Raw genomic sequence first — 60,948 nt, 5'->3', positions numbered from 1 at the left:
GAAAGTAACAAAATGGGTATAAATACAATTAATTTGTTCATTTAAAGTAATATATAAAGGACCAAGACGTCAGTCGAAAATCATGTGGCAGTGTGTTTTAGTTAGGGTAGTTCGTGGCAGTAGGTTTGCAGTTGCCACAATATATTCATTAAATTATATCTATCAAATTTAAATTTTATCATTATTATTAACTTAAAACTTACTTTAAAAAATTCCATGTGAATTTATTAAATTTAATGTTAATATAAATAGTTCTAAAACCTTTTTCAATGCAGACTTTAATTGATTTGCTAATTAATTAATTATTTTAATCATCTAATGGTGATTTGAATTTTCAAAACAACACGAAAAAAAATAAATTTATTAATAAATTTTAGACTTTCATTAACGAAAAATTAATTTTTTAAATATTTTTCAAGTAAATTAAGCATATTTAATTTATTAATTTTGACATTTTTTTTTTTTTAATTTTAGACTATATTTAAGCATAAATATATTTTATATATTAATTAAATTATAAATTTTAATGTAGAAATGGCAGAATAAATCCGCAAAATATCATTTTTTTTACACTGTCTGAAAATTTTTAAAAAATTTGAGAAAGTTTCATTTTAGAAATTTTTGATGTGAATATGTTTTGAAAATCAGAAAAATTGTAAAAAGTTTTTTTTATTTATTTTTCCGACATTTCAAAAGTTGGGCGAAGTTCTAACTTTAAAATAATTCAGAAATGATAGCAAATCTTCTGCTTATAATGGAATAAGAGTAATATTTTACCTCGCAAACAAGCAAGGTGAAGCAAGCAAAACTGCAATGCTTTTATATATATATCGCATCATCAGACCAGTTCTAAAGTCTGCGAAGTAATAATATGTTAATTTTTCTAAAAATATATTAAATTAGATAAGATAGATTAAAACGAGCTTTGTTATAGAATATTAAATTATTTTCTATACGATTATTTGTAAAAGTCTTTTCGCTCGTGAACATGTTCAACACACGAACATATAGACTTGAGTTTGTAAATATTTTTGATTTTCAAAGAGGTTTATAAATTTCATTGATGTGGAAAACGTTGCGTTAGTATTTATTTAAACTTTTCACATAACAATTATTATATATAATAGCGGTTTTCGAGCAGGATGCCATGAACTCGTCGATAAGGTACATTTCAAAAATTAATTGAAAAATGTTAATTGTTTCTTTACTTTTTAATATTTGTTTGTATATTTTTTTATATTAACTAATGCAATATTTATCGTGGTACTTCGTTTATATATAATATCATCTTTGATGCCACATTGACTCGATGTGCAACCAAAATTAATGTGCGAAGATCAAGAAGGTTGTGAACAACTTATAAGAATCTAAAGAACCTTATAGACAATATATTTTCCTAATATTATATATAGAAATCTTTGTTATATAGCTAATAATTTTACTAGTATACATCTTATATAAAAAAAAAACTTCCGTGAAACAAATGTTAGTCGTTTTTCAGACATTTTTTGTATGTATACAGTAGTTCCATTACATAATAACGCAGTTCCTTATTCTTGTAATATTATACTTTATTCTTAGATAAATGCATTTTTTTGCATTGTTATGTAGTTTATTTTTAATAAAATTTTCGGCGTTGTTTTTATAAATTTAATATTTAAAATTCAATCTTAAATCTTAAATATTTTTTTTTACATTAAACTGAAATTTACTTAATATTCAAAATAAATAATTAAATACGAAATTTAATTTTTTAAGTATTCGAAATACTGTATGTTTAATTTATTAAAGATTAAATATATCGTATTAATAAATTAAATATAATATGTTTAATTTATGTCAGAATACGTAATTGATTTAGAAGTATAAATAAAGTCATTGAAAACAATGTGAAAGTGTTAATTTGTTTGCAGATTATAATGATAATAGGTCCTATATTCTACTTAAAAACTATTCAGAATTTATTGTAGTATTTGTTAAAACGATAATATATTTTTTCCCACTTAAAAACTTTTATATTTATCAACATTTAAAAATGATTTACTCTTTAAAATTAGCTTTGTATTGTTAATTATTGGAATGTACAATTTTTCTTTTTTGTAAATGTTTTCCTTTGAAAATTAACAGTTTTTATCATTTAAAATTACAACAAGTATTACATCATAAGCATTATTTTTTTATGTTTAAGTTATACAGAAGACTTAATTTGAATGCCATGCAATACATTGACATAATTTTACATTGATTTCTACAAATGACTAGACTATACAAAATACAATTTTAATAAATATTGTTTATAATTATTCAAATAAATAACAATATAACAAATATAAATTAATTTAAAATTAATATACTTTTAATAGTTTACAATATTCATAAAATTGTTTTAACGTAAAAAATATCATATAGACTATATATAAATAAACACATAGATTAGCGTTGGTTTTTATTTATTAATTGATTTATTTCCTTCTAAAATGACTGAATAAATTTATTTTTCATAAATTAAAAGCGAAAGTTATTAATTTTTTTACGATCGATTTTTCTATGTTAATTTTATATATTGTTTAATAGACCTGTACTGTGTATTTATAAACTTTTATATAACCTGATTAATGCGCTTAAAATTTTAATATAAAAGATTTAATGAAAAAAATTAAAAATGTATAACATGTAAAAATGGAAGAATTGCGAGTTTAGATCATAATATTTTAGGCTTATATTACATTTTATATATGTTTTTAATTAATTTAGATAAAATATTAACTTTTGCATTTATACATTAATTTCTTTTTAATTTAGTTTTTTTAATAATTTATTGGGTCTATAAAATAGAGTAAGTTAACGAAATTTTTTCTAGAATCCAGGAAAGTAAAATTCAATACTTTCTGATTTAACACAGTAATAATTTATTAACTATTTAAAGCATTTTTTGAGTCACTCTATTGTATAGACCCATTTTATTGTAAATGTTAAATCCAATTAAGACCCGTGAATTTTTTAAAGCTAAATAAACCGTAGAATTATAGGCTACACATCTGAACCATTAATTGGTCTTAGTTTTGGGTAAATTGTATTCATAAATAAAATGAATTTAAAAAAGCGCATTAAATGAACACCGTTTTCAGATTTGACGAAGTTCATTTTAAAATGTACAGATTTTAAGAATGATTAACGTTACAGATTGCACTCAACATACAATTAAAAAATGAGAAATAAGGGATCTTGTTTCATCCCTCACCGTTCATGAATACTGTAGACTTCAATTATGAATAACGGGCTCTCTTAAAGATGATTACCGGAGTAACTCATGATGTATTAAATTGTTTATGAAATTAATTCCATCAGCTCAGAGCCTGCAGACTAATTGAGAATCTGAAGAATGATTTGGGTCATCAATCCAAACGTTCCATGTGGTACATGTCTCCCAGAATCCTTTCTATTGGTATGTCTCCGATCGTGTCCTTAAAAAACAGCCTCTCTACGGAGCTACTGCTTATGGCACGCAAACAGGGTATTAACAGAAGAAGACGACCGAAACGAGTGGGCTGTCTGGGATACTTGTGACGAACATAGTCTCCCAAAATGCACTGTGCCTGATCTTGTAACATTTCTACCGGATGAATATCGCAAAGGCTCATCGTCTCTGATAACAACAGAATAATTAACAGTTTAAATTCGAAATGAAATACTGTATATAAAAATGCGTTTAAATTGTTTAACGCCATACCTGGTTTAAATAGCACAATAGCTTTTAAGCAGCTGCATTCTGTTCCATCAGGTGACAGTTGACGGAATCTTCTCATTATCTCTTGAATATAATGAAAATCGATAATGTAAGAAGTATCTTCCGTTTTTTGTTCTGCGGGAGGACGAGACACTGGTAATGTAGAACGGGGTAATGTAGCCAAAAGATCTAAAGTTACGGACCACTGCGCCATATTGAGAAGAAATAAGTCCTTCCAAGATTCTTCTAAGAGGATTACCTTTTTAGAAAAATAGAATAATAATTTAATAAGTGCATTATTAATAATAATAGACATTGCATAGACTAAATGAAATAGCTAAAAAACCAATTAAGTCAAAACGCTGTAGCGGACTTTAAAAAAAAATAAAAAATATGGGTAAGAAAATGTGAAATAAATCTGTAATCAAGTGTTGGCGTATCGTGACCATCCATTTATTAGATCAAGCAAATGAGTAATAAATTACTTGAGCAAGGTAGACAGATAATCTTGCCAGAGTCTGGGAAAATAGCAGCAGTCAGTCAAGTTTAGTTACTTGTCTACTTAACACCTCTAGATCGGTAACTCTATGCCATTCTGGCCAATAGGACTGAGATGCCGGATTGCCTGCGGCCAATCGTCTCTTTCTGTGTCGAGTGAATCAGTGCAGGGCTTCGCCAGTCAATCGATAGAGCGGCGAATGACTGGCAGGTTATAGGTTAACTATACGCCTCTACACCATGTGATCGCAGAATCGTCACATGTTTGGTCACACGGAACTGAATGGGAGTAATTTGTCAGATGATCATATGTGGAAAATATTACTGAGTTTTTTTAAACGTTTTCTATAGATGAATGATTTTCCTAAGCATATGCCACCACTATAAGGCTTCCGAAATGATAAACGTCCTGTGGTTTGTTAAGGTAAATTTTCAAAATGTAGAAATATAAAACAAAAAGAATTATTGTATTTGAATTTATGATTAGAGAAAGCAACTAAAAATAACTTAACTTTAAAATAGAAAGTGTAACAAAAACGAATTTCCTTCATTAATAGAATTAATACAAATTACAGGATTTCTTTCGCCAAATTTATTGTTGTAAATTAAAATAGAAGGGTCCATTCTGAATTATGCTGCATTATCTTTTATATAAAATTTTATAATCATAATCTGTATAACAATTAAACTCGATTATAAATTAAAACTTGCTAAATATAGGCGAAAATCTAATATTTTCGGTTACAATCCGCTTCTAAAAGCTAAATTGTGTAAAAAATAAAAACCGTTTCTAAATGTCTACGATGTAAAAGAAATCGGTAGCCGAGTAAAATCATTTTTCAAAGTACTGTACTTCTGTAAAATAGTGGAAAGCAGCCTGTAACGTTCATTTCCATATATTTTTGATGTAAATGTTTAATAAGCTGGAAACTGTATTTCTAGCGGATTTTTTCTTAGATTAGAATAGTTCTATAAATATTTCATAAGTTAAATTCAAAACATTGGACCTATTTCCTTATAAGAATTGGTGAAGCATTTGACGTGAAACGGAGAAACTTAGAATTGTAAGAGGGAGAAAGAAAAAATGTTAACGTTTGCTATGATGAATTACATAAATGGAAAACTATTCTCTGCTTGAAAATATAAGATTAAAATTAACGAACCTTGAATTTAAGAATCATCTATTTAATATCGTTTATTTAGAAAAATGAGGTTATTGCTAATATTGCATTGGCAGACTTAAGGCAAATGTAAATCTCATTTATTTACATTCGAAAATCAGAAAATATATTCAATTATGCTTACGAAAATATTGGATTTGTTTAATATAAAATATTATAAACTTGACATATGCATGTATTTGCTTTGATGTATAAAATTACAAACAAAGTCAGTCGACAATGTTTATTCTAAATCAAAAATTTTTAGTTGAAATTTATAATAATTAATCGGAGCTTTACGAACAATCAAAAATTTTTAGTAATTTCAAAAATTATTAATAGCGATTTCCTTCCCCTTTTCTTATAATTTCAGATTGCGATATTTATTTCCTTCCATGCTAAAAATTAAAATATTTATAGTCTAAAATAGATTTTGTGATAAACAAGTCGTTTAAAAAAAGGAAATAAAAATAATTAATAATCTAAAACCAATGGATAATTTTCATTTTAATTTTTAAAAGTCCATCCATGTAAATCATTTTTATTAGTTTAAAATAATCTATGATGAAGACAAATAAATACAAATGAATATGAAAATGATTCCCTATTTAAACTTACTTGGTCACTCTTAGATAACGTCTGAAATGTAGGCAAACATTTCACCCAACGAATCACCATGAAGAGGAGCCGAGCTGTAACTTCTTGCACCGTTTCTCTAGGGGCACCCAATGCCATATTATGTAGAGGTGATCCCGTATATATAGATCTTATTACACCCGCATTTTGTCCTCCATCTCCACTGGTAGCCGGACAAGCAGTTGCAATTAAATTTGGAGGACAAATGAGCGTATGAGGAGGAGGAGGTAAAGCTGGAAGATGCGATAAATGATCAACGATCTTAGAACCCGATACACCTATTCCCAATCCACCGATGACCCCGAGACCTTGTCCTAATCGAACACTGTTCCAAATAAGTTCTTGGGATTTTTCTGCGTTTAGGAGCATCTGCAAAAGACCCGCTGAAGAAGCACCCATAAATGCTGCGGCCGCACCCTGTTGCATTTCCTTGGATTGAGCGAACATGGAACTATCAGATGCGGCTCCTGCCGCTGCAGCAGCGGCAACGGCAGCGGCAGTTGCTAAACTCGTAGGTACTTTACTCATGTCGAAATGAAATTTGGAAGTGTATGTAGCTGTTACGTTTTTTTGCAGGTCGCTAGGATCTTTAAATTTTGGTTTTCTTGGTCCTCTTTCGTGTTGAACAGCTGAAACGATAGAATTATGAGTGAATAGCGTGACAATTATGCTTAAAACGTGATTCTCTACTAAAACTCTTAGGAACGAAAAAGTAAATTAAAAAAAGATAAGCAGTTATTAGTTAACATGCTTTTTAAAAGATATCTAAACATGGCATAGAACGCAAAATTCTCTTTAAAAATCAAATGGTTCTACTTTCATTGTGCATAGAAATTCAATATTAAAACAAAAATAACGTTTCAAACTGATTTATTATAATTAATGATATTAAAAAATTAAAGTTTTTTTGGAAATTTTAAAATTTAAATAATCCTATAAAATACTTTTTAAATGTAAATTAATTTTTAATGTTACTATTAATTTAAATACAAATTCTAAAGAATTGAATCTTGGCCTAAACCTTAACATTTAAAGCTTTAAGACTATTTATTATTTTATAAATTGAATTTTATAAAAATTATTAGGTATAAAGTATTAGGTCGAATTAAAGAAATAATAGGAATTTTTCTTCATTATAATCTTTTTTTTTAAAAAAAGTAAAAAAAAATTCATCCGTTTTATAGGCTAAATGTCTATTTATATATGAATTTTTATGTTTAATAATTAAAAATTTTAATATTTTAAAACATTTTATTGATATAAATTAATATATATTAAGTTTATTCTATAGAAAGTTCTAATAAAAGATTCAAAAGATGGCAAAGAAATTTAATAAATGGAAAAATATGATTAAAAGTGCACACAGCAATAAATTCAATAAGTTTACAGAATATTTGACTAAAGGTGACGAAATCCTCAAAAATCTATATAATCTTAGAATGTTAGGTTAGAAAGTATGAATTGGAAAAGGAGGGACGGGCCAACCAGCAAACTTTTACTTGTAGGCCTATCCCCGAAAAGTTGACAAATAGCCGTTGTCACGACTTTTGATGGATGACGCCCAGAGAACGTTTTTGGGGGAAGAAATAGGGAGGGTTGAAAGTTTTCGTCTCCCGATAAAGTTTGATGCATAATGGATGACTAGTACAAACAGAGACGTTGCATTAAAACGGGCTTCCGGACACAATCATGATGCCGAACCTATGTAGTACTACCTCCGCCAATTCTTGCATTCATTTGCTTATCGAATTTTAAATTTTGTTTAAGTTAATATGGTCTAGCTTTTAAATTAAATAGATTTTTCAATAATCTGAAATTCATTTCATTCGTTTAATTCGCTATATGCAATTTTGGTTGTAGGATTTAATTAAAGAAAGCGTATCTATTTGGACTGTGATATCTTTTAAGCGTTGTTATTTAATCGCTTACAGATTTCAGTTTGTACAATTTATGATTGAAATTAAATGAATATTTTCTTTTATACTGTCTGAATTCAATGTTTTGACCAGATTTTTTAATTCGCATTTTTTATATATAAAATAAAACGGGACTTGGGGGAAAATAACAATGATTTTTTAACAGAGTGATTATTATTATGCTGATAATATGACTGCATTGTTTTACAAGCCTGTATATCTTTGAATATATACTGTATATGCTTTATATAAAAATAAATTTAAATATTAAAGATATTGTAATATATTTTAAAATTAATAAAAGTACGCCAAATTTAAATCAATTCAAATAATGGTTTTTTTTCCTTTTAAGAATTTTAATTTCTCATTTATTTTATACTTTTCAGCTTTAGTAGAACTTACATATTAAATGTTTTTAAGTGCATAAAACAAAATTTTATTATTCTTATCGTCATTTTCAATAAGATTTTTAATTATTATAGAATTATACAATATTTTCTCTAAGTTAGATCTTTTAGGTTTCATCTAAATCAGACATCACTAAAATCCACAAAACCGATTTATTTTAGCTTTTTCTGTGTTCAAATCACAGTACAGTACTGTATATTCTAATAAAAGATAAGATAGGTCATTTAATTTAATTCATTAGTTAATTATAATACCTAATGGTGCAAGATTTAGGCCTACCTCAATCTTAACTCGTCGAATCATCAAATTACCTAATTTTGAATTTATTTTCTTTATTTTCCTTATATGGTGTATTGTGATTAATTTAAAAAATTGTTGTAATTTTGCTATAAGGCAGGGCAAATAATTTCAATTGATTTCATTGAAATGGCCTATCAAAATAGCTCTGCCGACATCTTCGTTAAAGAGATGATTTTTCGTTTTATGTTCTCTTAATTCTTGGAGGAGTTTTCCTACGAGGAGATTGAGTGATTCAGGGGTAGTCTAACGTGCAGTTCCACCCGCGAATTAGTCCTCCTAAAAGCCAGAATTTATCAAATGTAAGTATACTTCACATTGATCAGAGACAGGGTGTAGAAATTAGGATAAGAGATCCCTCTATTATTGAGAACAATAGTCATGGGAAGGGGAACCTCTCTCGATTACCAACAGATGCCAATTCCGCGATGAAGCAGACAGATGATCAAGTTATCATAATGTTACAGAGATTAAGATGATTGTATATCAATATTTATATTTAAATCTTCAAATTATACTTCTCTAAATGATAACGATGATGTTATTAATAATAATATTAATTAATTAAATTTGCATTCAGATTAAATTGTTAAAGATTTTAAAAGGAAACATTCTGAAAGTGTCGATCCATTTTAAAAATGGAGTTACTTCAATTTAAGCGACCGCTAAGTAAACTTACTTTAAAAACAAGCAAATTCGAATGCACAGAACGTGTTTATCCCGCTTTCAAAGCGGAATACTTATGTTGATCATTCTTCTATATTATGAACAGGGGGCCAGTATTAGAGCGATGGGAATCCAGAGGGTGGTAAGCATCGATTTCTTTGTCGCCTTTCGTGTCTCCTTACAGAAAAACATTCGTTTGCGTGTAACCAACCGACCAGATGACGTCAACGGACCGTTTTAAGTCCATTTGACTACAGGGTTCGACAAATCTATTGTTCTGATCCACTAAAAATTACCGTTCGAGCAAAGAAGCTCGGAAAACAAAGGGATACGGACGGAAAAACACTTTTGGAATTACGGATTATTTGATTAAAATGTGATTATTTTATATAGAAAATTAAAAAATAAATAAAAACCTCCACTTAATTTTAAAGCTCTAAAATAAAAAGCCCGCTTTATTAATCTTTAATTCGTTTTTTGATAGAACGTTAAAAATTAAACTTCCTATAGTTTTTCTAAAAATAATGCAGCGCAAACTACATTTTTAACTTTATTTTTCTATTTTGCAATTTTTTCCTACTAATTTTCTCTTTATTTATTCGTATTAAAAAGGAGCTAAATTTAATCGAAATCGCATAAGACCAAGTAATAACATTTTAACCTATAATAGCAGCACATGTGAATAATTTAAAGATTACAGCGAATGCGATAAATTGTAAACAAAGTTAAAGCATAAATTTATTCAAAATTCAAATAAATATAACCTGTAATAATATATAGTTTTATAACCAAATAATGTAAAAGCACAGTCATTATGTATCAGTTAAAGCGGATTTAATTTCGGTTATGAACTTATCCAAATTTGCGATAATTCATTATTGAATAAACAATCTCTCGTTTATACAATGTGCAGTTTTCAAAGGTCTGTAAATACCGTTCATCTTTACTCATATTCTATTTATAATAATCCCTAAATTAAACACCTTCAAAATATTAACTGGAATTAGGATAACATACGGTTAGTCACTGCTTTAAAACAAGGTTCGTGATGATTGTGTTGTAACTACTTTGTCTCTGGCCGATCTGCCCTAATCACTCCTTTGAAGTGCTTTACTTCTATCTCGCAGAGTTATCAAACATTGATCACGTGATCTCTTTCGAAAGGTGAGTACGTGACATTCGGTGACAAACAAGACTCCAGAAAGATGCCAGGATGTGCAAGAGAGTTGGATTAATCAGTGACAGGGTCCAGCTTATAGACTGTCACTGCTGCCTTTTATCTATGTCAATAGTGACTACTGAGTGCTACTTAAACGGATCGTATGTCCGATCTCATCGGAAATCTTTAGCAAAGGTCGTCCTCCTACATTCCGCTAGATCTTGCCTTTAGGCTTTCTACTTAGCTTTCCGACAATATTATGGAGAGAGATGATTTGTTACAATTACATTCTTAGTCTTAAGAAAATTCTCCTTCGCTACAAGAAGAAACTTTAAAGATTCCGAAAGGCAGGATTTAATACTCTCAAAAACAAAAATAACTTTGGGATTAACGTTCGACATATTATAACATCCGCATACAAGTTTATGAATTTTCTATTTATTTTAACTACAGGCCGTATTCGTATAAAAATGAAGTTAATGTAATGAAAAGCCAACATTTTTAGTCTAATATCTATATTTATAAAATGCATTTATAATTTTTCTTTTTAAAAATCATGCTCTAAAACATGAATTTTAATAAGAATAATTATTGTGAATAAATACAAATTTTATTACACTTATTTATTTATTTTTCGATTAGATAGTTCAATTTATATTAATTATAATTGAATTTATAAAGTTAAAAATTACGACTTTTAAATTATATATTTTAAAACATGACTTAAATTAGGCCTAAATCAATTTTTTGACACTAAAACACTAGTATAATTTTACTATTTTTATTAATATATAAAAATTGCAGAAAATGATTATCTATTTCTTAAGTTATTTAAATTATAATATAATCTCTTAAGTTAATTTTAAGTTACTTACATCTAAATCGATAAGTGTTATTTACTATAAGTTAATCTAGCAATTTGCGCCTTATATTAACTATAATTTACAATAACATTGTGTAATTACTAGTGTAACAACACACGTTAACGTATATAATTTATACAGAAGTAGTTTTAAAATATATAAAATTAATTTATAAAATGAAATTCTCTTCTGCATTCAGTTAATTATTTTTAAAAAAAAGTTAGATATTCTTTAGATAATATGGATTTAAATATTAAATAAAGGCAATTTTTACCCTCTTTATTCATGCAAGCTTCGAAGCACTTCTTTAGGCGACAAGCCCTACATTGGTTCCTATGAGTCTTGTCGATAGGACATTTGCCCTTTAAATCACCCTGAGCTTTACAGGTATATACTCTGTTTCTATGTATGCTGCGCTTGAAGAAACCAGAACAGCCTATGAATAACATCTGCCATTAATAAATGACGTAAGTATTAATTAAAATAACATATGTTAGATAGCATAAAATATCACGATAAAACGATAGGAAAGGAGGAAAAAAACTTGTAGATGAATTTATAATTTTTGTCCATCAATATTTTTAATTATAATTTAATTTAATAGAGTCTAGAAAAGTTTAATAATCTGTCTGTCGGATGAAACCTTCTGTAAGTGGGAGAATGTCATCTCGTATACAGCTGCCGATCCAAGTTAACAGTGTAATCAAGAGTTAATTGTGGCGGATAAAGAAAAGAGAAGGGGCCATTCCAATATTTCTAAAAGACATTAAAATCCGAGAAGCCAAAAATCCATAATAAATAAAAGGGTGGAAGATAAGTGAGATGGAAAAAATAGAAAAAAAAATCAAAAAGAATTTTTTTAATGAATTTTTTAGTTCACAAAATCTAGAGTATTTCGTCAGTTCTTGTTGTTACATTGAAGTATGCGCTTATCAAACTCTATCATTTATGGCAATTGATGATCCTGGAGTATTTTTTTTATCGCTTTTTACTTAAATTAACAAGATTCTTACCTGCAGAATATGTTTTTTGAACAATAAGTTCGATTTATGTCACTTTATTTCAAGAATTCTTCAACAATTTCCTATTATATTCTTCGTTAATGGCAATTAATATTTACATTATACTCGGAAGAAGTAATAATTATTACCTTAAAATATATTCTTGATGTAGGTTTTATTGTCAGTTAATATACATATATATATATATATATATATTTAAATACCGATTTAAAATGTTTGATTTATCAAATATTCAAACAAATACTTGTATTTTGTATTGAACTAGTTATTTTAAAATCGGTATCTTAAATTTTCGAAAATAGTGTTCTATTCGGTTTTACTCGGTTAAAAAAGGTTTTTGTTTATAAAATTTTCTCCATTGAAAGGGATCAAAGGATCCTCAAACCAACAAACAATTGAGAAATATTGTATTACACAGTTAAATCATTTTGGTCGTAGATAGTCACGAACCCAATAAAATCCTCGTTTTTACAGTGGATTTTTCCATTTTTCACTAAAGTATTGATATCATATTAATCTAAACATAATTAAAATATTAAACTTTGTTCAAAATCAAGCATTTTATATTTTATATCAATAAAATATACGCCTAGGCAACCATTTAACTTTTAACACTTAGGCCTATTTATTATGTTAATTTTTTTAAATTTCTGACATTCCTTTTTTTTAAAAATCTTTAAATATCCAAGTAAACAATATAAAAAATTATACTGCAGATCTTTTGGCCTACATAATTAAGGCTTATTTAGTAAATTTAATTTTTTGAAAGGAGCATAAATAAGATGAAATGATTATGTATGAGAAATGATTGTTATAATCTTATATGTAGAATATTTGATTAAAATCTTCGAAATATTACAGTAGGAAAGAAATAGAAAGCAATAAATAAAATTTTATAATGGAAAAAATTTATCAAAAGCTATTATTTCTGTATTTTAATAACTTATAATAATAGATAGAGCGCCATATTATTAATATTAGTTATGGTTAGTAAAGATTAAAATTAAATTGAATAAATAAAAATATATGTGCACTATATTATCGTTTTATTATTATATTATAGAATATATAGAAACATATTTAAATTTTAACTTAGACATTTTAAGCTTAGATTATATTATCTCACGCTATATCATTAATTAATTATTTAGAACTCTTATTTAATTTTATATGTAATTTTATGAATAAAATAATGTAAGTTATCTATTAAATAAAAGTAAATATATTAATGTAAACAAACATTTTAATTGAAATTTATATAAAAATCATATCCTGAACGTTCTGAATAATCCAAATTATAAATACTGCTTACATGATAAATATTCTTTTATTGAATATTTCTGAATAGCAAAACATTATTTCAGTAGGAAAATAAGTATAAATATAATTATCTTATGCCGTTTAGGTAATTAAGCAGGCCTATATTGTAAAATATAGCTTACAAAATTCAAAATATCAAATGCAGAATCTCAAATTCTAAGCATGAATTCAAATTCGTATCAAGTGTAAACTTAATATTTGCCTAATAAAATAGCATTAAAATAATTATTATTGTAATTTACATAATGTATTATGTGATGAATTGTACTGAAGAAGCGATAAGGAAAAATATAACGTATATATTTTAGATGAACACATATTCATCTAAGGTAAGACGGATTAACTTTTTGATTTTATTACGTACAATTTTTGGTTTGAATTTTAGATCGCAGATTCGGTATGCGGTGATAAATACATAGAAATTTAGGCTATACCTATAAACTTAACAGTTAAACGCCGGAACCGAATAAATTAATCACGTAAAATGTTCTTCTTATTAATAGAATTACCAAAATTTTAATATTAATAGACCTAGGTAATGAACCTATATAATTATAATCGATTTTATAGCGTATAATATATTCATTTTATAAATTATCACATTTGTTTATTGTTTTGTAATATGTCAATGCTCGCTTATAGGCTATATCAAGAACGGAATTCTAAAACTGCATAAACATCATTAATGTGGTATTCCTCAAATACTGTATAATTAAAAGACTTGTTTTTATCATTATTAAATCGATACTAGCAATGTTCTATTTGTAATATATCCGAACACCTTTTAATACTGTAAAAATATTTAAATTTTTTATTCTGCTATAACTATTACAAAGTGATTTTTACGAATTTATTGAATATTCTGTCTTTTGGAATCGTTCTCATCTCTGATGCCATGTTTAAACGATGCAAATGCCGTATAGCTTACTATTAATAATGAAGTAATCCAAGTCATAAATAAAATAATGCTCTATTATTGTTAAAACGATAATGCGAAAAAGTAAACATCTAAAAATAAGCTTATATTAATATATTATTTTTGTAAATATATAATTTATCGTATTAACTGTAAGTCAAAGGATATCGCATAATTTGTAAATTAAAATTTACTATATTAATCTATAAAGTGAAGATTAATTAACTGGTATAGCATCTATATTCTAATTACATTTTTATACAGTCAACTTTGCATAAAGATCTAATCACCGATCAAGACAATTTACGTGTAAATTTTGTATTTAATATCAAGTAAATTTGTTACGCTTATATTTTTATGATAATTTCCTGTAAGTTAGTATAAGAATATATTTAAAAAATAAATACTATTAGAAGAGAATAAGAGTGAAAATATCATCATCAGAAGAGTAAAATTAGACGTGAGACAGCCTAATTTTACTCTTCTAATGATGATGATGATGATACATATTTAACTTATTGCTTATATCTGGTATAATCAATATTTATACAATTAACTTCATAAATTTTAATATATACTTTAAGCATTATAATAGGAAATTTTGGCGATATTTCATTTGAGATCAATAAACTATTGATTGACGATTCAGTATTGTTTACTTGATTGAAGAAGACAAAAGATCACTTTAAGTCAAAGTTGAGTTGCGATTTAATCAGTATGGCGATTAGTTTGTTATTTTAGCGCAAATGCTACTGATACTAAATCAAATGATGAAACAAAATATAAAAACTTAAACAAACAATAACAACATAGTATATATTTTGCAAAAATATTACAATAAGAGCCGTGACAAAAATAATAAATATATTAATCAGTACGCATTAAAAATTGAATTTTGGACATTTTTAAGAGTCATTATGCATACAGATATTGTACAGTACCTGAAATGAAAACATTTTAGATTCGTACTGTGCTGCTAGATGAGTAATAAATGCTATATTTGCTATTATTAAATAATAGATGTTAGATGATATTACATTATAAAATTCATTTCAAAAATTGCGCTAGGCTTAAATATTTCTTTTAATTGCTTTATACAGCCAGAAATATAAATTTATTTCATTTAATTCGTACAAAAATACGCATTTTATATTTATATATAGAGACAGAATTATTTGATTTTTGAAACTATTAAGTTATAAAGCAAGTCGGAATCGAAGACATCGTACAGATTTGTTAAGAAAGGAAAGATAATTTATTTATCAAATTAAATATTGTTCTGCTTTTAAAAAATTATGCAAATTTCCAGAATTTTCTTAAATTCTTTCAAATTGAATTCCAATATCACGAATCATATTCTCCACTTGAAGACTGTCTTAAAAACTAAAGCAGATTTTTTCGCTTTTCGTAAGTTGTTTGTTCCTTAAAAACCGTAATAAAGTTGTCTAAACAATGGCATTAATCGCTCGTTTAAGACTAGTCTAATAAGTTAAAAATAACTTATTAACAAAATTTTAATTAATTATATAATAATTTTGACTTGAATTCGTGACAAAGCTTTAATTGAAAAAAATTTTCAAGCAGTTGCAAGCTTTAATTAAATTTTTTACAGTATAATATTATAGAAACTGATATACAAGTTTACAAATGTAAACTTTTCTATGCCTCTTAGTTAAAATGATGCCGAAAAAAAATTCAGTATGAATATTTCTAAGCAAATTACATGCTGAAAAAATAACAAAATCTTTCTATTTTTCAACAATATTTAAATAACGATATTTAAATTTCGAAAAGCGACCTTTATCCAAGATCAGTAAGTAAAGAAAAAACATGAAAAAAAAAAAATGAAAAGAACAGTGCAGAGTATGAATTTTTGCAGAACATTTCTGTGTAGATCTATGTAGTGAATTTAATATTATTTGATTACATGGCAGTCGAATATAATTTATACAATTTTACAATCATAAATAGTAATCAAATCTCTATTAAATATAGAAATATATTCTATTAGGGCTTATATTAGATTAGGTTGCTAGGCTTGGCTGCAAACTTCCTTAATGGATAGCAACAACCATACATGTAGCATGATTTTGACATTTGGAATCACGCACGAATGTAGTCATTTGATAAATTATCAATAGTCAATCAATTGTCTGTCATTCCTTACATTTTATTCATTAAAGGCCAATTCAATCGTCTAATCAATTTTCTTATTTTAATTGCATCGCAAGATAATAATTGTAAAAATTTAATTTAGCATTGATACTTGCAAACTTATAAAAATAAATTTTTATATTTGTTTACTCTTGTTTATTTATTTATTTTTATCGCTACAATACTTGATAATTCGCCTCTTTCAAATATTTTACTGGAAAAAAGCGATCTTAGAATTTCATGAAGGCCTTAATCAGCATCGATTTTATTCATATCGCTTTCAATATGCTAAATGTATATTTAAAATATTAACCATTTATAAAATATTCGGAGTACTGGTAGTTCAGTTCATTCCGTAAAGTGAAGTACTTACTTCTTTATAGAATAAATTAAAGTACCGCGTGAGACAAAAAAAAATTTACTAATTACACAATAATCCTTTCATTAAATGACGTGTTGACTTATTAATGTTGTAGGCCTAATTTTAAATTATTTCTTACATCTATATCCTTATATATAAACTATAAATTATGGCCTCCCAAAACTTTCTACAATGAAACAAATGAGGTTTAATATATGAAATATATAGATTCCACCTCCAGTTAGAATTGATTATATATTTTAGAATCCGGCTTAAACAATGAAAGTATTTAAGTATTGAGAAATTCCTCCTGATTTTAACGAGATTTTTGTAGTTTACGAAGTCAAAATTATTTCCTTCATTTATATTGACTTTTGATGGAATTTCTAAACTAAAATTTATACATTTTATGCGAAATTTTTATATTAGATTACGGTAATTTCAACATCTTATCCAACAAAAATTGAATTTCAAAGAAACTGCTTTCTGGAACAATTATTTTAAAAAATTATCATATATATAAGGGAAACATCAAACTTTTTACGTTAGCAACAGATGAAAAAATTCAATAAATCTTTCTTAGAATAAAGAAACTAATACAATGTTTAATAATTATTTAAAATATGGAATTTGCATGATCCGGAATTCAGGCCTACGCATAGCCGTTCTGATTCCTTCTATAATCATATTTTGATTTTTCTTGGAGTAATTTTCTTAAGAAAATCAATTTTCGAAAAAGTAAATTGATTCTATGCATATTAAGTAGTGAGAATGGAAGTAATTTGTAAAATAAATAGACCTATAATTAACAAAAGTTTTTACATGATGCGAATTTCCTTAGTCTTTAAGCTTAATCATTTCGTCGCTTGAGCCAGAAATTTTTAAGATAAATCCAAATTAATTAATATGCAAAATTGATACATTATCTAATGTTACACTTTTACGTTTTATATCAAACATGGAAAAGCTTAATTTAATCCTATCAATTAAGTATACGGATCTGTAATTAAAAATTATTTTAAGTTAGCGGCAAACAAAAGTCGATTCTGTAACACTTTCAAATGGTATGTTTAAACTATGCATTTTCTATTAATACATAGACCTAAATACAGATGAATTAGTTATAATTAACGATTAATATTATAAATTTTAATTTCCTATGTTAAAAAAAAAGGTTGCGTAAATTAGATATTTAAGTTTTTACATTAAAAAGATGCGTTATCTGTTCATTGTAACTAATGGTAATAATGAAGAGCCATTAAAAGTAATTGCTCACTTTTATAACAGGAATTGTACGGTTTATATAATAAAAAATAGTTTAATAATTATAAGATTTTAAGCTAAGAAATTTGTTATTTTGTATTTTCTTATTTTTCGTATAAATTTATAAAGTCACGGGTAATTTACATACTAAATACATTTGCTATTTGTACTCTACGATTAAAATTTGAAATTTCAGTATCATGTAAATATAGACTAATAAAGAATTTTACATTACTTGCATTATAATATACATTTAATATTTAAATATACAAATAAATTGAAATTATTACAAATTACAAGTTTATACCGAATTCACAGAATTTTTAGTATAATATTCATTTTATCTATTTAATTAATAAAATTTTGAGTTAGTTTTATCACTAATTTGCTTAATTCAAAAGAATTAAAATACATATATATATATATATAATAACTTAAGTTTTTAAAATAATTACTTATATATATAGCGCATATATTTAGTATATATTGTATATAGGCTATATATAGATAGATGAATACGACTACTCACAAGGGGAGAACAGAAAAGCGATACTCACCGTCACAACTGTAGATACCGTAATGTTTACCAGAACTTCTATCTCCGCAGACTCTGCATGGAATGTCTAACAGTCGGTCCTCTGGCCACAACCAAAAAGACAGAAACAAACAGAACGTTCCAGTAAATAATTAGTTTGAATTTATACAGAATTAAAGCATATCTTAATCTAAAACATAAGCACAATCTCAGATTTTACTTCTCAATTATCTAAATTACTTTAGTACGCTTAAGACATCTAATCATACGATTAAATGTAAAATTTTCTAACTTCTTATCATATTATCAATGTGAAAAACAAATAATAAAGACATAAACTGTAGAATAATTTATAAATTCTTTAAAAAATTAAATTTCTGATATAAATTATCGAAAACTTGTTTGGATGTTTAGTTTGATATATTCGCCGAATGGATAAAATGATTTATCTATTCGGAGAGTAATGATGTTTAAATTGTTAATTCGGGTTCATATTAATAAAAGAAGATGAAGAGTATCATTAGATCCGTATCAATAAATCAATATTAAAGAGTTAGAAAAGGACAAATTCGATTTACAAATATTAAAATTAACCTATCAATCTATTTTTCAATTACTTTAATACATTAGCGTTTAGTGCAACACCCAAACTGTTAATTTATCATCATTTAAGGTACTTATATTTTCATTGAAAAAAAGATATATAATTTAAAGATTTATCGAGAAAAGTAATTGTTTACAATACCGAAAGTATTAAAATTTTATACCAATACAAAATTTACTTTCGATGAAACTATAAAACTTTCCACAATACTTTCCTCAAATACCATTTTCCTAACGTTACCTGGATGTATCGGAAGAGAAGAAACATTCTACAGTATTGTATGATGAATATAATAAATGTTATGTTCCAATTAATAATATCAAGTCATTTAAAGATAATATTGCAAGTTCTGATGTAATAATTTGATAATATTTATGCATAAATAGACAAAATGATACACTCATACATAACATTTAAACAATTTAAGTAAACATTACAAGTGTTTAATGTTAAAATATAGCCTAAATCGTCTTTTTTGCAAATTTTTGATAATTAATTATTATGGATGCAAACTGTACAATCTAATATTTTAAAAATATTTTTTATAAAGACAATAATTGCTTCATAATTAATATTAACCTGGAATCACTGGAGTTTTTCCATATTTTACAAACAAAATTTGATTTGATTACGTAGATCTGCTTCATCAGTTTATATCGGCTAAAGAGAATATTAATCGGATCGATTTATGCAGTACATAAAATAAAAATAGCATGGGTATAAAATTAATATGCAAAAAAGTAAAATTGATGGTTTATTATTTATCGAAAAAAAGATTTATCCAATCATTTTCTTTAAATTAATGTTAGCGTATAAAATATTTTCATTTTACTCGTAAGTTAATACATTTTTGTTTCGTTTACATAGAATACAAAAACATATACCAGAGTCCGTGATTTGATTAAAGAAACGAAAGGAAAAAGTATCAAAAGAGATCATTTCTTCACACTAAAACTACTTTTTTAGTTTGGGAAACAATTTGATTTTCTTTGCTGTTTCTTTAAAAGCAGGAATTTCATAAACTTAAAATTTAGTCACGAATGTTCTGATCGGACCCAAATTGTGTCCGATCCATTTAATGTCCTCACTCTTACTAGTAATGAAGACAGTTTTCTTACTCCGTCGAATAATCCTGACGTCATATGTCGATATTTTGTTTCTGAGAGACGTGAGAAAGGAACCACGTTTTTCGACGAGCTTTTGGATGGTTACTAAAGTAGATAAATAATGAGATTCACCGTTCATCCCATAAGATTTTTGTCTTCCGGGCGCTTTACCGTTTTTATTTCTCCTCTTACATTTAATATTATGATATTAAGTGAATCAATTAATTATAATTTCGGTATCAGAAATGCAGGAATAAATACTTTTCCATTAAAATCGTATTATTACTAAACACATTTCACAATCTGGTAAACTTGACATCAAAAATAGCGTTACAGCATGTTAAGAAGTGCTAATTATTGTATATATTTCTTTAAATTTAGTACTAATTACTTTGTCTCGTAATTTAAGAAATTGTAAAGTTATTTGGAAGAGAGTGATAAAAACAGAAGCTGTATGTGAATGAGTTCGCAGTAGAAATGACTATTATCGATGTTAATCGCATGATAATTTTGAAAATTTGATTAACAAATTATTTATATAAAGATTTTTATTCTTCGGTGAATTTATCTATGCAGAAATTGAGTATTTTCCTTCAAAATAATCCCTGCGTTATATTCTAAATACTTTAAATCTATTAAGGCTTGACAATCTCGCTTAAAACAAACATTTAGAAGTGCAAATCATCACAATTTATGTCAAAAAAGATACGTTTATTTGTAAATTGCGTTCTTGAGCAACTCGTTTTCATTTAGTCACGCATTCAAAATCGAGTTTCCTCATTCATAAGTTAATAGAGATAAAATATAACAACGTCCAAATGGATTATTATTTAATACATACGATTGATAAGTAAATTAGTGGATGTATTATTAAAGTTAATAAGACTTTGTTAATAAAGTCAGTAAATTGCCTTTTGCATTAAAACAATTTTAAAAATTATTGGATAACTTTCCAAGTGTATACTCTATAATATATAAAAGATCATCTCAAAAGAAATTTATTTATAACTTATTTTTTTAATTTTTGAAAATATTTAAGTGTAAATGTTGTAATCATAAATAAACCCTAAATGATAATAAAGTAACGAAGTTTATAATGTTTAAATTTAAGGCTAAACACACAAAAACGTAAAAAACTTGTTTAAACATTTGTTGAGGCCTAAGTACTATAAAACTTGGATTTGTCTTTTTGTATATAATTTGTAAACAACTTAATAAAATAGAAAAATAAAATAAAATAAAATAGAAAATAAAATAGAAAAATATGAATATATAATAATATGATGATAAGGAACTGATAGAAATCGCATAAATAAAGTTTATGTTAGAATTTCTGATGGGAGGTGTAAATAAGAATGTTATACTAGATTAAAAACATTTTCAAAAAGTGATATTACAAGAATGCAAACTTACTTTTCTCCATATTCTACTGCAAATATCTACAAAACGCGTCAGTCGATCGGCATTTCTCACTTCAACTGCCTGTAAGGTCAATTGGCACCATTAGTATAGTAGGCATCGGTAGCGGAAGCGAAAATCGAGTAGTCGCAGATTTCGAGGAAAGTCATATGTATCGACGAGATAAAGATACTCACCTTCGACAGAGGACAGACACCGGCATTAAGGGGTGGTCGGGCACCTTTGGCAAATCGAGCATAGCCCGTCTGGTTAAGAAGCTAAATTGTATACCAATGGGCTGACGATTCCTACAGTGTGCTCCTTTTATGCTCCGGCCAGTATGTCATCGTGCGTATTAAATAGTTTGGGAACAACACCAGGTGGTAGCTGGTTGACGTGAGGCGGGATCGCGTTGTTGCTTGGATGCGCACTGGATGTGCTCTGCCTGTCAGATCCCAACATTGCGTTTAGCCCGCCACTCGGTACAATCGACGCGAAAGCTCGCAAACAGCCTCGACTTCTCTCGTTCCTCCCACCTTTCTTTGATCCTTTTCTGTCCTTCACAAGAGGACAAAAGTATTACCGACGAATATATTATTTGAGTTTCTTGTCTTTGACGATGTGTTTTTATGATACACGTGGTAAGCAAACACACTATCCGGGGCATTACGAGTCGTAAACGACACGCCGTGGATTAAGCCGTCCTGTATATAAGGAAAATTAATTTTCCGGGAGAGCGTTTGCACAAGACTTTAGGACTGAACAAAGAGACGAGTAAATGTAAAGGGCGAGACAGATTAAGAGACAGCGATCCTTCGAGAGTCCTTAGGCTTTAGCGTATGGACGTGAGTGCCGAACGTGATGCAACTGCGGTTTTTTTTATTCTGCCCCTCGCCTATATCTCTCACCCTAAGATATCTTTAATGCTACAATTTAAATGAAATGAAAGCTCTTGACGTAAGCGCTAACCTACAGTTAAAAAGAAATTGCTACAGGAAAATGAGTTTGCATTAGAAAGACTTGTTGCTAAAGCTTTCTTCAACCTATTCAAATGTTTCTTCTATCTATTTTTGACTAATAAATTACAATAAAATTTATTCTCTCAATACACCCACGAATAATATCGTGTAATCAACTTTTAATAATACTTTATTTTCCCGAATATTGAATTTTATGAAACTATAAAAAGTAAATAAATAAACATTAATATTCTTCCAAAAAAACATTACACATAACTTATCCGATGGACATATTTTAATTAAATTTTTTTATTTATAATTATTATAAACAAATCAAGTGAATGTTTTTATCAAAAATTAGCATGAAAAAATTCTTTTCATTTGTATTTTTAACTTTTTAAGTTAATTGAAAACATAATATTTAAAATCCAATTATTAATTCTGTTTGTAAACAGATTTATTTATTTATTTATACTCTTGTCACAAATAAAAAAACATTGAAATTTTTCTATAAAGATATACTTTATATATATATATATATATGTTTATTAAAATTTCGATAAAATTCTACTCTATTTTATCTTCATAAATAAATAAAAATTAAACCGCATAAAATTCTCCAGAAGATAATTTTTTCGTAGTTTATTATTTACCATTAAACTGCTGTTTATTATTATTTTGTCTTATAGTAGCCTACATAATTATAAATTATCGAATTTATTACATATTTGATTCTTCGCATGTCTTTAACTTAATAATTAATACGAAAAATATATGAAAAAGTTCATTATTTTATATTTTATTTTGTATTGTTGTTTTATTATTTTTTCTCTCACAAAGACATAACATAAATTATGATATAATTTATATAAACAGTGCCTTTAATTACTTAATCTAGAAAATATTTCGTTACAGATTAAGATTATCTTTGATTATATTTAACTGTGTGAGAACGTTTTAGATGTAAGCTAAATTTTGATTATTTTAAAAACTATGAATTTAAATATGAAATAATCCATTAAAGTATTGTTTTTTGAGCTTAGAAAATTATATGAGAGATATAAAGCATAAATATAATTCTGTAAACAAGTGCAAATTAAATTATAATTTAGTTTAATAATTGAAAGTTGTCCTTAAAATTTCTTAGTGGTTATAAATTCAACTTTTTACAACTTATCACGAAACAAGTCCGTTTATTCTCCATTATAACTTATTGTTCTTCAACATTCAAATATAAGAAATCAAAGATGGTGATTAATTATGTAGGCCTATTAATTTACAGTTTTAAAAAATGTAAGTTTAGGCTATAAAACTGTCTTAATTCGTGATAATTTTGAATTATTTTAAGATTTAATATAATTAAGATTTGCGTATTAATAAACTGTTTAATATCAATGAAAATTAATTAGGAAAATTAATAATCATTTTAAAATGCCAAATATAAAAAATTTGAATTGAAAATTTAATTATTTTCAAAAGTTAGAAATTTTATTTATTTTTATTTTATTTTATTTGTTTTTTTTCCTCTACACTAGTGTTAATAAAAGAAAAAAAAACAGAAGATAAAGGAAATGGAGGGAAACTTAAGTGACGCTTCATTATCGGATCTTGACGAAGGAAAGTGTCGACAAAAGTAGGCGAAGGATTGATCATTTGAAGGCCTCGACAAGACCTGGACAGACCCCTAAGGAAATTGTTGCCCTGGGAAAGTCCAAGGTGCGTTCTTAGCTAGACAGCCGGAGGACTCAAGACGTGTCATTACTAAGACATCGCCCGTCCCATCAGCAAACGAAGACCAGAAGCCGGATGGCATCAGCCACTCTCCAGATGAGGCGATGGTCGAAGAAGAGGTGTGGCCGGATGTCTGTCCGCAGTTTGTTGAGCTATTTGACGGGAGAGTCTCAGAGCTCCGTTTGTCTTCCTATATGTTGCTTGTGTCAGGATGGAGATGGAAGTTCGATTTCTGTTTACACGGCATTTCTGTCTTCCATTCAGGCCTAGAAGTCTTGCGGTTTTCTATACTAGATAGCGTGATGCTGCTAGAATTGTTCTTCGAGGTCTTCCGCATCCAATCCCTCCTGTCCGCCTTCAAAGATATATTTGCCTCGTACTATTATTTGTTGCTGTTATTGTAGTTGTTGAATACAGAAAAAAATCAAAATCATGTATTTTTTTTTATTGGTAAATATTCTTAAGATATCACGATTTTTTAGTACTATATTTTCCAATAGTGTGAAAAATTGCAATATGTTTGATTTATAAAAAAAAAATTAAGGTTCAAATTTATTGCAATTAAAATCTCATTTAACTAGAAACAATTTAATATAAAATCAGTTAATTTAAAATTAATTTTAAATCAAACAGACAACACCACATAAATTTGTTAATGATCTGATTTTTGAGTATCACTTTTATAGTAAAAAAAAGTAAATTAATTTTTAAATACTAAGCTGAAGGTCAAAACCAGATCACTAACGAGATAATTTGATATTTTAAACAATTACTAACCTCATTTATTCTGTATAAAGAAGGTGTTTAGAAATATTTTATGATCAGTTGATGTCTTTATATGGCAAGGGGCTTTCTGTCATGTCTACTTTCGTGCTATGATAGATTTATGGCGTGCTTCAAAACATTCTGTAGACTAAGAAATGCTCTCTTTGATGCACGAGATAGGCTTTACTATTGGTGCTTACTTTAAGAAAAATAAAAACTAGAAAGAATTTAAACAAAATAATATAAATCCTTTTTACAAACTACGATATGGATTAATAAATTCGTAGAGAAACAAAGAGGTAGAAACTTTCCAGTTACTGAAACTTTATCATAGCTTATTGTATATAAATGAATTAATTAATATCTGATCTAAAAGTATATATTACTTTTATTTTATAGGCTATATCACACAGACTCTGGCATTAGCTCGAGGCTCAGTCGTCTAGACGCGTTTTTCATTTTTTATATTTATGATAAACAATAGGCCTATATAAATATATCGATAAAAATCTTTTTATATAATTAGAATATTAAATAGGACTTAAAAAATAAAATATGAAAGAGAATTTAATAAATTTTATATCATTTTTTTCGAATTATTCGAAAATTATTAAATACCAAATAGTAATCAATTAAAAAATATAATAAAATATTAATTAAATGTTTTAAATTAGGTATTTAAAAATAACTCACATTAATTTAAATAAAAAGTAATAATAATATTTTATGATAATGTATTTTAAGCTTAAAATTTTAAGTTTCGTATTATTAAATTTAAATTGACTACTAATGTAACTATTAAATATTTAATTATAAATTTAAATATATTTAAATACTAATGACTAACAAAGTATTATTAAATTTATTAACTGAAAATATATTTTACAATTTAACAATATTATAATTAAGAAATAGGCATAAAAAACTTTTAAAAACTGCTTCTTTCTTAAAGTTTATGTTGATGCTTTTATAGCTTGACTGAAAGTATTTCTTTAGGCCTATCACGATAAGTAAATATTAAAGTGAAGGAAAAAACAAAAATAGAAATTTATTAAACTTCAACAAACTAAAACATTATTTCTGTCATTTCAACGTGGTATATTTTTCAAAGACGTTTTATGATTTAAAAACTATTGTTTCAACTTTGCTTCTTTTCTCCTTTTAATATCAACAAGGTTTAAGATTCACTTATTACAAAAAAAAATCTAGATAGCAGATTTTAAATGAAGAAGTATTTAAAATTAGATTTTATACGACAGTTTCCATATGAAATAGCTTCTATATAGTATCTATAATATACTTGTAGTTTCATAACAAGGATTAGCACTCGGAAAATTATGTTGATGCCAGTATATAGTTTGTACTATAAGTTCTGCCATTATAATAATAAGTAAAAAAAGTTATTTTTTGGGCGTAAAAATATATTTTTCGGCTTTAAATTACAACAAAAGGCATTACAATTTTATGTAATAAATAATACACAAGTTATAGTAAATATCTATTTAAATTTGAAGTTTTAATGCTTGCTAATATCACGTAGTTCTTGAATTGGTTTAATGATTTAATTAATATTATTAATCAAAAATATGTAGACGATATTAAAATATATAGTTTTAAAAAAGTTAAAAAATGTATATGTATATATAAAGTAGAAATATTAATTAGAAGGAAATGCATTTCTTATGTTTAATTTAGGATACAAGTCCATTTAAATAGCTTAATTTAGATAGCATTAAATTAATGAAGAAAAGTAGAACAACATTTTTAAATTTTGAAAAGTAATAGGACATTTTATAACAATAATTAGTGATCTTCCAAGATTATTTATCAATGTCTTTTGATATTTATGATAGTAGCTATTATTATGCAGTCAGTTAATTATAAGTTGGGTTTTTGTTTACTGAAAGAGAGAATTACTAAGTATAGATATGAACGATTTTTAATTCAAAATTTACATATTCAATAAGAACTTTTTTGTATACAATGCTGATTAAAAAAAAATTATTTTAACGCGAATGTAGACTAGTTACCGTCTTTATTTAATAATTACAGAAAGAAAACATCTTATTATCTCATTATCTCACGACCCATCCAGTAAATTTATGATTTTACGTTTCGTTTTTTGATCGCATTAAATATATCATAGATCTATTCTAAATTAAATTTTATATAAATCAGATGTCTCGGATTTTTATTTTATTTTAGTTTTCTTTCCTCATATTTTTCATTGCTCTGTTCGTATGAATTAAATGAATAGCTTCAATACTTTGAAAAAAAAAATAAATTATTTGCGTATTTAAACGATTTTTAATAAATAAAATTACAAGGGAAATAATACGCCTATATTCGATTGAATTAAACTGAAAAAATTAAAATTCTAATAAGGCCTATTATTCTGAAATATACAGTATATATGCTAACTTTATAGAATATATAAGCATATAGTTTACTATAACAACAAGCTTCTAGCAAAAAATCTAACTATATTTAACAGATAATTTTCATAATTATTAGTTAATTTTTATATGAAAATGCAAAAAATAAAAATAAAAAACAGATGGTGACTAAAATGATTTTAAAAAAGAATAAAAATATATTTATTCTGAATTATTTGGAAGAAAATTCTTATCGTTATATCAATTTTTATCACATTTTCAGGATTTAATCCAGTGTTTCTCAACCGGAGAGATATCACTCTCATGGAGAGAAAATAGGTTTCTTGAGAAGAAAATTAGTTTTAGGTGCGAAAAAATGTTGGAAATCACACTAGACCGAAAGATAATGGACACATATACAACAAATAAATAAATATTTAATTTTAAATATCGCTAATAAATATTAATAAGTGTAAAGCATGTTATCTAAAATGTTATAAAGGGGCAATTAGAAAAAACATTGACTTGGAAATCGTCCCCTAAAGGAGTTTTATTAAGAAAAAATTAAAAAGTACAGATTTAATGTATTCAAATAAAATTAATACAATTTAAATATTTAATTTGGGCTCTATTTATAACGTAATTCTATATGTATATGTGTTTCATAAAAAATAAAAAATTTATTTTAAAACATCTGTAATTATCCTAAATATACATAACGATTTTATCAAACTTTTGTTCGATTAAAGTCTAATATGACATTGCTTAAATCTAGAGTTAAAGTTAAATTGTCATTATAAATAATAATTATTTTCTTAGTCTACTTAAAATTTAATTCTTTTAATAATAAAATTTTCTGTAAAATTACGAATTTTTAAGATTTAGGGTTTAATATAGAATATTTATATATATTTTAAATTGATTATAGTTAGCTTATTTTCTTTAAAACATTTTATAATATAAATAAATAAATAAGTCCATGTTACTGTAATAGAGTTATTTAAACGTTATTTTTACAAAGTTATAATTCAAAAATAATATTACATTAGGAAAATTAAAAACATTTATTAAATAATGTTTGTTTTTTTTTGGCTTACAAATATGAAAATGTAGGCCTAAGGAGTTCGAAGCAGTCAGCGAATTTTCAAGCTGAATTCTGTTAATTATAGGAAGCGGAAAAGTGAGCAAAAGTTATGTCACCCAGCATTGTTGCGATCGAGACATGTCTCCATAGTATCGAAATATTATCCGCTTTGCTGTTACAGGCTGCACAAATCGTTTTAGATAAAGTACTAAGGCGGACAGAAGTCTGCTATAGGTGAATGAGCCAGGGGAAGACGGGAATCGCACCAGGTGCCACTATTTCAAACAGAACGAACAAATCGTCGATTCGTGCAAGCTTTACTCGCTGGACAAATTAGGTAACCCGCCTTTCTGGATCGGACCAGCGTTTTAAAACCGTTTTTCCTGGTGGGGGAGCAAAGCAAACAGTTCAATGAAAAAGAGAAACAGAGAGAAATTTAAACGGTTGGACGAAATGAATTTTCTATTCTTGCTGATTATGGGGAATTTGTCAACCGTCTGGTAAAATTACAGGCTTCCCGCCCTGTTGAGATTTACATGCAAACTACCGAGGTTAAGAGGAAACGTAGGACTTTGGCATCTCATCCTCTCGTAAAGATAGCGTGACTAGTACTCTCTTCGCTCGTCCAACTCTAATTAAATTGATCTCGGGCGGCAAATCACCTCTTACCCCCTCACTGCCTATTCAGTTACTTTCTCTTCTCCTTTCTAAAGCGGAGACCGAGTGGTTACGTGAGTATCACTTTAGTGTTGTGTATTCCTCATCTCACGAACTGCATATCCGTTTGCTTTCTTCGGCAAACATTCTGCCATCGTTTTAGGAATTTTGAAGTCAAAACTTTGACTCGATCGCTAAATTCATCTTTCAAACTTAATATTTTTTTTAATTTTTGCTATTCGTTTTGCGTGTAGAGGCCTATCTAAGTTTATGATGTATAACAAAAGGTACATTTAAAATTTCTTAATATTATCTAGACACGTTCATTTATCTAAACTCTTTTGTCTTTTTGCGAAAAATAAATAAATAAGTATTCATAATCGAATTTTCTTATCATTAAAGATCTTTATTGAAATTATTAATTTGATGGTTGCGATATTAATTATAAACATACGCACCTTTTGTATGAAAGCATTAGTCAGGTAATTATTAATTAATTACTCATTCCTTCGGCGCTACTTTATTATGTGTAACTTGTAAGCTAAATTTTGTACTGAAAAGAACTCAATGAATAATGAATTAGTAATAATTAATTCACGTTATCCTCAAAGAAATTCTCTGCAGATTGATTCTTTAAATAATCGCCTAAGTTACTAATAATCTTTAACGATCCATTGTTTCAATTAATATTTTCGTTGGATTTGAATAAAATCTAAAGATATAACAGTGGTGATCAGTTAATTAGAATTTAAATTTTATTTTTAAGGTATTTTCAGTATTTAAATTCGATTATTCTATACAAATTTTCATGCTTAAACGTAGTAAATCTCATTAGAATTTTAACTAAACATATGAATGAATGTTTAACGAAGATAATTCATTTTAAATTATTTAGTAGAATAATTTTAAAATTTTTAAAATAATAATTTACGAAAGATTTAAATATATTTTAAGAAAAAAATTGAGATTTAAATTTTTAGAAAAGAAAAGATATATTTTTCTGATTGACTTTAAATAAATTTATAGCAATGAGGATGATGAATATAAGTATTTAAATGATTATGTATTCGGAAAGACCTTTCAGAAAAGTCAAGAAAAGAAATTTAAGATTTCTTAGGAGAAGAAGAGTTGTGCTGTTCTCTAGTGGTAGGTTACTGTATTGGTTATTCTGGTAGCAGCGAGTCCTCCAGATGCGTACTGATCCTTAGCCCGTTTATCTTTTCTGTAGGCTCCGTTTCTTTTTTTTATATATAAATTTCTTTCCTCCACATCCTCCACCGCCTTTCTGCAGCACCTAGCCGTTGTTGTCTTCGATTTTCCAATAATATCGCGTTACGGTGCCGATGGTGAGTTGTAAATCATCCAAGAGCATTGGTAAAGCACCAGTGCTTGCCTGACTACTCTTGACACTTCAGGCATCCTCTTAGCTCCACCCCAGTCGTGCTATGGCTCTTCGTCACTCAGTAGCCGGCCTAAGGGTCAGTGATAAATAAAACTGTCCGCGGTTGACATATAAACGGATGATGCTGCTGGAGATAGATCCGGCTTTCTTAACCCTCCATCATACATCATGCTATGCTTCAGCATCAATGCAACGGAATCTCTGCCGTTACTTTTCACACCTGTTTACAAATGGTGGCTGCCATATTGTCGCAGAAATATGTTTCTTCTTGCATTAAATATTTATCTTTTCCTTTATTGGTTAAAACTTGATTATTAATTAAACGGTGAAAGAAATTATATACAGCGTGTGATTAACCAATAGTTGCTATTAATTAAATATTTAATTACTGTTAAAAATTAAATTTTTTAAAGATATATTGATTGCTGACAGAACGTTTATAAAAAAATAGATGTATAATAGTTTTTAATTAGCAAAGGCTTCAAAAGAAAAATAATAGCATGAAAGTTTAAGGTAAGGTCTGATGGCATATATATATTTAAATCTGCCATATACGTCATAACCACACGTGCTATATTCTTGTGCAGCTTTGATTCTAATTTTTGTATAATTTTATTATACCTTTTCGAATTCCAGTCAAGAAATAATCATATATAATACATATATTATTATTTCTTTTTTCCTCTATAATTATATATAATAAGTTATATTTATACTTTAGCACGATTATAATATTCAAATCAAATTATTCAGAACATTTAATAATAATCACGATATCAATAATATCTATAAATTATATGAAAATAAATGACTGTATACATAACTAATGTTTGTTTTATATTATTTATAACAGGCCTATAATCTATTTATAAATATATTTTAAATAATTTTAAATATATTTTCAGAAAAACCGAACAAAAATTATTTTATCGTAAAATTTTCCTAATATCTAAATAAATTTAAATATTGAATACAGATTAAATTACATTGACAATTAACATTTAATGTTTATTCTTTGTCATTGTAAACATATCTAATAAATAATATCATATAAAAAAGATCTATTGTCTTTTCTTAAAAATTTCTGTTGAAATGTTTTAAATATCAGAAGAAATCGAACTTCATGAAATATATAGGCCTATATATTTGACATAATAGGAATATAATATGCAATTTATTTTCATTGACTACAAATTATATAAAAATTATAAATAATTAATTTATTTATCCGTGTAAAAATTTTGAAGCGTTGAGAAACATATATTCATGTTTCTGAAATTGATTTTTAATTAAACAAGGAAAATTTTAGAAATTCTAATGAGCCTCGATTTTACATGTACGGTACTGTACAGTACCGTACATAATTATATGGCAAGATGTAAAGACGGGACTATAAATGTTAACTTCCAGATCTTCTTGTTTTGTTTTTGCAAGGGTCATTGCTTCGCAGGAGTTAAGTTGACATTTAATCAAGAGTTTGGAAGGCGAAAGATCAAATGTTGTCCAAAACTTTATATAAATTTTTCTAATTAAATTAGTACATAAATGTTTGCAATTATTTTATCTTTTATTGAATGCATCGTCATAAATAAAATACGAATAATTCTAGAATAGAATATTTTCAATAGCACAGTTATATCATTAACTAAAACATTAAAAAATATCGCAGAAAAGAATTTATCATAATATTAATATTACATCTTACATCAATTTGCAGATAAGTTCTTATTATTTTTGCAAATATTTTTCCTATTAATTTAATGGCGTTAAAAGAACAGGCTAAAAAACTAAAAATTAATTTTAAATAATTTTTTTGTAAGCTATATCATTATAATACCAAGAAAAATTTTCTGATAAGTTAAAGAATAACATGCAAATTAGGACTATACGAAACATTTAACACGAAACATTTTGCATATAACCAAATTGTATTTACATCAATTTACATCAGAATAAACAAATGAAAGAATATACAACGGCCATAAATAATAATAGGGAAGAAATATTAAAATTAAATGTTTGATATTTTTAATAAAGGAAAAAAAATTGCGTTAAGTAAAAATTAAATAATTTTATCAACGCTAATAAAAATTTATTTTTAAAATACGATTATGCAGTATTTATCACTTAGACAAAATAAAACTTAAATTAAGTCCAGATTAAATTTATCTATTATCAGATAAATTTATCCGTTCTTAATTTCGATTGTCGAATACATTTATTATCCTTCAAATCACGGAAGGAATAAAAAAAAGCTTCGTTAAATGAACATCCCAAAGGAGAAGCGAGCTTACAACCCGCAGCTAGAAAAAGAGTGGAGAATGAAGAAAAAAGATTTTTCTATCATTATCCGAAGTGAATGGACAAAAAATTAATTACCAAGTGGAGGCTCGGATTGCAACATTTATTAATTTAAAGTGTGAAAAACACCTCGTCCTGTAAGTATATTGACTGGAGCAGGTCACGCGAGAGACAGCTCGTCGTCTCGTTAATTTTCTCTGCTCAATGTTTGTTATTATTTTTTAAAATATACCCTTAATGATTCTCTCTCCCCGTTTTTCTTAGTTTTTTACTCGGTACTGCCTCTTACTGCTAATTATATATTAAAAAAGAGAGAAACTCGACTGCGACAAAACGATTCTTTTATTGATTTCATGGGTCAGGTGATTGTTATACTTGTTTCTGGATGTAACAGGTGAAAGTCCGTTTTTACAAATTTATTTTTTATTAATTTTTTAAGTTTTTATGATAAAATATTCCAGTTTTAATTAATTTTTCTCAACTTGAAATTAAAAGTTTTTGAAAGAAACAATTACACTTATTTTTTATGAGTTACGAATTTATTCATTTACTTTACCTCGCAATACTTAAATTGTAAGACTTTAAAAAATTAATTTTAAATAATATTATTAATAATAATTAACATTTTAAAATTTTCCAACTTTTTAAGTTTTATATGAAATTTCCTTTTAAAAGTTTCTTTTAAAAGGAAAGTAACCTTTATACAAACTGTTCAATTCCCATAAATGAAAAAGGAAAAAGGCATCAAATGAAAGTTATTTGGTAGTTTTGTAGAAAAGTAGTTTGAAATCCGGTCAGACTTGCAACCATTTAGAATAGAAATCGAATCAGTTTATTCAGACAAATGATACCAGTCAAAAAATGGAATAGTTTCGATTTTTTGGTATGCAACTTGAACGATTTAATTCTATAAATTGGCGCTGAACAATAATTCAATAGACAATCTTAGCTGTAATAACAAAAAAAATGCGTTTTTAACAGTTCAATAATATTATATTTTAAATTTTAAATAATCAGATTTTTATTCGAAAATCCTAATTCTTCTAATTCTAAAAATCAATTCGTCTTCAAATTGTTTTAAAAATATTAAACAATATTTGTAGATTATAGGGTACTGCTTTTATAATAAATGCATTAAATATTTAATAGTACTGTAAGTTTTCTGTGTGTTAGATGATTGGAGAAAGAGAAAGAATGTGAGATCTCAGAAGCATTTGTTATCAACTCCCATGTAAATAAACTGCATATTTCGTATATCTGTAATTAGTATGACTAACAACCATTATTGTACAGTACTTGTAAGACAAGGAAACGGGGGTTAAGACCTTTATAAAGTTATTTGAACTATCCTTACAAACAAAAGAAGGTTTCCAATTAAGAACCAGCCTCTAGGAAGAGTTTAAAGATAAACGAAAGGCTGCGGGTCTCTACTCCACTACTTTCTTCTTTCTGTCTGTAAAGTAATTTAATTTTTCGATCCACAAATTAACTTGACTTAATTGAGACACCAGTTACCTGAGGGTGCTTCCATCAGATGCCATGTTTTATTAGATATGTGGTTGAAAGGTTTGATGTAATGCCCCGAAAACATAAAGAAATTAAGAGGTATTTGCACAAATAAGTGATGTGAAGATACAAAGGAAATGTTTATCGTGAGAATAAAGTATTACGAAAATATCCTAAAGCGTTATTGACAGAAAAGAAAAGTTTCCAACTTTTATGCATGATAGGCCTTTCTGTGTCACGGTGAGTACCTGAAACTAAGATTTTCTTAAAACATAAGGCTATAATTATATAAAAAATTTTAATAGAAAATTTTAAAATTTTTCTAAATCTTCACTCATATTGCGCGCATTATTTAGCATTGAACACGCAAAAAACATAATACAATTATAATGTTAAATATCTATAACTGTTTTATAATTGTCAATGAAAAAATACAGATTCATCGATTAGTTTAAAAAATTAATTAATGTGTGCTTTTCTTCTATATATGTCAAGAAACAATAACTCTAAACCCATAATGACGGAGAAGTAAGTAAATTAATTTTCTAATTGAAGAATTATGACATTCCTATAAATCCACGAGAGAGCATACCTAAAAATAAAGAACAATGTAATTAGTATAAGCATATTTAATTCTAACATAATATATATAATCTCTGATATATACTTGTAGCGATAGTTATTTAATAATTTTTACAAAATGATAGGCCTAAGTGTGTTTTTGAAAATAGATCAAAGCAATAGGTTCTTTCTTCGTTCAGAATGACTACAAGTAACACGAAGAAAGCTTTTATTAATAGTATATTAGGAAAACATCTTATAAGTTCTCGATATTTTTTATTTTATTAATAATTATATCAGGCGAACAGCGTAACTAAACATACAGATTATCAAGAATATTCTAATATCAAAGCTGAATATTGTAATTACATTTACATTAAGATTATAGCTCGTATCATGCTACCGTTCTTTATCATTTAGCCTAATGAAAATTATAAACACATATTACAAACATTAACAAATCGGTAGCGTAAATTGAAAATCGTGTCAAAGATTCCGCATTTTTTGTTAAGAAAATGTCATAAAACCTTTTCAATTTTAATTTTATAATTAAAGCTGTGTTTAGTTTTGTGTTTTTTGGTTGTTTCTTTGTCGATTGTTTGTGTTTTATATGTGTATTTTTTTCGACACTTGGAGAAGTCCAATGGCCATAGTGTTGTTTAGTTTAAATAAAATAAAAATAAATTAGTACGAATTATTAAAAAATAACAATATCATTGACAAGAGTGATGTGGAATAGTTTCTATAAATATACATAGGCCTATATATATTTCATATTATACTATTACGCAAAAGCTAGATGTAAAGAATAAACTTATTGCAGACCTATTTAGCATTGAAACACTACAAGAATAGGCTCAAGCGCACAAAACGAAAGAAAATGTAAACTTTGTTTACCTTATTCCCGTTATATTCACTTTATGGAACATGCTTAATAGGCCTATAAAGTAAGCAGACTTCTCAATCAATCTAAATTACTATGGAAGACAGCAAAAATCAACAATGTTTTTTAATGATTTCACGTAATAAATAAAAAATATATTTCTTTAATAGAGCATCAGACATGCCTACAACCGAAAAAATATTGAAAGTTTAAATGGTTTAAACAAAACCTTTTAGCACTATAACAATATTTTAAAATTGCTATAAATATCGGCTTATAACTTATATCTAGAATAAATAACTGCCAATAAAATTATATTAAATAGAAAAATTATTAAATTGGTTTTTTATATTATAAAAAAAACATAAATATCAGACTGGAAGTAACATAAAGACCTAATATTTTTAGAAACCTTTCGTTAGACCTATGAATTCTCTCATTAAATCTAGCTGTAAATAGTAATGTCTACATCATTTATTGAATAATTTCTATTTTTAATGTAGGCCTAATAATGTATTTCCTTAATACAGTCAGTATAATATACTGCAATACTTCTTATAAAGAATATCTCAAACTCTCAAAAATGTCAATTTATAATGTAAAAAATTTAGAATGACAAAGATTTATTAATGCTAATAGGCTTTAATAATAAAAATTGAATTCATTGTGTTAAACTAATAATAAGCTTAAGCTCTATAATATAATAATTACAAATGGTATGTTTATTTGTTCGAATTTTATCTGAAGCGAAAGTCAGTTTTAGATTTCCAGCATGTTTAATTGAAATTTAATAATTAATTAATGACTAATAAATTCTATTTTACTTTAAAATTTAGCAATGTTACAGAGTTTATTGTTTAAATTATTTTAATAAATTAATATAAGTTTTTAAGTAAATAAAATAAGCATTATTACAAGTAGGCTAAGAGCACAGTTCGCTCACATTAGCGTATTTTAAATTTAAATCTTATTGGCGTTTAGAAATAATTACTAAAGTATTTTATAATTGTTTCGTAAATACAAGGATTGACTAATGTCTAAATGTTCAGTTTATATATAGTATTTTCTGGAGTTTTGATATTTCTGCGGGTAAAATCTTTTTAGATATTGCTGCGGACGAAGTGGTCTGTTTTTGATCGATGGAAGCCTTCGTGGACTTCGCAGCATTATTCATAGCAAAGAGGTGAACGAGGTGTCTATGAAATGGATTCCGGCACCTTATTTTTCTAAACCGAAGTGGAAAAAAAAAGAAAGTAAACAGTTTACCAACGAGTTTTTCCACAAGGACTTCCTGCCCGGTGTATTGTCCCTTATACGGACGAAAATTGGAAGTTTCTCCCCATCTACTGTATATAATGTGTTATGGTCGGGAATGTTTTGAGAACCACGCATCAATCAGATCTCCGCCTCCTACTTTCTACCTTCGAAGTATCGGAAAGGTCCGTTGCCAACAGGTGTAAGTAATGTTTCTTTTCTCCTAGGCCCATTTTCTTCGCCTGATTGTGTTTCTACCTTCAAAAGAACTCAATCATTCGAAACACGGTGGAAAGTCACGCTGGTCCCTCAATCTTCTCTTTCCACCCTCCACTGAGAAAACTTCCCACCCGACCTGAAAATTTTCTCTGCCAATTCTCTCTCAGACTAAGGTGAGTGATGGAAGAGCGATTTTTCTGCGGGTAACATGAAATTCCGTGCCAACGTCGATAGCCAGTCGACAACTTGTGAAAAATATACCGCTATCAGATAGGAAGGTAGATTTCTTCTACTAAGTTCCGTGTCTAGTTTGAATGCAAAACAGAACAGCCGAAAGATTAGACAGATCAGTGAATGATATGTTTGTTGCTGTAGTCGATTTATGGTGTTTTGATATTTCTGTCCGATTACTATCAGCTAACGAGATGTTCTTCAGTTTTCTTTTTCGCATATTCTCTGTTCTACTTTAACTATTTCCTTGTTTTCTACAAAATATACTTCAACTTTTGATAAGTTGTTTTCATTCATGAATATAATCAACATTTTTTTTCCTTTCTCCAAACAATCTTAGCCGAGATACATTTCTAATCACAGCACAATAACAGAAATATTATCCAATGCAATACTTTCATTGGCCATTAATTATAATTGACAAAAATGCATTTTCAAAGAAAATTATTAAAGAAAAATTATCAAAACATTTTTAATTTCGTATATATTGGACTTTAAAAATACACAGTACACTACTACTTTCGAATTTATATTTACGAGCATTTATTGCTTCGGATATTAAACGTTTCTCGTCTGAAAAAAATTTCAATTTAAATTATCTTTCGCGTAAAAAATGCGTCTAATGATAAATAATACGTAAACTTTGAGTTTTAATTTGATTTTTAAAATTCATTTAACGCGTATAAAGAAATTAACAACATTTACTGTTATCAGGCCACAACGTTCTCACGCTGATTATTAAGAAAACATTTCAGACTTTATAATACAATTTACGTATAGGCCTATACATATTTCGAAATTAGTCTAACAAAGATTTAATTATTTGCATTTTCCCTTTCAGTATTTTGAATTTAAATATACCAGGTCCGTATTGCGTGAATCAGGCACGTATCAACAGATTTATATATTTTAATATATTCTACAGGATTTAAAATTTTAAATAAAGCAGGAAACAACAAGAAGATATTACATTATATATGGGTTATAGGGCCTATATATACTATAATATACTGTATTTTTAATTCTAAATTTAAAACACTTTATGTAAGAAGTTAATATTGTAAAATTGAATTGTAAATATTAATTATATTAAAAAAAATAAATTAGAAAATATTTTAATGGCATAATCAATGACATTTTCGTGGATTTTTGTAACCTTTTTTCACTTATTAGATCCGTGCTAATACGCAGTAAATTTTGAAGCGAAACGCCTAGCATACAATTAGAAGTTTCTCATTTTAATCTGTTTTTATCCAACTGGCATAAATCAACAAGTCTCACGTGACGAAAATGCCTCCCTCCTTTGCTTAGTGATTGGTTGACGATGAAAACGTCACGTGAACTAGCGTCATTTGTCGATGGTCACTGCGAATCAATAGTCACGATTCCTCCTTCTAGTAATAAACTTTTGTCGAGAATAACGCAACTATACCTTTCAAACGGGGATTTACTTGTCTCCTAAACACGCAATTCCATCATCGACAAGTTGAAGACCAAATTCTAGGTCCTCTTCGTCGAAATGAAGTTTGTTTTCTTTTTAATACAAGAAGGGTGGGGATGAGAAAACGAGTGTTTATATAAATATTTCTTTCATGAATTATTCGTCAATAGATAAACATTATTCAAAGAATTTTATATATAATTTAAAACAATTTTATTCAAATATATCGTTTGAAAATATAAAATATATTTAATAATAATTAAAATAATTCTTAATAGATAAAAATAAACGTTATTATTTAACATTAAAAAATAAACCTTTTGGCGCTATTTAGCCGTTGAAGATTTCATTACAGGCCTAAGATGTTACTTTTATTTAAAATGATGATGCTTTAAAGCAGCCATTTTTTATTAAAGTGTTTCTGTTTTGTTGAATAAACGATAGTAAAAAGTTTTTAACTATTATAAATTGGAATAAAAGCTTTTTAAGAGGCAAAATTTTCAAAATGAATCTGATAAACTTTACTTTGTAGAATCCAAAATGGCGGCAATTTTTTGATACAAATGAAGACGCAATCATGCGGTATTTAGTGCGTGACAGTGTCTTTCGTGACGTCCAGAGTTACTCGGAGAGATTTTTTTACCGTCTTTCCACTCACTATGTAAGTCATAGATGGACATTATTCAACGTTTTCCCTTCTCTATTAAGATAGTACGTGAAGATTACTTATCTAAATTTACTGTCATGAGAGACTTTCCACTTTTGCATGCAATTCCGCTATTTTTATATAAACATCATTAACTTTTTCACTTCGTTCTTCATCTGAAAATATTTTTATTTTAAACATTAGAGGAGGTCGTAATCTTTATGATTTACATTTATCAGTTCCTTAAGAAAAAAAAATGTTTGTTCAAATTCATAACTCCATAAATAACAATTTAAATTTTTGAGAAAATCTAGAGCATAATCGTTAAGCTTTATAAACACTAATTTTTTATAAGTTACTGTGTAAATTCGAAATGGTGTGTAGGTGTTTAACTGTAGATTTTTACATTTTTAATTAATGTAAATCCTGGCTTCTAAAACACTCCATAAAAAAACTATAGATGATCTTAGAAATTTAAAAAATAATAATAATAAAAAAAGATCACTTCATAAATTGGTTCGTATAATCAAATAATCGTTTGATTTTTATTCTTTCTCGGTTTTTGAAAAATGTTGCAGATAATTACCTATGATAAGGAAAATCATTCCTGCTAAAGAAAGAGAACTTAAACAAATAATAATTGGATTTGATTAACTCAACGTTGACAATCTATCGACTTCGAGGACTGCTTTATTCTTAAAAAATCTCGAAGCAATTTAGCATGTTTTTCATCATATATTGCTCAGCGTCACTTCAAGTCATCTGTATCAGCTCTAAGCATATGATGTGGAGGTATGTGTATGTAATAGGATTGGGAAATTAATTTGCTCTCTCTGTGGTTCAATAGAGGAGTGATTACTGCTACGGATGTCGAAAGAAGAAATTAACAGCAACGGGAATCAATGACAACTAAGTGCTTCCAACTTCCCCCTTTTGCTCTTACAGTAGGCAATTGAATTCGCTAGCAGACTAGCTAATAATTACTTGCCTCTACTATGATCTGTTTGAAATTATAGGTTTACAGAGTTTTGTTTTCGACTCGTGAAATGACCAAGGCTTTTGTCGAAGTTAAAACTAAGGAATATGGATTTTAATAAGTCGATGGTAGTCAAGTGTGTGAAACTCTCGATTTAGCAATGCTCCACAATTCCGAAAAATTTACTTTAGATGCTATTCTAAAATCAAATGAACGTGAATTTTCCCCATTTCCATTTACAGATGCAAAATTATGAAAATTATTTTAATGATTTCAAATAATGACTTTACATACTATATAATCTGTTTTAAATCAAATTATTTATTCGATGTGAAATGCAATATTAAAAATAGGCTCTTCTTTAAACATACAATTTATGGCGAATTTTCTAAAATAAAATTAAAATTTTTCCATAAATAACTGAAATAAATAATTGAAAATTTATAAACAAAAACTATGCAACTAACATTATGCAGTGCACTAATTTATAATCTTTTATCATAAAATTAAAAATATATTTTTCGGTTATTTAGCTTTATTAAGAACATTTTACTTTAAAATTAATTTTTTTATATAAAAATAAAAATTTAAATTTTCACTTAGATATAATATAGTCGCCTATAAAAGTACTATATTAGAGGCATATTTAAATTTCTCAATTTATTGAAGTAGTTTAAGTGTTAAGAAAGTCGTCTTCAATATTAAACAATTAAACAAAGCCAACATCCGTATCACCAAATATAATTCCATTTCTTAGTTTTCTTCACTTGTTACAGGTGATTTTCAAATAATTAACATAATTTTTTAATCCCTAAATAGTATGTATTTAACTATCTGCATTAAAATATCTTCAATTTTATAACTAAAATTTATATATTTCTCTAAGTATCATTTTTGAATAATAATAATAATTTTAAAATTATTTTAAAATTTTAAAACTTTCTTATTCTATATTATATACAGTTAAAAAGTCGATATTAAAGCGTTAATTTTAAAATAGGGGAGTATATTGTTTAATATTCGTAAAAGTTGAAGAGTATGGATCGAATTTTATCAACGATTTGGGATGGGATAGCTAATCGACAAGCGATCAGAGTGGTCAGAAGAGAAACAAAACCGGGTAAACTTCAATCGACCGTCTCACGGTGGCAGAGATTAATACTCGGATCAGCCTCTTTGGTTGGTGAAAAGGAGGCCAACAACATATCCGTTTCCAAGTCGCTTACAGCCGGTAACGTCAGAGAAACGGCAACTGGTCTAGTATTAATCACCAAGAGAGAGAATGCAGCCAAAGTAGCAAGAGTTGCACACACAGACACACACACACACACATACACACACTCTCTCTCTGTGTTGCCAGTGAATGATGACGACCTAACCAGATTAAGGAGGAGAACGAACGAGAGGCCGGTAATTAGCGATGGAGGCGACACATGGTGGCTTTCTCACCGGGGTTATGCAACCCTCGTGTCAAACGACGAGCCCCCCTACAGGGGAGGAGATTCGTCTCCTACTCCCGCACACCTCGCCCACACTATGCTGGAATAATTGCATGCGGTACAGTCTACAAAACGAACAAAGCGGTCGCCCTCACTCAGTCCATAATAACATACTAAGTAGATAATGGATTTCGCTGTGTCGAGAGTTAGTTGTCGAAACGGGTCTGTCCGATGGTTTAGCCACCCGATTTACAAAAGATCTCGCTATCTCTGGCTCTCTCATTAATAAGAGGAAATGAAATAAAATGGGAAGTACTGGTTGGCTGGCGACACGCCTCTCTATTGTTAGACCAGTAAATTTAATGGTTTTCTAAAGACGATTGCGTTACAAATTAAAATTCTTACGGAATTCCGATAAGGGGAGGTTATCTTAACTACTTTTATTTTTCATTTTCTCGTTGTTTGTCATGGAGAAGAAATTTTACTGTTTCCTTTATCTCGCTTCTCTTTCTATTGGTTGCTTTTGTAATTAAGATGCTAATTAACGACTTCTTATGCATAACTTTAAAATGTCATCCGTCGAGATTTTTTACGAGATGTGCTTAAGAAATTATTTGCATGTTAATGATAATGCAGTTTATATTAATAGTTTTATCTTCAGTGAACACGTTTAATACTAGTTTTACTTTACATAAAGCGATATATTTTGTATGATTTCATATATATTGTTGAATCTAATTTTTAAATATATTTAAATTTCCTATTAGCTATCACTTCTGTCAGAGATAATCTATTTAAATAAATTTTACTTGCAATAAATCCCTTAAAATCGTCCGTGAAAGTTTTTAACAATCTACACATTTTATAAAAGTAACTTTAAAAGGCGTAAATTGACTTTACTTTCTCTTAAACTTAAAAGCAGATATTACACAATGTATATAATAAATGTATAAAGTATATCTAAACACAAATATGATCCGTAATTTCTCGTACTGAACCACGTTTTGGGATTAAGAACCAATTATGATATGGCCTTTGACAAGTAAGCGAATGCGAGTTCAAGATGTTAGATTAAACTATATCGCTAGTACGGAGATTAATTCTTTGAGAAATAAAGTTAAAATTTTAATGGAGTTAAAATTATCTACAGAAACTTCAAACAATGCTTATAAACTAATAGAAATTTTGAATTTAAATCTATAAAGTGCAGAAACTTTACAATATAACTGAACATATATACGAAATTTTAAAATCAAATTTTTGTTCTCGGAAATAATAATATTTTTAATATTTTATAATTTTAGATAAACTATTTGCTAGGCCTAAATAGTATTATTGGTATTTAAATCCATCGTTTTTATTTACTTTAATAATTATATTATCAATCTTCTAATTCTACCATAAAAGAGTCTACCACGAAAGAGTTAAAGTAATCTTGTAATTGCATTTTAAACATAATCTTAATTGTATTAATTTTGAAACTTTTTAAAATTTATTTTTGCTGTAATATTTGATTTTATTAATTAATAACAAAATTTCATTCATAGTATAAACCATTAGATAAACAATAGAATTAAAATAAGAAAAGTAATATATAAGAGACTGTATTAAAAATAAAAAAGGTATATTATTCTGTTTTAATGCGTTAAAATTTTATTTATAAATTCAAACTTATTATCAGATTAATATTTATTTTAGTAATTAAATTAATATATATTTTACACAAAATTAAGCTACTATTTATAATTACACCTTGGTATACAGTTTATATCACATGCATGAAAGTAAATATCCTCGTCAGTATGCTAAAAAATCTGAAAACTATTATATTACAAACAAAAAATATATATTTTCTAATTAAAATATAGATTTGTCAGTAATCTATAGACTTAATTTTTAAGCATGGCTTACTGTAATATTTTTTGTAACTTCAAACATTGTATATTTTGGGACTAGAATACTGATCTATATAAATTAAAAATTATTATACATGTACGTTTTAAAACTTTAATAATAATACTGTCATTAAATGTGCTTATTAGAACTTAAAATTAAGCCTATTGAAAGTTCTATAAAAATGATCTGTAGCAATAATAATAAATAAAATATTAAGAGATAATACAGATTATATATATTTTTGTTATAATGATATATATATATATTAAAAGATCTGAAAATTAAATATATACTATATATTATAGTCCTTTAATTATTATTTAATATATTCAGTCTTTGATAAATCGCAAATAAACTATAATATTTTCTATATAGGCCTGCTTAAGTGTTATAATAAATAAGTAGACTTGAATAGGCCTACTTATTTATTATAACATGTAAGTAAATAACATTTTACGTTTGGTTTTTACTATTAAATTTTTGTTAGTAAATTTCAATGAAAATTATAAAATAGATTTATGACATTTAGGCCTAAACGGAAAAATCAAATTGTTCATAGAATAATTTATTTCCAGCTTTCAAACATTTTTTAAATTTGTTTTTAGGTTTTAAAATCGATATTTATATCTTCTAAATTAAATGTTATTTTTTTTAAATTTGATCTAGAGCTAGTTTTAAAAATTTCGAATTAATTCTAATTGTTAGTTTAGTTCTATAAGTTAATTTCTTATAATTAGCAAATGTTGTGACCTCTATCTTAAAAAGTTTATATAAAACTAATAGATTTTAAATAGAATTCATTCTATAACGTTTGAAATCAAACACTAGAGAATTTTTTCTTGTGAACACAAAAATTGTGTGGAAAACATCCAAGACCTTTCATTTTTAAAGATCAAAATTTCATAAGTTACAAAAAGATATTGTTCTAATATCCGAATCGGAAATATTGATGATGATTGATGAGGGAGGATAAACACTAAGGTTCCCCAGACTCCACTGTTCTCCGGATTCCGAAATATTAGAAAAAATTCCCGGATTCTATCTGGATATTTTACAATTTTTCAAAATGTCTAACATTATGAATATATTTTATATCACATTTTAATCCTAACTCAATTTTTTTATATTCTCACACATCAAAAACGCTTAAATTTGTCGATTAATGGTAGCAAATTAGCTAATTTTTTCCAATGAAAGCATTTTAAACTCGAAATATTTTATATTAATCTTCTTTAGGCACGGCTTCATCGCCATCTTTTATACCGGGTAAAATAATATTGCTACATTAATTTCTAAAATTAATATGTCTATGGTATAATGTATGAAAGAATATTAGGCATATAACAGACTACGTCTGCGGTGCTCACGCAGCTCGTAAAACAAGCTAGGACCGGATACTAAAGGGGGACGGATGTAGATAGATCTTGCCATCTGTTCGACAAACAGTGCCTTGCAAAGTCTTGCACTAGTGCACGATACACCATTAAGCCTAGAGGTGACGAAGCAACGCAGGTAGCACAAGCTGTAAAGTCCTGGTTGGCCATTTGTCATTCCTGCGGCGTGGAGATGCTTACCGAGGCGAGAGATACACAGTGTGAGTTTTCCCACCGTCTCTTCACATTGGATTAATTAACAGTCGGTCGAATGGACCATCGGATCCTACGGGGAGACGTTGATGTGAACCCATTACGAGTGTCGCATTAATTTACCTCGGTTCTGGGCTTTCTACGCCGTTTAAAATAATGCCGCTAGATATATTAACATCGATGGATGTTTAATGAAGTTTGGATATATAGTTTGATGATTGGAATATCTTCACTTAATATAATCGTCCTGATATATCAGCAATGCGATTGGGAAAACATTAAATTCGCGCTAATGTCCGTAAATCTGTAAATTGCCTATTTATCAATGCATAGTTTCTATATTTGTTCAGATTTTTGAGTAAGAGATTATATAAAGACCTCATATAAAATCATTCGGTATAAATCTGCCATTGAACCGATTTAAAACATTACAGATTAATCAACGTTTATCTTTTAATTGTAGCGGATTGTTTTACAGCTAGGTTAAGAATTTTATATACCGAGTTACATTATTATGTTAGAAATGATATTTTTTAAAGTATTGATATGAAACTTCCAAATCATTAAAACTGGTAAGCAAGATAATCAATCAATATCGTTCGTGAGGGGGATATAAAGTCTAAACCTGTTATCATCTTATACTTAACATCTCTATTTGACACGTATTTGTTCAACACATTCTCAAATTTTAACGGAGATCAATTTTCGGCTTTTGAGATGACAAGAACGAGACAGATGGTGACACTTTAACACTGTACTTCATTCATTATTTGCTAGAACAGATCGAAATTACCACTATATTGGTTTTTCCCTTCTCTAAAGTTTAAACTTTTTGCGCGTGTTTAACTCGAGTGTAGGCTGAGCCGTCGACTTTTACTCGTAGGTAACTTTACTTGTACTCGGTGACATCCCGATTGATACACAAGAACAAGCCAAGCTAGGGGCTGGTTTGGTAAATTACTCTGTGACAACAAGGGTCCTTAGTCTCTTTAACAGACAGCAGACTGTTATAGTTCCCACGACCAACGCTAGAGCGCGTTCATGTCATGTAGTCATCGTCATCTGGTGTCCGGACCACGGGTATCGGAAGACAGGATAGAATCGGATTAAACGGATCGTCGAGCTACTGTTAATCCTGCCCGCATCACCTTTCTGAAAACACGTGTCATTTCCGAAGGCTGATAGTTAAACGCTATCCAAGCCAAACCTATTGATTAGACTTTCCTACTAGACAAAGACCTAATAAGTCATTAAACCTTTATCTCTAAAAACTGAATTATTACCAATTATTTCGTTTATACATATATAAAACCATCTCCCAAATAAAGAGTACTAATAAATATGATTAAAAATATGTAGACCTATTTTAAAGGGAGTTAGCCAGTAATAACTTTATTAAAAATGATGTTTGATAACTCATTTAAACATATCAGAATTAAAAAGAAAAAAGAGGAAACAAGATTTAAGATAGTTTATTATAGTAGAGTACATAAATGTGCATCATCTCGGTATCGGATACTACACCATTAGTCAGTGCCTGGCGGATAACTAGTATAACAACAGCTGTTATTAATGCACTTCATCATTGTTGATGGGACGAGTGAAATATAGGGCTTCCTCATTTCATTGGATCTATATATTACCTCGTTATAAGGTGAAGTCTGCGATAGATATTGGCACCATGCAAATTATGTAGAGATTTTCTTGGAATTTCAACCTTAATAATTTTTTTGATGGAAGAAAAACCATCTAAATTTTTCATAGCTTGTTAAATTCCATTAAATAAAAAATATACCTAAATTTAAACAATTGTAATTATCATTTTTTTGAAAATTTTATATTCAAAATTAATTTTTCTGCAGTAAAAAATATGATGTGCATCACAAAAAATATTCATTAAATTATAACTTGAAAGTATAATTTCCGTACCAACTCGACAAAAAACTATTAGTTTTATTAAATTATAAAGGTAATAAAAAGTTACTTTTTATAATTAATTTTTGGAATGTTTAAACACCGAATTTTTCCTATGATTATTTATATTAAATTTGTTTTATATTTAAATAAAATTTTATTGCATTAAAATGTATTTAAACATTCTTTAAAGTATCATTAAACCTTTACAATGTAACGTTAGAGAATGGATAAAAATAATCTAAAGAAATAAAATAAACGTTTTTTAGAATAAAAAATTTCATTTTAACACGTTTTTAACACACATTAAACAGACCCGAGAAAACTCTAGTTATAAATTAACATATTATAATAAGATCATTTTTTTACAGGGCGATTATGCAGCGTAAAACTTTTAAATTGGACAAAGAAGTGCGTAGTTTCTTGGTAAAAGGCTTTATGGATTAGGCCTGCAACACAGTAAAAAATAAGAAGCGATATTAGAGGAAGAACGAGAGAAGAGGACCTGTATCCAAGTACCCATTAGTGTCGTCAAGCGTACTTTGTGCTAGAATGCTCATCATTCTTATTTTTCTTCATTCTGAGTTTTTTTTATCTCGGATCGTTTTTCTAGACGAACTTATTACCAGTTTAAAAAAATCACCACGATGATATATTTTATTCTCCATTAATCCACGAGGATCAGGCGCTCGACTTGGAAATTCGCAGGTAATTTTTTGGTCGACTTGTTCTTCCTCTTAAGTTGCCGTAGGTAAGAAGATAAGTGGCCGAAAGCGGACGCTAAATATTCATGAGTATCTCTAGTTGTATGCAGATCAATCCCTGTTTAAATATGTATGAGGTGATAATTTGTCGTTTGAGTTACCAGTTGTGGAAAAGTGATGACGGAAAGTTGAGTGCGATGCTCGGAATTCTGACAAAGCGAAAGTAGTATAGGAAAGTTTGCCGCTGTTGAAGTGGAACGTGAGTGCTGCCTTAATGAATTTTGATTTGGTGGGATTTGATGCTGTAAGCTAATTTGCAATCTGCAAATTTGAGATATGACCGAACGATCAATCATTTGCGCATTTAAGTCATAATGTGCTGAAAATTTTGCAGATACAGATGTCATATTTGTAATGTTTCTTCTTTATTTATTTGCCATAAAAACTCCTTATAAATTCATAAAAGTTATTTTCAACAATTACAAAATTTCCAACCGATTATAAGATTACTTATAAATTTTCCGTTGTTTTCGTATAGAAGAAAGACAAAAATATGGTTTAAAAAGATAAAATGTAACAGGTTCATCGTTCTAAAAATAAAATAAAATTCTTAATAGTTTTCATAGGTACAGATCAATGGTTTTAAACATCGAGAAGAACATAAACTTTTACTGTCATGGATTTATTTGTAAACTGACTGCCTCACTCTTCGTGTGTTCTTCTACTCGACCGGTCTATAACACGCAACTTTTCGCTATTGTTTAGCGTGCGGCTTACCTAATAGCTTCAAAATATCTGAAATATTAATATACACCTGTACTTTACTCGACTGTAGAGAAAAAGTTTCTGTTAACTTCCAAATGTACCAATTTCACTCGCGAGGCCAAAAAGTTGCTTACGGACGTTGAATATATAAACAAGAGAAGATAAGAGACCGAGCGTGACATGGATACCGTTATCATGAATTAATAATTAAAGTTACCTATAACAAAATCTCGCCTTTCGGTTTAACAATTGGAAATCGAACACGCTACTTTTAATATCTCTTTTATTTCTTATTAGATCGATAATTTATCTTCTGACGCGAGAAATTATCTATTTTAAACATAATTATTGTTAAGTACTCTTCGGGTCCAGAGACTTTACGTGATAAAAAAGTTTTTATTTTAAATTTTAGCAGTTCGATGAAATTCACATTTTATTATTTTCTAATTCTTTATTTCTTTAAGAAAAATACAAGCAAATTCGAATATTGTTTCAATGGGATTTTAATGAGATTTTTCGATTCTCCTTCGCCGTTTTCCATCGTTGCATGATAAGCATTTTCGTCGTTTGTATATTAAACAAGCAATATTTAACGTTATTAAATATCGCTCATGATCCGTAGGCCCAGGAGATAATTTTTATAGAGCAAAATCTAAGTTGGAATGGTTTGTTTCGTGACTGATGTACTTGAGAGCTATCGACTGGGTGCGTTAACAACTAACAACCTATAAATGATCCGTTAACCGCGACCGTTCCTCCGCCACTCAAATAATCGGTTTTGATAAAAGCGTATTAGGCTCCCAGATAACGAAAATTACTCTAATTTTGTCTTGTTTTGAGCAAGAAGTAAAACCAACTACTCGACCGAAATTGCCTTTTTTCTCCTTTCTCTTTGCTGTCTTTAAATGACCATAATTAGGAAATTCATATTTTATTAACCTAGATTGAAATATGCACCGATGTTTACATATAGATTAGATTTCACGAAATGTAAATTTGTAAGTAATTCAGCTTAAAATTGAAAAGATTTTTTATTAAAGCAGTAACTTATATCACTTTCAATAAACTTTACTTATCAAACTTGACTTTAAGCGCAATTCTTATAGATTTAAAATAATTCTTTTAATATTTAACACGAAATCGACTTATAAATTTAAAAGTGCTTATATAATAGAATTGTTATCTCGAACTTCCGTTAAAGAAAACGGAAATAAAGGATAAATATATGAGTATGATGATTTCGAAGTTAGTCTGGAGTGAATTATACTAGGAAATCCCAGGCTTATAACAAAAACTGAATAATGATCTCCACATGACCGTTCATATTCCTAAGAGAAGTAGGTGATTCGGGTGAAACTGCCCTCTGTGAACTATCGATTGAAAACATTTGTCATGTGTAGATAGAGAACATGACGCCAAAAGCCATACCATCGTTCGGATTGAACGATATGGATTCTATATACTGCAGCATCATATCAATTCATACCATTTCCTGCTATCTCTCTCTCTCTTCTCGCTGATCTTCTATCTGCATGCGTTACGGGGATTTGCATGACGAGACTACTTTCCGATGCCATAGCAATAGATGGATCGCAGATCCAGCTAGCATCAAGGCATTGGCGAATATGTAAGGTCGACTTCTGCCAAACGGTATTGTCTTTATATTGAGATACACATTTACATCTCATGCATATAGCTCCATTTCTCCTGTTCCCAGATGTAATTACTTGGACGAAACTGTTATACAAAAAGCGACCGAACTCGACTGTTCGCCGTGTTGAGATAATGGAGTCTGCATTGGAGACGAAATATGGCGGATTACGGATGCCATGGGTGACAGAGCTACCAGATATCGCGCCATCCATATCTATCGAACTACAAAAGCGGGTAAAATAAAAAGGTAGATCGACAGGTGTATCGAGGATAGAAGAATTACTGAAATTTTTGCCAGTAAATGGGAGCGTATGTATCGAAAAGAGTTTTCGCTATTTGGGATTTTTGTTATAGGCTACGTATATATATATATAAAATAACCTACATATATATATATATACTACGTTAGAGATGCGCTTGACAGAAGGGTTGTTTTGAGTGGTTTTGTTTCAGAAGCGTCACGAAAAACATTGCCAAAGCGTGGAAGGAATAAAATGAGTTTTACTGAAGAATAATGGATTGAATGCGTGATATCGGAAATACTGTAATAGTCTTACTGTTAAGTAGATGAGACCTAGTTGAATGTTTCTGTTTAAGAATAACAAAAACTTGTAAAAATTACACTCTTATATATAGCTATTGAATACAAAGCGATTTATACCACTTCGATCGAAATTACTAAAGTATACTTGTTCGATATCCAATTACAATTAAGTGATTTATTTTCATATATTTCATCTACCCTATAGAGAAAAAAATCTGCTAAAAATTAAAATAATTAATTGTCTAATAATAATTTTATAGTATTGAGTAATATAAGTTTATATATTTTTTTATTTATTTTAAATTGAAAATATAATGCAAGCGAGATAATGCTTTACTAAGTTAGACACAATAAAAGCTGTTTAGCTCAAAAGCTTCTCATTATTATTAATTTATATTTTTTAATAATAATTTTGAAATAAAACAATATAACTATAAATGAAACACACTATTAAAACTATAAGATTATAAAACTTAGTTCTATCAATAGTAAAGTAGGTTTTATAATCTTACATTTTTAGTAATAAATATATATTATGTAGTTTACAAATGTGATTTAAATTCTAATTATATTACTTTATTGTTAATTTGTATAAAAGCTATCAAGAATTAACTATATATTTTTTAAATATATAAATATATTTTTCAAACTACAGTAACAAATATATTTAATTAAAAACGAAAAGTGCATATTAAATGTTAAATATCATTCATATTAATATAAAAATATTATGAAAAGCAAGCAAGAGGGGGTATTTACTGTGGGTATATACCTTTAGGCTCAAACTTTTAGCTACAAAAACACGAAAAACTTTAAAGAGATTTATTGTTTGTATATTGTTAACATTATTTACAGTTTATTTTCTTGATATTTATATAATAAAGCGAAACTTTAATCAGGAAAAAAATCAAAGAAACTTTATAAAAATTTAGAAAAACAATCAATTAATAGAATTAAATAGAAATTTAATATCTTTAAACGAAACTGTCTGCAGGCGACTTAACATAAACTTGTTTTACGTGTTTAACATGAGCTTATAACTCTGATTTTAATAAGCAGGCCTATTTTAATTAAAAGTTTACATCAAAAAAGTTTTTTTTTAAATTGAAAAAAATAGAGGAAAAACATTAGCAATGGATAATTGTAATGGAGCAGATATAGAATGATTACTCTTGTAAGAAAGTCTTTAACAGAGCACGAAAAAATGTCATTATTATTATTTTAGCATTACTCTTTCGTTTCTTTCACGTATCCGGAACTTAGGATTTATTTTTGGAAAATAAAATAACAAACATTAAATGCAATAGATAAAACTATTTCAAACTTTAATTATAAATTTATATTACCAAACTATTAATTATAATGTCGGGTATATTTGAAAATATTACTATTGCTACTATGAAGAATTTTACTTGTAATCTGTTTTCACTGTTATGCTCTTAGTATCTACAGAGAAATTTGACTTCTCTATAACTGCTAAGAATGTAAATTTCTTTGAATAATGAACTGTTTCGGGTTATATAAGCAGGACGTCCAGAAGAGGGAAAGTTGGGGATTTTTCACAAGTTTGGAAAAACTCGAAGGATCCGTAGTGGTTCCTACTCCTATAATTTAATATTATTTTTACTAACAAAACTAAAATCTTCGAGACCCCTTTTTATTAATAAAGAAATAGTCTACCCCATACCAAACTTTCCACGGCCATTCAAATAAGGATGGTTTTAAAAAAAAATCAAACAATAAATTTTTAAATTTTTATTGACAATCTTAAAAACAAATTTAAAAAATTGTAGACCTGTAAATTCCTACTGTGATCCGTCTGCCCTTCATTAATCTTGAGAACGGAGTTAGATAGATGCAATCCGAGATTTAATATGGAAATCTTAGGCTCAGGAGGACCGATTTGTACCAGAAATCACGTTATTTCAATTCAAAAGTTTCCCTGAAAGGAGTTAGATAGATGACCGGCACGACTCTATTGCTAACAGGAAAAGTATGATGTTCAGGGGCAAGCCGCTACTAATTTGAGGTGGAGAGCATATATTTTAAATTAAATAAATTAAAAATTGTAGTCCGGCATTGTGACGATGTCCGATGTCACAATAAAATAATTGCTCGTTAATATTAAGTTTATCTGTGTACTGAATTTGTGTACAATATTTCAAAAGTTTAAGTCAAATATTAAGTTTTAAATATGTAATTAAAGGCTAGCTCTTGTATTTAACGTACTCGTTTTTGTTTATAACTTTCTGCTAATCAGTTTTAACTTCGAAATATTCATAAAATATTAATAAATATGTAAATAAAAGTTTTCCTAGTATATATTTACTTTTAATGGTTTTATTTTAACTAATAGCATTTTTAATAGACTTTCTTTGATGGATAAATATTTGCTAAAAAATCCTAATATTTGTGTTAAAATTTATCAGAAAACCATAAATATCTTTAAAGCTTTTGCGAAATATATTTAAATATTCCATTGTTTTTTAAAAAAATTACATCTCTATAACGTTTAATTACATCTGAATTTAATTAAAAGCAGTATCACCGAACCAATATATACATTAATTAATCTAGCTTACTTGTAATTATTAATAAAAAAATATCTTTCTATTAACTAAAATTTCTGTATTAAACTTATAAAAAACTACAATAATTCAATATTTTCTACTGGCCTATGATAGAAACATTAACTTAGGCTACATCGAATTTTATATTTTGCTACGTTTGTTTATTTTTTCCTATATTTAATTTATCAGAAAACTTAACTATTTTAATATAAAATAAGTATTTGTTTTCGAATTATAATTAAATCGACGGCAGCGGTGAATATATTATGTATTTACAAATAAAACCTAAGTATATTCTTCTATCTTTAAGGAAAGTTTTCGTTACCTTCAATTACTTATATCATTTTTTTTAATATTTACTTAAAATAAATACAACGATTCTAAATATTGGATTTAACTTTAAATAAATCTGTTGATTAAATATATTAATTTTATAATGATTTTTTTCAGAGTTTCTACACTTCGTTCTTAATTCCATACATTAGCTTAAGCATGAAAGCAATCGGTTATGTGATTGTTAGATAAACTATTGTAATAATAAAAATAGTAACTTATAAAAAGAGCATTTCATTGATTAAAGGAGATAAAACTAATTAAAGATAATAAAGTTTTAAATTAAAAATATGGATTTTTTTCCTCATTTTAAAGAATAAACTGCCATCATCCTGAATATGTGAGATTGGTTATTGAAACAAATTGATTAATCCATCGTTTTGGGTCTTAATTACAAAGTTAAAAGTGAAATTTCGGTTAAACAAAATTCATTAGTGAATTAATATAAAAAATTGTAATTAAGAATTAATGGAAAACAAGTTTGGAAATTAATAGAAAATGATTTTCATGTATTAATAATCGATTTAGTGAGAAGTTTGAAAATTATAAAATAAAAACTACTAAATTGAAAATAAAAAATAAGTAAATAAAAATCCCAACAGACTGGATTCGGAAAATTAACATTAATTTTATGTATTAAAATGGAAATGGGTTTTTACCCGTATGTCATATCGATGTATTGTGGCCAATATCGATGTAGCTTCTATAATTTAACTCGTCTTATATTATAAGTTAAATTACAAAAGAGGTATTATGATAAATTAACAATTTAAATAATATTTATCAAAGTTAAGAAAGCAACCGACATAATTTACTAATTAGTGAGCTTATTGGCCACTTCGAACTTTGCTTAATCAGCGGGCATCCAATACGATGAAGATGACGATAAATAATATCAACTGACATAAAGAAGGCTCGAAAGAGATAAATGGAAGCAGAAGTGGCACGTCAGTTCATTCACACACCATATTGATGGAGGAATGTTGAACAATTATTTCAAACAACGTGGAAAAAAAAGAAGATCGAAATTTAGTAGTAATTTTTTACCTGCCACCATTTTTACCAATCGATGAGTAAAATCGACCGTTCCTTATTAGTAACATGATAAACACCGTTGTCGCCGTTATAATTAAAATCTTTAGATATTTTTTGTTTGATAAAGAACATATAGAGATAGAAGAACGCTTAGTCTATGGTGCGGGATAATAGTAAATATTTGCTCATTGTCAGCAGCAGAAAGTTTTAGTTGCAAAGTTTCGAGTCTTGGTTAAACAAACCGTTCGATTTTCTACAGATTATACGTGCTTCAGTTTGTATGTCTTTCGGAATTTTCTGAGGTTAACTGTATTTATACCCTCCCCTATTGTTTTGTCTTGGAGGAAAAAAATTGTTTTACGCACGCGAAGAATATTGGAGGATCTTCTAACATCTCTATTCATTTAACATATTTTTAATTTTCATTTGTCTTTTCATGCCGTAAAATTACAACTAATAGAAGAAAATATAACATTCTAGATGAATTTTTAAGGAGGTAAATCCTCGTAGATGTACAGATTGTATCCAAAAATAAGAATATGCTAGATTACTAATTTATATCAACATTTACTTAACTTTTTCTGTATCTAAAACTAGTTAATGCGAAAACACCACAAGAAAAATACAGAGATGCTGTATTTTTAGTCATAAATATAGGTTATCAACGTTTTGCCGCATTTCTTATTTCTAAATAAGAGAACTAGTGCATCTTACCTGCATGGAAGGGCATTACAAAACACTTTAAAGATTGCTTATTTGCATGTCAAATGCAATAGACTTCTTTAGGGGGAAAAAATCAGCCAAAGAGAGATTACTCGCATTTTACTTTAAATCCTTTCAGAAAAAGAAAAAAAAAATTAAATGTTATTTATTGTCTCATAGTAGAAAACTTTGATGAAAAATTGCACGGCTGGCAAAAATAGAAAGTTTCGTAAATATCATAGAAAGTCTAACAATGGTTAAAGAGTTGAACTTTTTCGAGTGGAAAGTTCTCTTTAATCTATTGCGAAGACAGTTCAAGAAGTTAAAAAAACATTAAAATTTTAATCAAAAAAAAAAGATCAGAGTTTGAAGATTTATGTACGTACACAGTAGAGCATCGCTGCGATTTGAATTTATCAGTGCGATTCTCAACAAAATATTAAATACAATAATCCAGATAATAATTGTTCACTTCGATTTTAAACGTTAAACTCTTTTAATTAACATTAAATAAGTGTTTTTTCCGTCGCATTAAAAGATTTTTCGAGTTAAGGAACAGTTTGTTACATAATTCGTCAATGATACAATAATCATTTATCATATAAATTAAAGGGCAAATTTAAAGTAAGTATTGTTATAATTAAATTAGTTTTAATTATAATTTATAGTGCTACAATTCTGCTACAATATATAATTTCTTTTAATTTATAAGGTGTTATATAATTTTACATGTTATATAACCGTATTATAGTAATAGCATTCTATGTATGGTACACTATTATTAAAAAATGATCAAACTCACCAGAGATATAATTTGGAAAAATCTTCATTAATAAAAAACATAATTCTGTATAGTAAATACATTGAAAATATCAAAGTTTTTTTTATTGCCATTTTTTTTCATCCTCCACATTTTTGTTTCCTCACTTCTCTACTTCGATTTCTAAAATTCGTTCCGCCATTGCCTTATCAACACCCTCTAGTGTCAAAATCATAAACTAAAAATACAAATTATAATTCTATAAAATTAGATTTTAAAACTTTTATTTGATTTATTTCTTTTTTTCGTAAGTTTAATATTACTTCATTAACGATTAACTAAAGAAAAATTAATAATTCTGTTGTAATAATTATTAAAATTTTAAAATAATCTTAGTTTACTTTATATTTAGTACAGTTTTCACTTTTTTAATCATCGTTAATTTACTCCTGTAATTGTATTCCAGTAAGCACTTAATTTACAGCAAATGTATGCAAAAATTAAATTATTTTAAATGTTTATAATTTTTTTAATTAAAAATAAATCATTTATACTAATAAATTAAATATCTTAATGTAATATCTTATTTCATACTATTTTTTATAAATTGGTACAAGAAATATGTGATAAATTTCGATAACAGATGGCGCCAGCATTCATTCTTCCGTAAAATAATTTCGTTTTCAAATTTCAGATGGCGCCAAAGTATAATTACGAAAATTTCAAATAAATTTTAAAATTCATTTATTTCTAAATAATAACAATAGAAAAGTATTAAGCATTTTTTACTAATAAAAAAAACAAATTTTTAAATATTAAATTTTAAAAAAATAATAATAATATTCTATATACATTTTTTAAATCCAGAATTGTTATTAGATATAATGAAAATTTTAAAATAATTTATAAGAATTTTCTAGTTATAAATTAAAAGAAAACGTCTGTTTGGCTAATAGGAAAGGAGTAAAAAATCTTCACCTATAATTAGGCACCTTCTGCATTTGGAAGAATGGGAAATTATCAAGAAAGGATATCTTCACTTCCTGCATTCCTTTCGTAAACTAAGTCATTGGTGTCGAAATTCAGAAATCCTATCTCACATATTCACTACCTATAAAACTGTATTAATAGAAAGGATGAAAACTAAGAAATGACAGAAAAATAAAAAATTTAAAAGATTTATTTCTTCTGCTAGAAAAACAGAAATGGCTGAAAATTATTAAAATTTCATCCACATTTTTTTGCATAAGGACAACTGAATAATCTATAATATTTTTTTCGAATTTTACTTGTCACTTGTCAAGGTTTATCACAACAGAAAAATGCTTTAGAAATCCTTCATATCGTATTACTTCGCTATGATAGGCTATACATAACCTATACCAATTATATTTACAATAATAATAATTTCAATTTTTTTACGTTAACTCGAATTATATTGATTTTATTAATATTTATATAAAGAGCCAAATTGGATAGAGATGTGGATAGAGATAGATTAAGATTTTTTTATGTCATCTAGGCTATTATTTTTAACAAATTATTTGCCTCATCTTATCTATATCGTGCCGCATCTTGCTAGCTATTTATCACCGTGTCGTCGACGGACATTTTCACTTCTTAACTGCTCGTTTCTCGAGGGACTCATTGGTTTTTCCCTTTCCCTATTTGCAAACGTCACTTACATTACGTCATTTCCTGTCGGGAGGTGTCATTTCCTCCACTCAACAGCTGTAAAACAGACCGAGTTGACTTCCGATTTACAGACATCCTCGCCACACAAACTTTCGTGGATCGTGTTACAGATTCTCTCCTCCCCTTCTCTCCGTTCATACTTTCTCTGCATGTGGTGTTTAGGAATTTACTGCTGGGAAGCGTTATTAGAAACTAGTAATCTGTCTTCTTTAAAGTCATTAAGTTAGGTTAGAATTGGACTCGGTGGTAAAATTTACAAGTTGCATCGGACCCGCTTTAATTTACTAGCTTCGTTATATATATATATCAACAATTTTAAATGATTTTTACTTTCTTATTTTACTTTTCTGCAAAAAATAAATAATTTTAAACTATATAAAACAATATATTAAATTCTATTTTACTCGCTAGATGGAGACACATTGCATTTATGAAAACATTATCCGTCTTAAAGAAATATTTTTTTCATATAGAAAAATTGTCTTTACGATATTTTAAAATACAAATAATAAATGTTATCTCCAGGAGACATTTGTAAATTTTTAAGCATTTTATAAATATTCTTGAATTTTTCAAATCCATTGCGCTACGATAAAACATAAATATAAATTTTTTGGATTTATAGTAATGTGATTTTGCTTTTTAAAATCAACTTTGAGAGTAATTCTGTTGTACTGTTTATCAATAAATAAATAAATAAATGTCAGAAAACCACATTTAAAATTTTAAAAATCTTCAAATTCTCTTACTTTTTAAAGTATGAATTTTTTATTGCATTTTTGGTTATTCTGTTGATTTATTTTTTATTTTTATTTTTTAATTTCATAATGTAAAACAATAAATTGGATTACTTTATGGAAATATTAATAAGTACTTTATAAATTTAAATATGATTAATATAATTTAAACGTGCTTTTCTTATGTTTTTCTTACAACTTTGTTATATTTTGCTTTTTTAAAACTTATATTATTCCTCTGCCTTTTATTTATTTAATTTTTTATCGAAGTTTGTTGAGCATTAGTCGAGAAACATTTTCTTTAAATCGTAATAATTTATATTAATTTTTAATTTTTATGTACTAAGAAGTGAATAAAAATTCGTAAAATAATTTTAAGAAAGATTATTTTACGAATTCCTTTCCAGAAAACTCTGATTAAAATATAGAATTTAATTATTTTTAAAACAATTTTAATTACATTTATAAATCTTTGAACAGATAGTATTTCAATATTGTGTTAAGCTGTAGTTTGTGGCTGTTATTTTTCCCGACAATTAAATGATATTTAATTAATAGTACAGCTTAGAAATTTGTAGGATATCAAGTTTTATTTCCCGACAAGAAAAAAAATTCTTTATATTTCACACCTTTTGCTACTCTACTGAACACTTGATGTAATTTTTCAAGAGGAAATATCCAACAGCCTGGAAACACCATCGTTCTTTGTTGGAGAAAAACGACATCGCTGACGGCTGTTTCACGCTCTAACGAACACTTGCTTGGCCTATAAGGCCTGGGCGAATGAGAATGACTTTAGATCTAGATATAACATCTTAACATCAAGCGAGAAGGAAATTTTATTATCTAACTTCGGATTCATTCATTTAGATCTAATCTTCTACACATCTCTCACAGTTCGTTTACGAACTACTGATCCCATTGGCTCCTTTCACTTTTCGTCACGAATAGCTATCCTTTAGACTTTAAATTGAAATTCTCCACTGGTATATTAACAAATTTATAACTCGGTAGACTAGGAAACGTTATAACTGACTAATGACTAAAAGTAAACCGACTTTATTATTTAGTTGATATATGGAAGGCATCAACTTGTAAAAGAAGTAATAAGAGGAGCATTAAAGGTGCGAATGATCAGACTGCAAGAGGAATGATTCCCACAATAATCATTATTTAGAAAGTGTTTACCCTATGACGATTTATCATCGGAAACTGCATTTGTTGTATGCTTGCATTCAGTTGCCATATTTATGACTGTTTATAAAGCTGTCGTGCGAAGCTATTAGAGAAATCATATTTCATCTTATCTTATTTCAAGACAATAGACTGCAGTTGGATTCGGGTCGTTATGGAGTTTGGTTTTGCTTTCTATGGGGAAATGTTTGAATAAATTAACGAAATTTGCTATGAAAATAGATATTGTATTCCTGTTTAATCGAGAATTAAATCAGCTTTCACAGTAACAATAAAGATAAGTCCTCCACTGTTAGAACTTTATCACGAAAGAATTAAATTAGAAGATATGTATATTAATAATAAAAAATTGAATTTATGCAAATTTAATATATAAATTTTAATAATGTCAATGAAATATGATCTTTTAACAAAACTGAAT

General features: G+C 27.5%; 1 protein-coding gene and 1 long non-coding RNA gene across 3 annotated transcripts; one reads left to right on the top strand and one right to left on the bottom strand.

The window, feature by feature from the left end:
- Positions 1-2,369: 2,369 nt before the first annotated feature.
- On the bottom strand, positions 2,370-56,275 carry LOC136974810 (nuclear receptor subfamily 2 group E member 1-like). Of its 2 annotated transcripts, XM_067269759.1 has the most exons (7): positions 22,207-23,066; positions 22,025-22,093; positions 18,924-19,004; positions 11,605-11,766; positions 6,004-6,650; positions 3,731-3,986; positions 2,370-3,646 (listed from the first exon to the last, which is right to left on the bottom strand). In XM_067269759.1, the coding sequence occupies exons 2-7, from the start codon at positions 22,032-22,034 to the stop codon at positions 3,396-3,398; spliced, it is 1,407 nt and encodes a 468-aa protein (XP_067125860.1). In that variant the 5' UTR covers positions 22,035-22,093; positions 22,207-23,066; the 3' UTR covers positions 2,370-3,395. The 2 variants fall into 2 exon arrangements, with proteins under 2 accessions (XP_067125860.1, XP_067125859.1); XM_067269758.1 differs by lacking the exons at positions 22,025-22,093; positions 22,207-23,066 and adding an exon at positions 56,154-56,275.
- Positions 33,237-38,181, top strand: LOC136974865 (uncharacterized). Its single transcript, XR_010880712.1, has 3 exons — positions 33,237-33,420; positions 33,548-33,677; positions 37,338-38,181. It is a non-coding gene; the product is annotated as an uncharacterized lncRNA (long non-coding RNA).
- Positions 56,276-60,948: the final 4,673 nt, after the last annotated feature.

The sequence above is a fragment of the Centruroides vittatus genome, unplaced genomic scaffold (assembly GCF_030686945.1).
Source record: "Centruroides vittatus isolate TY-2023 unplaced genomic scaffold, ASM3068694v2 contig_357, whole genome shotgun sequence".
Taxonomy (NCBI): Eukaryota; Metazoa; Arthropoda; class Arachnida; order Scorpiones; family Buthidae; genus Centruroides; species Centruroides vittatus.
This window is presented reverse-complemented; position numbering and strand designations above follow the sequence as displayed.

Bases quoted from the DNA above. Each gene is read 5' to 3' on its own strand.
- LOC136974810 (XM_067269758.1), bottom strand. The intron at 11,767-18,923 runs GTGAGTATCGCT...TGTTATTCATAG, and splicing joins CGGTATCTACAGTTGTGACG to GCTGTTCTGGTTTCTTCAAG. The intron at 6,651-11,604 runs GTAAAAATTGCC...CTATCGTTTCAG, and splicing joins AGCTTGCATGAATAAAGAGG to CTGTTCAACACGAAAGAGGA.